Below are 72,089 nucleotides of genomic sequence, written 5' to 3'. Positions count from 1 at the left end.
TAAAGTATACTAGAGGGTTGCTGCTGAATTGTTAGATTTTGATGTCTAAATAAAGAAAAAATATTTTTGTTCATCATTTCTTGGAGTGGACTTGAAAAAATTGTTTGTCGAGTTATAGCTGGTATATAAATTCAAAATATTAGATCTACGATTGGTGGTATTAAATATAATATATTACAGTAAAAAGGGGTGAAATTTGTTTCGCTGTTCTGATTATTTTAAATATAATTTGTAATAGAAATTCACAATATCACTGTAAGTGCCAAAATGGTTCTACAGAATGGTAAAAATCAACGAACAAAAATGAAAAGAAAAATGAAAGGCCACGATATACCGAATGTGTTTTTCGTCGTATTTTACTACACCGTCGAGTGACATGATACAGATACTGCAGGACAGCAGTCACCCATGTGTTTTTTGACTTCCATTCTTCTATATTCTTGTATGTACGTATTCCAGAATAGTAACCGGCTGTTTCGCTACAGAAAATGGACTTTTGAAATTGGTCGTGTGTTTTATTGGCTTTGGTTGGTATCATGTTGTTTTTTGAGAAATACACGTGGCCTTTTGTTGGAAAGAATATTCGTGTCTGGAATTCTATTGTTATGTTACATCTCTATTTTAGAAATTATTTTTTTTTTTCTTTCTGTTTGCAGATAAAATTTCGAATTATTGCTCCATTATTTGAAAATTAAATACATTAAATATAAATACCAGTTAAAATAGTAAATGAAACTTTTATAAATTTATAAATTATCGTTTTTATAATACTTTCAAGCAGCAAATGAAATTCAACAGATTTAGCTGATGTGGCTGGTCGTAGTTATTAAGTCCTCATCAAGATCATTAAATAAAAGAGCCCAGACATTATTCAGAAGCAATATCTCGACCAAGTGGCATATATAAAACTTTTAACACGTTAAAATGATCATTGAATTTCTTTTTCAATAAACATTAATTTTATTTAGAACTCAAAGATAAGACAACCTCGTTGTCAGAGAAATCATCATCAAAAGTTTGATCCCTTAAAAAATCAATTTTACAACTAAAATAACTTCCCATATAAAAGAGCAAAAAAGTAGAAGCTCGTCGTTCCCAAATCATCTCCAAGCAACGTCCAAGGAAATTTCGATAAGAGAGTCAAGCCTTTTTATAAAAAGAAGCACCAAAATCGGCGCGGCGATAGAGCTTGTTATCAGCGATAACAGTGTGTCTCGAAGTGAATAAAAAGGAAAATAAAGAAACGGATTCGTACATATCGTGAATTTCTGTGAATCGAAGGGAAGATCGCGGCTGCGACAGAACCGGGAGCTCTGACATCATCGGTGTCGACAGAACCGATTACCTGTTATCTAAGGAAATAAAGGATCGTCGGGTCTCTTTTTCGTCGAAACGCTTCCAGGAAACCCGTGTTACCGCAATATCGCGGCGAGCACACCCACATCAAAGTGCCGAACACCTCTGGCACATCGTGGACCTCGTCGTACGCTTTGCACAACGATAAGATTCCCGTGATACCAGCCATACAGTTGACCGTATACATCTACCTCTGTGTAGAAGGTCAAGTATCTGTATCTGTATAGGTGCATATGAAATTTCAATTAAATTTGAATTGTCACTTCATTTATTTTTCAGTGTTACCGTCTCTACAATTTTTTTAATAGATCCATGTTAGACACTTTAATGACAAAGATTTATGCAGTATTCATTTCTTCTGCATGTACAGGTACAATAAATGATCATTTCCCCCTTCGGTAATACGCAGAAAGAAGCTATGATTTTATATTATATAAATATTATTGATTTCTTTATGAAATATTTATTTTTAAATCACATTTTGCAACATAGAATGAATAATAATATAAATAGATAAGAAATGCAGACAGTAATTTATCAGAATTAGTAATATGTATTTTAAGCTTATGAAATAATTGTAAAATATTTAAAATCATTGTTAAATAAATATAAACTGTCTAAGGAGGATTACACGACCAGACCCCACTTCTTAGGGGGATCCCCTTGTAAAATGCACTATAATTCTGCAAATTTTCGACCCAATTTCTATTGCAAAAATAAATCTTCTTTTTCTAAATTTTTTATCTCAAAGCGATCTTTACACGTCTGATAACAGCGACTGTATATTGCTCATTTTATTGCTTCGCTGATAATAAAACAATATTTAACCTGTTTCCCGCAATTGTATTGTTGTAGATACGTCATTCCATAAGTTGGAAAATCAAATAAATTTCTTGAATTCGTTTATTAGCAATTTTGATACAAGGTTCTTCATAATTTATAATCCATTATATGTACATAATTAGCTGCATTAAAGTAGAAAACCTTCCATAGGATAGGATAGATGAAAAGAAAATATCATTTATTCGGATTATGACAGGAAAGATGATTCTTTTTGCATAGCAAAGAAATCTAATGTTGCATAAAACTGGCCCGTCTGCGAACAGCCTCGAACTTATCCTCCTCGGTTGCACCCCCGTTGGAATTTATACGATCCAATATCCGTTGGCACAATACATATATCACAAACAGTTCCAAGCAGAGGCGGACCAGTGTTGTATGCACGCGCGCGCGCGCGCGCGCGCCGGTGTACACGGCGCGGCGTGGCGCACACGTAGAGAAATGACACGCGAACATAAAGCGGCTTTGCGCCGATAGCGGCGCCTTTGATGTGCCTTCATTCCGACTACCTCCGGCATAAAATCGTGAAACACACCGGCTAGATGTCGTACGTCGTGCTGCGTTGGCAATAGTCGCTTACCTCCGACCTTACTTCTCTCTTCCTTCTTCCTCTTCCGTTTTTGTGTGCCGGCATACATACAATAAGGGATGCAAGAATATCAGAGATGCAGGGATATAATAAGAGGTGCAACATGTCCTTCGCCAAAAGATTCTTATTCACCATATCCCTGAAATTTATCATTTTCATCGATAAGTATCTGAAAAGCTTATTGAAAGTCAAATACAAGGAGGTCACGTCGGCTGATCGCTTTTCTTCGAAAAAGTGTAGATTAAATAAAGCGTATATGTAGCACGGTAGCACGGATGCGCGTTCGGTGAATCAGCGAGGTCATGATAAGGGGCGATAAACGAAGTCACCCGATATCGATAGCAAATTTAATGACGAGGGAGTGGTCCCCGATTGAATAGAAGCTGCCGTTCGTAGGAAAGTTTATCGTCGCGTCGAGCGAATGAAGAAAAAAAACGAGCAATGAAATAAGAGAGGTATCGATCGTAGAAGGCGTAATTTCTTTAAGATAAACTTTCTTCCCTGGACGACAAGATGATCCAGTGTTGCAGACACGCTACTCTTCCTAAGAAAAACAAACTCTCTTAATTGGCCCCGGTGTGAAGAGCTCGAGGGGCCTCGATTTATCGTCCTCTCTTCTCTTGGCTTGGCTCATAGGCTTTCGTAGATGACGAATGAAAGATGAGACCAGGGTGATAACCGGGGTGAAATGGCGAGAAATTTGTAAAAGCAAGAATAATTAATTTATTAACCATTCAATGTTAATTTTAATATTCGTTAACTGGAAGGTTATAAGGTTAATGAAGTTTAAAACAAATTTCTTTTCAAGAAAGAAAAAAAATAAAAGTAGAAAATTTCAAGAAATCGATTTCACCTTAAGAAAATATTGAATCTCGATAGCTCACATTTATCTTGAAAAAAACAGTGAATTCTATGGAAACACTTTTCTTTCCTGAAAAATATAGCAAAGATTAGGTGCTACTTGTTTCAATATTCTTGGATATTTGCTTGATATGCTTTGATTTCAAGTGCTTCAGTGTAAGGACTCGTAAGTGTTTCATAGGAGGCTTGTCTTATTGATATGTGGTACCTAAATATAGATCATATTACTTATAACTATGTTGGAGTATGTATCAAAGATTGTCACTAGAGTATCAAATGCATCAAAGAATTGCATTGCTAAAATTACAAAACATTGCTACAAATGTTCTTTATTGAGATTAAAAATACAATTCTAATAATAAAAAGAAAACTAAAAATTTTTTTTCTTAATCTATGAAATTCTTCCAATTTAAGAATTGATAAATATTTAAATCTAATCGCAATAATATTGAATATGGTATGTAGGTCAGGGTTGCAATTGATCCGCCTAGGGCTTAGGCGGTTCCGGGGTTAATCCAGAATAGTGTAAACCCTTCTGTCTCAAGCAGATAAAAAATCTTACGATGGTGACATGTTGCACGTTGTGTTGCGCCCGTGGGTGTTACATACATGACATCGAACGAAGTGGCCACACAGGCATTATCTTCACGAGACCCTGGTCGAAGAGAGCAGAAGCAGTGGGCGTCTGTTCTTGCCATTGAGACTAAGCAGACGATATCGCCAGTAAACGGTTTTCAAAGGAGAAACAGAAGAGAAAAGGGCACGTAGGAGAGGAGGATTCATTTGACAGCTACTTGGGTGCCGTGTGAAATTCGGGAAAAATGATTAGGTACCCCGTGTTATGGCTTATCTAGCGGGCTATCAACGTGGCTTCCAGCCTTTGGTCATTTGCAGACATTGCTATCAATAAGAACGCTGTTTTCAACAATAACCAAAGAAATATACAAGAAAGAAATTTAAATAAATTTAATTTCCACTTGCCATTTTTTGACCTGCTGATTTTTTTCTTTTTTATTGTTTTAGGGTTATTTAACCCCTTAAAGCAATCATCCTTTCAGGAACCAACGGTAGCCAAAGTAAGTTAATTTTGAAAACAATTTGAACCCTTCATTTCTGCACAGTGAATTTATTATTACTACTCTGCGAGGGGCAGAATTTTCAGTACAACCCCATGAAGTTACTTGGAAGAAGAAAGAAAATTGGTGTCTAGTAGTAGTCTTATGGTTCATTTTCTCGCACGGTGCCCTTCGATTTCAGGGTCCTATCGTAAAGTTTATTAGAGCCCTAATAAACTTTGACTGACCCAATTTTTCCAAGGCAGGTATCGAAGCTATACTGAGTGTTTTTCTGGAGGCAGAAAAGTGTGTTGATGTTGATGGAGTTAACGATGCCCTATACATACGTACGTAATTTTTCTTCACATTTTCTTAAAATTCAGCAACAGTTTTTTTCTATAAAAGTATCATTGGAGCCAATAATTGTTTGCTGTATTTATGATAATTTTTCAAATCAAATTATCACATTTTCAATCTGCTTTCGTTATCAATATAACATTGAACTGTATAAAATATAATTATTAATTTCAACACTGATACCAATTAAAAATATCCCTCTAAGTCCGCAATAAAAAGAAACTTGCAAAAATGAAACATTAACCATTTAGCAATGCATAGCGTTTGGAGGGAATCAATGGGGAATGCGTTCTCCGTGGGGCAACTTTTATTTCCCCTATACAGAAAAGCCGTGGCAATATGTATTTTGAACAGGATGGTAGTTTCGTTGGCAAGGACCTACGGTAGGCTGCTAGGTAGGACGGGTTTTTACTTTATAATCCGCAAACAACGGTTTATGCATTTATGTTTATTATTTTTACAACTCTGTAGTAGAAGTAACGGGCTCCCTAACGAAACTGCTCTACCATAGTCATTTTAATATCGGCCCCTTTTGCTGAGAGATCTGGTTGCCGGCACGAGTGTCAACTATGGTCACTAAATGCTTGTACATATTTGTTTGTATAGTGTGTAGATTTAGACCAGTTTCTATTTTTTTATACAGTGAAGACAGAAATTGAACTAATGAAATCATTTCAAATTGCAATTAAATAAAAATCTAACATTTAATTAATTTTATAAATCAAGTAATTTAAATAAAATTCCTTTATCAAACTTTCACTTCTGGTTGATTTTCTTTTAATGCATAATCAATAGCTACTCGCCTAAGAAAAGAAAAATATCAAATTTCGATCAGTACTTACTCACCTAAGAAACAACAAAAAAAAAACTCTCCCTGCAAAACTACCTGGCCGAAACTTTTGACCCAGAGAACAGGAAATTTTCGTCGAAGTTGGGAAAGAGTGTCGTCCACCATTTCCAATTGTCGTTCGGTAATAAAATCATAAAACGTTCGGTATTGCCATCCTACTAGACCACGGAGATGGCAGAGGCTCGTGCCGCACCCGCTTCCGGTTGACCTCTCCGAAGTCAACGGTTTAAAAACGCAACAAGAGAATTAGAAATAAAAAGGGGAAGAAGATAGAGAAAGAGAGGAGAGTACAGCGAAGGAGGAAAATGACTAAAGGATTTCCGGAGCGACCTAGACAAATTTGATTTTGCACGGCGAGTCGCGTTGATTTTCATGGAAACTCCGCTGCTAAGACAATATCCAATATTTTACAGGCAAACATCTCTTTCGAAACTTCGCGCTGATGGGAATTCCCCGCTTGTGTGAAACGGTGCCAATCTGTTCACGACACGTACTGATTCCATAGGGATTTACAAGCAGGTAAAGCGTAAGAAGCTCTTCGTAGACGATGAAAAGAGTTTAATGGAAGCTTCTTTTCATTCTGAAGAGGACTTAAACTATTTCTGCACCATGTGGATCACAGATGATCCATAGGATTTAATTAAAAGCACGATTTAGAGTAAGTTAATCGAAAAAGAAAATTTAGCTCTTACTTGTTAGTTAATTCGTTTGTACACGTATATCCGAGTAATTAGGATTTTTTTTGGGGCGGGGGGGGGGATGGGGTTGCAAAATCCTAGTTACATCAATGTTATTATTTTTTCAATTGCAATTATTTTAACAAAATCGATAATTAAAGGATTGGAAGGGACCCTATCTGCACATTTTTTTGAAGTGGTTTCGAAGGTCAAGCAACAGGAACAAGGAACGTTTTAAGATTGGTTACTTTTTTTTCAAGTTCCCAGCACAGATGTCCTTCACCACAGGAATCGAGTTACGACAGAAACACGAAAAAAGAAAAAGGATCTCGTACGTTCTTTCTTGAATGGAGTCTGCTTGTCTCCAGATTTCTGTCTGGTGGTAGCGAACCTTGTTCTGTTCAAGTTATTTAAAAAGGGATTGTCTCATAATTTATTTGGACCACACATTCGCTATACAGAGCTAAGGATCTCGACCAATAGAATTTGGGAATCGACAAGACGTTGTCCGAGATAAACTTTTCAGTCTACCGTGGAAACGGTAATTAGCTTCGAAAGTTATATTATAAACAGCCTGTCATCCCTTGACGCAGATATTCGAGTGCCTCGAGTGTTTCTTAGCCTGAAGAGGAGTTACGAAGGAGGAGAAGAAAAGGAGCGAAACCGCGTGGCTGTGGACTTCACAGTGTGGACGTCACGCCGTCTGCTCTTTTCCCAAAGAATTTTCAAGTTATCATAACAATGGTGCAATCATAATTGTGAAATGGAGGGTAAATTGAATATTCTGCCTTCCAACCCCTATGTAGTTACGCTATTCTACCATTTCATAGAAATTAAAAACGGAAATTTCGTTGAGAATTGCATCAACTAAGCTGTTTAATATTTTTATGATCAACCATACATGATGATAAATTAAATTAAATAAAGGTTTGAATGTGCAAGATTATCCGACCGCTTTATTTGAACGTCCAAAAATAGAAGATTCATAATTTTATCGAAGGTATACGAAACGTGTATCTACCTTATGGCCGATCAGAATTTGCAACATTAAATGTCTGCCTTCGATTATACGTGTAAACGTTGCGATTACAGCCATGTGCTTATCATTATCGGAACCATTGCTTAACGTTATCTTACTTCTGAGGGAAGCAAAGACACCAAGTTCATATCCGACAATGAGTTTGAAAAAGAATTTGCAACACTCTTTAATAACAATTAACTTTTCGTTGCATTAACTTTCGTAGAATAAAATTTTTAAAAAATACAAAAATTTCATAGTATTAATAAATTAGTAGTACACTGCAATGAGTGGTTGATACATATAAGTGCTAAATTAAATTAAATTTTAAATATCGGGATTTCTTGTATGGTGTAGGGTGGAGAGGAGGGTCATATTACTACCCTTTCTTTTACTATCAATACTGGGGCACTGTATACATACAGTGTATATTTATATATCAGTAGATTTAACAATACATATATGTGTAGAAAAATGAGAAAAGAGTAATGACGGCAATGTACTTACAAAGATGTTTCAGAGATGACGAGAGCTCAGCAAGGGGTTGTTGAGGCTAGCAGGGGGATGTGTCTGGCTGATGGAGCTTGAAACTGAATTAACCATCCCTGCCCGAGGCTCGTGATCTCGTCGCAACCTCATCTCAACGACCATTATATTTGTCTTTGTATGCTAAACATTTTCTGAAATTATACGATAGCCAAGTTCCAAAGTATTCTTTGTCCATCTTCTATCTTCTATATTCTTCCGGATTCGTTTAGAAACTTTTTCAATATGAGAATACAAACAAGAACAAAAATTTTAATTAATCATAAATTTCAGTAGACATTTGACTTAATTTTAATTTTAACTCATTTTGTTTTATTTCAATGATTCAATTTCTAATTAATCCAATATACTTTTTTAATAGCGATAGAGAAATTATCAACAGATTTTAATCGGTTTGATCAAGGAACAAATTTATTCTTTTATTATTTATAAAAGATGACTGTATCGTACGTGAAGGAGTTAAAGAAACACCCGACGTGTAAGCAGTGCTGTGAGCATCAAAAGGTTCGTTCTAATCTCGCGAATAGAGAGTTCGTACGTCGCGTCGGTGTCACGCTGTCTGCACGGTCATAAATTGATAAGCTGGTTTACCACATATTCTTATCGTACCGCCTACGATATGACGCGTTGATGGTTGTCGGCTTTCGTTTCTTATTCGACCGATATTAATATTAGTAAACTTACTGCGATCCATTGGGGTAACTTGAATTTTTAACCCTTTTAGCAAGGATCTACTTGGGAAAAAAATTGAGAAATATCAAAAGGACCTAGGTTAAAAGGACCACGTTATCCGACAGCAAAGTGTTAATGAAAAGAATCCGTTATACCCTTATTAAAATGAAATAATAATAAAGATAATGCCGTATCTATCCGACGCTAGTCAAGTGTAGTATAACTTGTGGTTCGTTTATAAGGGCTGCAGTGTAAAACATTAAATTTAATTCAATTAAATCATGCAATACAGTAATTTCATATATGTATACATATATAAACCTGAATATTTCTATTTTAGAAGGATCTGCATAGTAAATATACTCGATATAATAAAAATAATCAATTCTGGGCATTCATAATTTCATTATTACATACCTATTTGTTCTGGAATAAATATCAGTTAAAGTAGAACGATGTAAATTATAAAATAAATAGTCGTGTGTCGATACATGCAAAATTATAAAAGCACGACAATGTAATTTCGTCGTTGAAAAAATGTATCTCTTGCTCGATTTTTCCAGTATTTTAACAAATTATCGTTGAAACCAATGGTGGTATTTAATGTATGTAAAATTTTTAATTGGTGTTCCCTTCACGGTCCACCATCCGAGGGTTAAAGGTGTTTCAATACTATGCATAATACATACTATGCATAAGAAACTAATGATAAAAATATCATACAAATTTGAAAGGTGTGCAAGAATTAAAAACTCACCACCCCGATACATTATTAAATTCAATTTAACTCTTTCTCTCTTCAATTCATTCTAAAAATAAGCGATTTTATTACCCGCCAAATGACTTACAAAATGAAGGATAGAAGGATTTCTCGTAAGTACATACACTCATGCATACACCTTTGTACCGTTAATCGTATTTCCGTTTAATTAAACTCTAGAATTCCGCGCACCGTCTCCATCCGGGGACGCGAAAGCGGCAGCGTGAATCGGGTATCCGGTAAGCGTAATCTTCTCCCGAGCGTTGAAGAAGCCCGAGCCAAAGACGTCCGCGGGTGGCTGAGCGTCGCGACGCCTGGGGCGACGGTGGGGGGGGGGGGTCACCCTGACCCAGAAGCTCCGCCCCTGTGGAAGTCGAGCCGCCAACCGGCGTGTCCAACGTTCAGGGCACGGTAGGAGGAGCCACCGTGTCCCCTTGGCGCCAGGTATAGCGGCCCTGGAACATCGACGACTGCCTGTTGGCATTTAGTACCGCGCCGACTCTTGAGGTAACGTCGTCTTCTTTTTCGTCTTCCATCATTTCTGTCGCCTCCTCCTTGTGCTGTGCCTCGTCCTTACGGCGGACCCACATGAACATTGTAAATAGTCGACGAACGACAGTCCGCTGGAGCGATACGTTATCCTAGTGCCAACGAGGATCTATCGGTCCGAGGATCTTTTCTTGTGATTACCGTCAGTGTTTCCGGAAGGATGGAGGCGAAGATGGAACCGTTGACACCTCCGCATACGCCGCCCACTCTGGACAGATCGATACAACAGCATCATCAGATGCAGATCACGTCGCCCAGGTGGATCAGGTCTCAGCAACTAACTGGGAGATTCATGCAGCAGCAACCGACCGGACAAAATGTCGGCTATCAAGCCGCATTCTTGGATAATTGGCTCAGAGGAGCTGCGTTGCTCGCTGTCAGGGGTTGTTGCCCTCAGACACCGTCCACGCATCCTTATCATCATCATCATCATCATCATCATCATCAGGGTCATCAGGGACTGCATCCCGCGCTTCCTGTACCGCCTCCCGCCTCCTTTCTTACCAGGAGACTGCCTGGACAGAGGCCCAAGAAACAGTTCATTTGCAAGTTTTGCAATAGGCAGTTCACTAAGAGCTACAATCTGCTGATTCACGAGAGGACGCATACGGATGAACGTCCTTATTCCTGTGACATCTGTGGAAAAGCGTTCAGGAGGCAGGATCATTTGAGAGATCATCGGTGAGTTGGAAAAACAGTGTTTTTAGATGATTCTTGAGGTGTCTTTAAGGAATATTTCTTGGATCGATTATATGCCTTGGGTATAAAAATATGATAAGTAATCAAAGGACACTTGATATGAGTTAGGATTTAACCCTTTCTCTATATTCATCCCTCTAATCGTAAGTAATACTTTATTTGCGATAAGAAAATTTTTAATTTCTTCCAATATGTGGAACTATTTCGTTTCAATGGTTAATAGTTATCCCGATTAAAAACAATTTTCTAACTTCGTAATTTCTCGAATAGATAATTCCCTGATTCTCAACGGAATAACATCTGGCAAGTATTACCTACTTATCACCGATGAACTTATCTTAGAGGCTTTTCAAACGAAACTCAAGATCCAATCTTAATGACCCTCCAAATCACCATCAGCGATCTGATCTATACCTAAGAAATTTTTTCTCTTTTTTTCAGGTATATCCACAGCAAGGAGAAACCTTTCAAATGCAGCGAATGTGGAAAAGGATTTTGTCAGAGCAGGACTCTGGCGGTGCACAAGATTCTCCATATGGAAGAATCGCCGCACAAATGTCCCGTCTGCTCCAGGAGTTTCAATCAAAGGAGCAACCTGAAGACACACCTCCTTACACACACAGACGTGCCGCAGGATTTAAGGATGGAAGCACCGGTCGCTCCGGAATCCAGAATCAACGCTTCTACTACTATCAGACAGATGGCGGAGAGGGTGAGTGGACTGATCCCGATTCAGAGGACCAGCACCACCACCCCTAAGCTAGGTTTCAGTATAGAGGACATTATGAGACGTTGAAGGAGCTTTTTCTCCTTTTTAGTAGAGATGTTCTTGTCGTTTTGGGAGTCAGTGTGATTGCTTCATTTTCTGTGGTATTTTACCTTTTCTGTGGATTATAAGGGTTCTCACCTAATAATAAGGATGTTTTAATATGTGCTATTTTTTGATAATTGTTTTTGAACGAAGCACACTGATTTCGAATGTATTATACGTCACGTTGTAAATATGCTTTCATTTAAATTATTCGACACTTATCCATGTAACATGTAAATAGTCGTGTAGATATTTAACTGTAAATAAAATAGTAGATAAACCGATTGATAGGCTATATTTCGCGTAGAATTTTGAGTGTCTCATTAACTTCTATTAATTTTTTTAAATGAAGCTTATTTTGTCGTCGTTGAAAGTTAACTCAGTTTCCTTCGATTTACATTTTAACATTAATTTTTGCAATTTACAAAATTTAAACAATTCTAACAATTTAGTACAATCAATTTCAATAATAATTTTTCAAGGTTTATTTAATTTAAAAGAAAGTAATGTATAAGATGTAATAGAGAAGGAAGTAAAGTTACAAGTGGATTGGGTACCTCTCGCGATAAGGTTAAAACGAAACTCTGAAGAACACCATAAGGTGAATTAACAAGGGGTCAGTGTATCTCCGAAGGCGTCAAAATAATTGGTTACTATGCGTCCGAGATAACGATCTATACCTGGAAGTAGCAAGGTGTTTTCGTCTATCGAAACGTTAAATCGAGTTTCCTGTCCCCTTAGTTTTTCTCTCTCAAAAATTAGGAATTCTCGATCAGATAAGCCAAAGGGACACCTTCTGGTAGTTATCTACGCGCCATCTTTATCCTCACCAGTGACCTGTAAATAGTCCCAAAGATCGTTTCTTTTTTTCGCTCGTTTAATCTAGCCAGGGTCCTGTTGAACCTTCCTGGACCACCCATGTCTCGTACATACACGTAGTTTATACCTGACACTCGTGGAAGTTGTCGATGTGGCTCTTATTTAATAGCCGGAGAAATAGAGTCTCTGGTTATCGTTACTTAAACGCGTTACCATTCTAACGTTTGCATATTTTTTATATATAAATTCTTCCAATTTTTAGCTGTTTTACCATCTTTTCACATTTTTACGTTGCTCAAGGGTGTACATACATCATGGAGTTATCATGTATTAGTCAATTTAAGTTAGACTTGGGACGGATATAATGTAAACAATATAAAATATAAAATGTAATAATGCATAAGTAATTGAAAAGAAGAAAAGTGTAAAATTTTATATTTTATATCATTAAGTACTTATATGGTGTATCTGTATTCTGGAGTTTTAATCATGTAGAATTAGATCTGGAAGGAGTGAGATAGAGGGTTGAATGTAAAATATGGTAGTATAAAAGTAATTATGCATAAGGTACTTAGTTTTGAGGAAAGAAGGAATGTGAAAAGTTGGTTTAGCTGTTAAAGATGAAAAGAATTTACATAAAAAATAATAATGCGGATGTTACACCATTAACTTAAGGCTGTTGTAAATAGAACACGTTAACCTTTACGTTAAGGTTGCTTTGAAGATAAAATTGTTTAAAATTAAAAAAATTTTCAATTAAAATAACATTTTATGAAGTTTAATTGGAGCTTAAAAACAAATAGATAAAATTATTTAATTATAGAGATATTGCTTACGCCCTGAAATGGCTTTAAGCAATTTTAAATTTTTGTTTCAGAAAATTGATTAGAACACAGAAAGTGAATATTTTAAACAAATTTTCTCATCTCATCTTCAAGGCAGCTCTCACAATCAAACCGTGTAGATAGGTAATCACTTTTTACCATCGTTAACAGTTTTTCTTTTTAGCTGCGTTTATTTTATTGTGTCTGCGAATTTTATTTTGTTTTCGAAAAATGTTTGTCTTCAATCCTCTTTAGCATTTATGGAACATATGAGTGTTTCGATTAAGTAATTAACCTGTATTTGTAATCGAATTGAAGGGTGTGTAAGTGGAGGATGTTGAGCGTGGCAGCGCATAGTTATACCAAAAATCAGAAATAGGAGGATGCTATTGCCCTAGTCTATTATAATGTATATTTAAATATTGTTATTATTGATTGGAAATAGAAATTAATTGAAATAGAATATTTATTTCCTACTTTTTAATTCTTCCTTTTTTTCTTCTTAATTATAATATCTAAAAGAAAATAATAAAAGCTGTCGATAATGGGATCAAAGAAATATACCAATTTTCACCATCATAAATTTCGAAACTTTACGTAGAAAAACTGTTTAATCTTCTTGGAATCAATTTAACGAAGGTAAACGACTGAATCGGATCATCCCTCTACAACTTCTTTTCACCATCGTTTATTGTGTACCCTGCTACAAGTTCAACTATCACGTTTTCCCAACAATAGCTAGCAGTTAACCTGCTTGCCGAGCCGTTAGCTCTGTTTAACTTTAATTAATTCTCGCACCCCTCGGCGACGATAAAGCATAATGAAGAACCGGGTAAACAGACCGATCTGATCTATATACTTGTACTTTTTCATCAATACTTTGTTACTTACAATTAGTTTCATCAGTGACTACAGGTGCAAAAGACTGGACAGGCCTTTGTTTTCGTGGGGTCATGAAATGTCTAGCATTTTACAGGTAAATTTTTAAATGTTGAAATTGTTTATTTTTTATATTATAGTTCCTAATATTTTGCAAGAATTATTCTTTCTTTTCAGCAATTTCGCAACCGCGATGATTTATTGAATCACGATCATCGAGAGTGCGAAGAATAATTGCAGCCTTCACGATAAGGGTTCGTACAAGAAAGGTTGCTCCAGGGATGCAGGTAGCCGAAGGAAAGAAGAGGAACAGGAGGCGAAAAGAAACGGAAATATTATTTGGACGGAGGTGGATACGAAATGGGAGGAAGAGCCGTTTTGTACCCTTTACCGATGCCCGTAGGGACGATTTAATTACAATAATCACAGCGTTACGGTTCCTGGTATCGTGGTAAGTTCTCCATGAATTGTCCCACGGAGAAGACTAATCGTTTCCCTAAATCGAGGACAGTCTTCTGGCCTAGGACCGCCTCTGAAACAACGGTTGCTGGGTATTTAGTTTTTAATGAAAACCGTGAAATGAAGTAATTTCTATGATCAATCTGGAGAAGATTGAAGAATATTTAACGTACATATTGCAAAAATTTGGAAGGGTTAAGGTTATGGAATTTGGCGTATGAAATGAAAGATAAATGTGTTAATATCAAAACACTTTGTACTGGTACATCTGTTAACACATGCAGTGAATAAATTTGTTCGAACATATGCGAGTTTCGTAGGACTTCTGTGATATGACTTTGAAAATCTTTTTACAGATAGTACAGACAACGTTAAATTGATCAGATATTGCAGAACAAACTATCAGTGTAGATTGACACTAATCTTGTTATGCATGCAGATTCTATTGTGTTTAGATCAACTGATCGCAGAGATGATAAACGCTATTGCAGATCAATGGGCGTTTCCGAAATACAGTCGCAATCTGTCGTGTCATACGTTGCATATATGTTAGTACACATGTAGTTCATATTGTAACACAACTTCATTATGAATCAATTATTCACTGTCATCGAAGAATTTTTTAACTTGCTTTTGCTAATAATACCAACAACTATTTAACAAAAATATATGAAAAATTGAGAATTGAATATTCTCTGATGAACCATGCTAACGAAAAAGCTGTAAATTTCTATTAAAAATATTGATAGATATTATTAGCTTTTGAATAATAATCTTTAGCAAATATGTAGCTTGAATGTGATTGTCTTTATAGTATGACTGTAAAATAAAATAAAAAATAGTGCACTTCAATTTGGTAACACCGAAAGGGTCATTACATGTTTCTTCTGAACGTCGATTTCGGGGTAGCGATTTTACAGCGAACTCGCAATTGTGGGAGTTGGTACGATGGAATGTCGTGAATGGCCCCCAGGGTTCACCCTTCGTGCCCTAAAACGTTAACCACAGATTTCTTGGCGGATTAGATCGCTCGGTCGGGCGAAGCCTCGAGCTACGATTTGTGGCCAACGGGGAGACGAAGAGGAGTAGCTGCCATGGTACCCTCACAGTTTCTTGCGTGTACCCTCTTATTAGGGCGTGAGTCTTATCTAAGGGTCATAGGGTCTTCGCGACCTCCAAAGTCCCACAGGTACACCAGGGTTACGGTAGAATTCCAGAAGTCATCGATGACTTCTACGCAAAATGCGTAACTTCCAAATTTTATTTAAACAAATATAAAAAAGAAATAGTTTAAATAAAGATTCTATAGGTATGTAATCAAAGATCCCCGAAATCCCAGAAATCAAAGTATTAATTCACCTGCTCCCTTTAATTGAACCGCAGGCTCATCAATCCAGTGGGACCACCGGAATCATCAGGAAATTAAAGGACAGACCGAAGCAACCTCGATCAAAGGAATCATTCGACCTACTGATGTGACCAACGTGCGATCGTTTGCCTTTGATTCGCACGAACGATTAAACGCGTAATAATAAATTTCAGGAAAAGGAAGGTGGCCGAGGCGCATTCAGGAAGGCGAGGAACTGCTCCCCGTGAGCTCATGGCCTGTGGTTAGGGCGGTACGCAGCCTCTCTTTTTTGCTGGCCGACGATTAGGTAAACTGGCCCGACCACGGTGCACAGTGTGCCCACATTGTAGAAACACACTCTAGGTCTGCTATTAGTTAGTAGTATAGTTTAAACTCGAGACGCCAGCCGAATGGGACGAACACGTGAAAAAAAGAACGAGAAGTAGGGTCCTCCCTTTTAAACGCCGCTAATTCGCGGCCGAGCCAGGCGCCGGCTCACTTCACTGCACATTTTGTTCGTTTTCTTTTTATTAGAAAAGCGAAAAAGGAAAAAGAACTTTACCTTCTTTCCTGTCAGCGTTTTAATTTTCACTAGTTTGATTTTATACCCTTATGGGATATTGACAGGTATTTGGTTTTCCTCCTAGGGAAAATTTGACTAGTTTATTTTTCTGATTTGCTACGGTCGGTAGCGTGGGGCTCTCGTTATCGACGGCGCGTCTGCCGTCATGTAGTTTCTCAACGTCGCCTATGTCACCGTCGAATGCAAACGTTCATCCATGGCCTCGAATGATTCTTCATTGGCGCTTTCGTGTTTCTGGGAAGCTTGATCCGCCTGCTGCTGCCATCTAAGGGCGGGTGCGTTAACAAAAATTCACCTTGCAATTTGCGAACCTTCTATTGATTCTTTGAAATTGTCTTAAATAAAAATGGTACGATATTTTCAATTTTGCTTTCGAAGTATAAAATTACAATATTTATTGAACTTAAATTGTGTATTTATGATAATATTTATTGTTAATTGGCGGAGATTTTAACGCTTGATTATAACGCCGTTATAATTGTCATTCATTACATTACGTAGGTGTCATAGCGATTACTTACACACAGATTAATCATATTTGTAGTACCCCCTTGTGTTTGTAAATTACACATTAACAGAACTAAACATTTGCATTAAGTGTACCTATTCCAAATTAAAAATCAAGTAAGACTGAGTAATTAAACGAAAATAATTAAAGAGTTTCCAAATGGAATGAACAAGACAGGTCTATAAAAACTAAATATGTATAACAGTTATTATTATTATAAAATATGTTTAATTATTTTAACAAAGTACCATTATATTCGAAGTAATTATTAGTGAAAAAAAAGTGTATTTCATTATTTTACTATAAAATTATAAAATTTAATAAAATATTCTCAATTTTATAATCTAATTAAGTTATTCATCAACTTATAATAAATCCTATCTTCTTTACGATTTATGTAACAATCCATCTTCCTTCTGGAACTCAGCAGTGGTATATTCAAAACGAAACCCATGGAGGACTATAAACGCGCGTAAATTCCGCGCGGTCGATGCACGGCAACCGTGGATTATCGGCTCATAATTCATTGAATCCCGAGACAGTGATTGTCAGTTTGCAACGGCGTTACATCCGCTCGAACTCGCTTCGAATCCGCGTAATGGATCATTAGAGGTTGAGCGATAATCAATTTTCAAAGTACTTGCGGCGGCACGGCGCGAGCCGGAAAGGAACTGTTCTTCAGTCCATCCGCCGACGCGTAATTTCAATCCCGTCTGATCGCTGTTCGTAATCCTTGTGAACTTCGTAACACGTCATTTCTTAAGGGATGCAGATGAATCATATTGAATTCTTAAGAGAATTTTGAATTATTATTAATTAGTTAATACGTTGATTATTGCAATGCAATTGGATATTTGTTATAAAAAATAATAAAATTCTAATTTGCTAAATTTTCGATTTGCTATCTTAAGTCATTGAAAGTAATATATTTTTTCTAATTATTCAAATATACCTAATTCACACTGTTGCTAACGTCCAAACGTTCTCCAAAGAAATAAAGAAGTCATCTAGGAACTCTGAAAAAACCATCAATAGTTAATCGTTCAACATACCTAAAACGTCATACCTAAAACGTCATTGAACGTTGTGGATTCCCCAAACAACCGAAAGGGAGCTGATGGGGAGGTTCGAAGGGCAAGGAGCTCGGACAGACGAAGAAATTCCGGTAATGAAAGGGCTGAAAACCGCGGGTTCGCGGTTCGGTACCGGTAAGAAAGAAAAGGGGAAGCCAACGGAGTAACGTAGTTGATGGAGGTGGGTGGAGGAGGCGGTGGCTGTTACGGAGAGGTGGAAGCGGTCGCTGGAGGATGGACCTCAGCATTGGTATACATTGGGTAGGGGAAGCGGAGGAGGAAACAGCGAGGTGTGCACAGGTGAGAGAAGCAGTAACGACGACTTTAAGGTGGAGATAGAGATGGGTGGTAGTCGAAAAAGAGGAGGCAAGAATCGCGAGAATGTGATCGAGGTTCTTTTCTAGGTCTTTTCAAGAATTTCCCCTCCTGGCAATGGTTTTATCATTCATAGAAATTTAGAAAATGAGGAAACCAAAGTCAGTGCTGTTTTATCATTAACCCTATCTTACTCCTTGTATGTTTTTTGTACGTTTTTACATTTTCGTTTAATATTTTCGTCATCAACTACAACAGAAGCAGAGGAAAGTTGAAGCAACAGTAGCAAAAGGCTACATCATGGGGTGGAGTGGGCACATCCCCTAACTTTACTAAAATTGTCAAATTTTTAATATACAAAAAAATTCTAGAGGGTGGAGGCCAGCCTGCATTCTGGTAGGGCCAGATCCCCCTTCCTCCTCCTACCTGGGGGGGGGGGGGGGCAACCAACGTCACAACAATCATAATTTAATATTGAAGAAGAGCAAAATCGAAGTAAGCGGTGGTTGAAACAATAGCGACACAGGATGAAAGGAGAAGGAAAGAAAGTGTAATAGAAGAAAGAAGAAGAGGTAAGCTGCGAGCGGAGGCACAGGTAAGGGGGTTAGTTAGGCGCGTGGGGCCACGCGCGTTCCCACGGTTTCGAGAGGCATATCGCACCAGCCCTCCGTTTCGCTTCCCTCATCCCCTCAAGCCCTCCTCGTCCTCATGGAAGGCCAGCTCTCGATGCTTCTACAACATCATATACGGCTTCAAGTGTATGCATACACTTACAGATCACGTGGACGCGTACGTACATACACGTATGTACATATATCCAAGCAGAATACCCCGGCAACGACCGAGAAGTTCCTGGGCCTACTACACCCCCTCGATCTCGCCCATTCCGTAGCCTCGTCCTTCCTCCTCGCTAGCGTTGGCGGCGCGGCGCGGTCACCTCTGACCTCCCATTACCGGCTCGACTGACCGACGACTCGACTCCCTCGCACATGCACGCTGCCTCTTCAAGATATAGACGTACACGATGCTCGGACGAGCCTTGTCCGACCGGATGGATCCTCGGGAATTTCGAGGAATTGAATGTTGGGGTAGATTTCAAATTGTCGAGGTGGCTCCAACGTTGGTACCAAGAGAATTCCTGTAGGTCTTTGAGGGGTTCGCGTACAGCGTTAATGGTACTGTTAACGGATCTCAATCGCAGATGGGTTATTTGAGAAACTGAAACTTGTGCTCTCCAAGAATGTCTTTCAATGTTGTTCGTATTCCAGCAAGAGTTATCAAAGAAGGGTGTGCAGTTCAAAACATCAATTCAATTGAACGATACCTAAGTAGAAATGGTCCGTGTTTAAAGGGTTAAAAAGTATGGTCTTTCACTTCGCGAGCATCTTCCGTTTCGGTGGAAGAAGAAGCCGTGTCGTTAACACGAAGATACGATCCTTCGACAACGTCATACCGTTTAACGCCCCTTTCGCCTCCGAGAACTTCTCCTAATGGATTCGCCGGCCTACTTCAAATTGCCGCGGGAACTGATGCTCCGGTTGCTTCGAAAGAACTTATTTAATGACGGTGGATCGGTACAAACAAACCTGTTCGCGCAATTTTCGACGCAGTTACTCGACGCATTCCTCCTTTAATGCATTTCTCAAATAATATTCAAACTTTATGGGTATATTATTCACTACTCATATAACACTACATCATCATCAGTGGATCACCCTTCAAATTCGACACCAACAAATAGTATATTTTCACTAAAGTGTAAAAAATAGCGAAACAAGGTAGAGAGACTGGCAGACGAGGGCTGTGTGGGGGTCCTGATCGTGGAGCGCCGCCAAAGAAGACGCTCACAGATATTCCCAAGAGCAAAAGCCTGCAACCGAGGTCACTCCTCCTCGTGGGAGGGCCCCCAGGCGCCGCGTAGCCTCCCCCGTCGGCTCGGCCAGCTACGAAAAACAAGACTTTATGGAGCTATATCGCAAGAGGAGTACGCGCGAGCTACAGTTGCCTCGTTCAGGGCCGGCTGAAGGACAGAGAAACCCTGAATAACCGACTGGTACAATATGGAAAAATCTGCTGTGAATAATTGTTCGAGAAACTCTGACAGGATTAACTTATTCATGATTAAGAGACCATATATGGATTTAGATGACATGGTAGATCGTATAGACCATAAATGTCCAACCTACAATATGTAGGTTGCATCGAGTGAAGAGGAATCACGTTGGGCTGCATGACATAAGTCCTATTTGCAAAAATTTCCATTAGTTCTTTTTTTGCGAATATCTAAATAAGTAACAATTATTTATTAAATTATCATTAAAGTATCATTAGAAAATTATTAATGACTATAATACGTATTCAGATTTTTGCGAAGTACCTATCCGAATATTAACGATGTGTAAAATATTGATGAACCAGTTGATGAACGAGAAGCGTTTCTTGTAAATCTAGTCAAGCGAATAGAACGATCGTCTGTAGAACAAGCTCGTAATCGACTTGTAGTCAGTCGAGTTACTTACAATTAGTGATTACTCGTTTATCTAGTCTTTCCTCGTTCCCTTCTTTTTATTCATCGTACAAACTTGTACAATATCGGCTATTCAGTGATGCATGGAAGGTATTTTGTAATCGATGGACACTGTTGATAATATCACATCGATAAAATCCAATGTCATTGGATGAATTAAATCGCCTGTCTTGTAGGTGTGCTTCAACTATTTAATTTAATTATTAAAACAAAGTATAAAGTTATACATACATATATGTATAGAGTAGATTCTAGGAATGAATTTGTCAAGCTTCTAAACCTTTTAATTTAAAGGGGGAAGGAAAATAGAAATGTATCATTTTCATCATAGATTATGCTGGTGGAAGGATGGCTTTGAATGATAAAAGCAATTCCAGCGAAATCAGTGCGCGTGCTGGGTACGAGCGAAAGCCTCATTAACTGGACTGTACTCTCAAGAACGAGATAATTAACGCGTTAAACCGGCGCCACGTCAGGTTATCGGGCCTCTCCCCGTTTAATTACGTATACCTACGTGTTGTCGCTACTCTATTCAACCACCGGTGATACACGTCCACGCTTTTGATTAAAGTTGAGTAAAGTTCTAGTAAAATAAAAATGAAAAAAAGCAACATATAGGTAATCATTACTTTTGCAGAGAACACTTCATACCATATACATATGTACATACACATGTACTTTTTCATTCGAAACACGTTCGATGACTATTATCATAGATCGAAATCACGACTCTACGTGGTATTGAATAATTGCCCGACACGTGATCCGTCATAGGTAATAAAAACTGTCCGATAGGAGTTGGACTCGAAGGAGAAATCGCGAGGTCGCCGCCGCGAGTCCGAATGAGTCCCACGCAGAGACGATGATTAAAATTGTAAATATGTACGGTCGACCCCCGGTGTTACGACCTTTGCGCACCTACGGCACCCCACCGACTCACCCCATATATCAGCGGATATTAGATTATGGTAAGAGGTGAGCATTAACGAACGTGGATTCGCGCACACCTCATTTACCGCCCTTAGACTTCGTTCAACGTACCATTTTTCACCCAACTGCCACGTCTTCGTCCCGTTCGCCGGTTTCTCCCTTGGGAGCTGCGAGAATCTCGCTTTTTTATCCGCTCGAGGTATCAAACGATTATCGTGAATAATTGATCTAATATGAGAGGGATCCAACAGCGAGGAGGATACATTTGTTCTCGTTACAAGTAGGTGAAGGTTTCGATGAAAGGCACCTTCGATGGGGCTAATTGGATGCAGTCTTTACCAAATCATTTTTATTTCTTCTTTTTATTAATTGGATACTAGTGGAACGCCCGGTGCTATGCACGGGGAATTAATGAGTTACAATATAAATCAGGAAAAATTTGACTTATGGGCCTCGGCTCAACCTTCCCATTTATTTATTATTTGTTTGTCTTTAAGGGCCCCACAAGGTCCAACCCTTTATCACTGCATCCCTTACATCTCTGCATCCTTAACATCCCTGTATCCCTTATATCACTGCATTCCCTATACATATTCCTGCATCTCGTATATGACGGCATTCCTTATACCTCGGCATCCCTGACATTTTTGCATCCCTTACATCTCTGTACCCTTTATATCTTTGTATCCCTTACATTTTTGCATCCCTTACATCTCTGTATCCCTTACACTCCTTAATTCTTCCTGTATCTCTTGTACCCTTTCAACCCTTATAATAAATATATTATAAATAAAATACTTATGGCCACTGGTTCGAGTAAAGGTAAGTAAAGGTAAGTAAAGTCTGGAGAAAAATAATTTTAAATATAAATTTTTGTAAACTTTAGTTCCTTTTTCAGCCATCAGATGGCGCTGATTCGAGGTCAAGATTTTAGTTCACATTTTTGCCGCTAGAGGGCCAAAATCTCTGCGTGATTTAGTTCCTTTTTCTAAAACCAGATGGCGCTGATTCGAGGTCGAGATTTTAGTTCGCATTTTTGCCGCTAGAGGGCCAAAACCTCTGCTTGATTTAGTTCCTTTTTCAAAAACCAGATGGCGCTGATTCGAGGTCGAGATTTTAGTTCACATTTTTGCCGCTAGAGGGCCAAAATCTATGCGTGATTTAGTTCCTTTTCCAAAAACCAGATGGCGCTGATTCGAGGTCGAGATTTTAGTTCACATTTTTGCCGCTAGAGGGCCAAAATCTCTGCTTGATTTAGTTCCTTTTTCAAAAACCAGATGGCGCTGATTCGAGGTCGAGATTTTAGTTCACATTTTTGCCGCTAGAGGGCCAAAATCTATGCGTGATTTAGTTCCTTTTCCAAAAACCAGATGGCGCTGATTCGAGGTCGAGATTTTAGTTCACATTTTTGCCGCTAGAGGGCCAAAATCTATGCGTGATTTAGTTCCTTTTCCAAAAACCAGATGGCGCTGATTCGAGGTCGAGATTTTAGTTCACATTTTTGCCGCTAGAGGGCCAAAATCTCTGCTTGATTTAGTTCCTTTTTCAAAAACCAGATGGCGCTAAATTTATTTGTTCTTTAGTTCTTTTTTCTCCACTAGAGGGCGCTGTTACGAACGCCGAAAGCGTCTTTTCAAGAATGTAAGTGATAAAGGGATGTAAGGAATGCAGGGATGAAAAGAATGTAGGGATGAAAGGAATGTAGGGGTGTAAGGGATGAAGCGATGAAAACAATGTAGGGATGAAAAGAATGTAGGGATGAAAGGAATGTAGGGATGTAAGGGATGAAGCGATGAAAACAATGTAGGGATGAAAAGAATGTAGGGATGCAAGGGATGAAGCGATGAAAACAGTGTAGGGATGAAATGAATGCAGGGATGTAAGGAATACAGGGATATAAGGGATGCAGGCATGTAAGGAATACAGGGATATAAGGGATGCAGGGATGTAAGGAATGCAGGGATGTAAGGGATGCAGGGATGTAAGGAATGCAGAGATGTAAGGGATGCAGGAATGCAAGGAAAGCAGAGGTGTAAAGGTTTGTTTTTTTTTTTTTTTTTTTTAACGTGGGGAAATCTTGCATAAGACCCCCCACCGACCCTTGTGGGAGTGCGGCGGGGGAGTGTCAGATTCTTACTGACTAAAACCCCACGGCCAACACTGGCGCTAATCAAGTGGTCATCATTTAACAAACGTCTTAAAGTTAACGCAAATAATCTATACTTTGAATTTTTAATTCAAGTTCAGCGTCACTCACAGACATGTTTCCGCATTATTAAAAGGAAGGATTTGAAAGTGATTGGATTGTGAAATATGGGGATAATTTGGATTTATTGTTGTTGATTGATCCTTAATTATGGAGATAGGTATCTGGACAGCATGATTGCAATTTCGTTATTAAATATTCGAAATTCTGATTATTAGAAATATAAAATAAGTATAAATTTTAGGTTTCAATTGTCCATATTTCTTCAGAGTCAATGTTTCGCGAGGGTTTTCATAGAGCGACGGACTTTGCTTGGCGACACAACCCCGTGTACCGAGCTCCCCCTTCGGGTTTGTTAAGGGCAGCGTGGGTGTATCGACGGAGACAAGATGAACGTTAGAACACGGACGCGGTCCTCCTTCGGCAACGTTCGACCGGTAATGCATGGGTTTTGTGTCGCGGCGGGCGGCACACTTTGTAACGACCGCGGTCTTTTGATTCGATTAATCTTCGATGTATGTATATACACGCGCTACATATATTCAGGGAAATATAGCTGAACGCATGAGCCAGAGAAACGTGTGCGTACGTTTGTATGGCATACTGCTGGGACCGCCGATACATTCGGAAATAAAGTGTCGTGCTGCGCGGATGGGAGCCGTCCGGGTCGGCCTGCCGCTAAGCGCCATGAAAATATTGCCCCCTGCTCGACCTGCATGTGCACCCCTTTACCACTTTCTATCTGACGGCTAAGCCGATTTCTCTTTTTCACGAGATATGGGAGGAAGGTTGCGGCTCGAAAGACAAAAATTTCATAATTTTATATAGTAAAATATATAGTATGGCGGCTCTCTTAAACATTCGGGATGTTGGGATGTCGCCACTATTAGACGACTAATTTTGATGAACCGGAGACGTGGAAAAGAAGGTCCATTCATAAAGGTCAATCACAGTCCCGTATATAAGTTTCTTCGAAATCAAGGAGAATTCCTTAGAAGAGTGTCGGAGCGAGGATAGCCGCCGGGGTGTGTGTGTGTGTTGGTCGATTTCTGTTGTCATCGTGGTCTGGAGATGGACGTGAGAATGCGAATTCGTAGGTAAGGGGGCGTAAGAGGGCCGTCAGAAGGCCTTAGGCTGGCTCATTACCAGCAATTGTGGCCGAACGGCACCCTGCAGAGTGGTACACGGCTGCACCGGCCTCCGCCGACCCGAACCACTGCCTGAATCTTCACCGCCGCCGACCGCGAGCCTGCCCCCGCCAGTCGCACGACAACGGAATTTAATTGCTCGATCAATCATTATTTTCCTGACTCCATGATCACTACTGTGAACACCTCTTCTAGATCTAGATGATTCCTTTTCCTTATTTCCAATCGCTTTTCCGGAATGCTGACGATTTCTTATAAATTGGAAAGGCTTCAAGATCTCTACCAAAGCCCCGTGTAAGATCCAACAAAAGACGCCTTCTAATCAAACACGATGTAGTTGCTTGACAAAGAACCAGGAAACACATTCCCCCATCGATGAAGAAACCGCGGCTGGTTATCAATCGAATTAACAGAATACATTAAGTACATCTGGTGGTTATTCAAGCATCGGCGCGGATAGCGGTACGCATAAAATTCCAGCTAATTCCCTGTCATCATTATCACAATGAAAGGCTAAACACACGATGTTCGAAGAATAATCCAGCGATCGAATCTCCGGTCGGCTTGGTCCCTTTGATGACTGCGAATAGATCGTCACCACGCGCTGGCCTCTTGAAAGAAAAAGAAAGGAAGGAAGGAAGGAAGGAAGGAAGGAAGGAAGGAAGGAGAAGAGTTGAGACAGCGTGGAGACAAAACGAACCAATTCTCGGGCTTTTACGATCATTCTCCACGCTCTCACCGCGTCATTAGCTGCTTGCTGGATAGATACAAGCTCGTATTACGAAAGGGAATCCCCCTTCCCGTCGCGGCGCGTCGCTGAGACTCACCCTTTCCGAGAAACAATCTGTTACAGTGGTCCACTTGAATGGCGAAACGTAAAAATACCCTTCGAGTTCCCACGTGGCCGGCTCAATGGACCGGCTCATGGCAAGAAGGGGAGGGAGGAGGATCCTCGAGGACGGCAGAAGGGGAAGAAGGATCAAGCACGAACAAGTTGACCGTGCTTGCTCTTCGTCGCCTATGATGAAGAAGGAGAGGACGAAAGAGGGGGAGGATGGATTCGTCGCGGAGTGCGGTTTTCAACGAAGCCAATTATTAGATGCGTCTCGAGGCAAAGAGACGAAGAAAGAAGCCCCGGATATCGATGTGAAATACGTGGGAATTTATATTTTGTCGTGGACGTAATTGGGAACGCGTCGCGTGAAAGAGCGGAGAAATTTAATTTTCGACCGGACGGTGGGGCTATTGCAAAATACCGTGGGTCATCTTTGTGCACGTTTCTATGTCACCGTAAGAAATTTAAGTGAAATTTTGAAAGGGATAATTTTGGAATTAATTAGAAATAATTTTTCCAATATATCGTACATATGAAAACCTTTAATTAATCTCCGCTGTTGAAGGGGTAACTAGTGCAAAATCGCAATGACAAGAGTCACTCTTCTGCATTGGACACAAAATTGTAACGCACCCTTGTGCATCGTCTTAAAGTCACGGCCACGTATGACCGCTCATTTAGGAGGGCCATTCATCCTCGAGACACTTCTCTTGTCCAGCGGTCTGAGAAAGCACCGGTACGATATTTCTCTCCCTGTCTATCATTTTCTCTTTAGGCCCGTGCAGGCCTCATTCGAAATGGAACGAAACGAATTACCCGCGTTGTCGAGGACACGTGCTCTTCGGGACTCGTCGCGTATCCCTTCGTCTTCTCTTTCCCTCTTTAATTGTGTGACGGCCGCTTGGGCGGGCACCGCGAACAGGGTGGGCGGTGGAGAGAGGGATCAAACATTTATTATTCCGAGGGATAAGTCCCTGTAAATATGTACAACGAAAATAAAGAAACAAAAATGAGGGGACGAATGGAATGTTAACCCTTTCAGACCCCTTTGCGTACTTTCGGTGCATTATATCTTAGTCGCTCTTCGTGGTTGTTGGCTGCTTCCTTCCTTGAAATATGTACTTTTTCTTGAAGAATGGTTTTGTTGCTGTGGCCATTTCGCGTTTTCATTTATTTTGGAGCGGCGAAGCTTTTGGCTCCTCTGAAAGGCTAAAGAGCTTATGTTAAGTTAGGTGGGATTGGGGTTAGTATCCCTCCGCCCCATTTTATTTCCTTTCACCTAGCCAAATCTACCCTGACCAATAGATACACCTTCTTCTTTTTCTTGTTTCTCCCTGTCTACTTGCTGCATCTTTGTGCAGGTCGGCTAAATCGAAGAGAGGAGACGCCGCAGGGACACTCGTTCCTCTGACAATGGTCCATCCGACCGCCATTGTATCCAGCTACATTAATTGTCTCTTTGAAGACCGATACCTGCTCCTCCCTATTTCTTTCCTTATCTCATGTTTCGATTCTGGCACCTTTTTATACATTGATCTTGTTGTTGGTAGGGGTTGATAAGGGATGAAGAGACAGATCAAAAAGCTGTGATGTTCAAGGTTTGAACCCGAGGGGAAGAAGGTGAAACGTTTTCTTCTTTGTAAGGGAGGAGTGATTGATGTTTGAGTTTGGGGTTAGAGATGTGTAAATAGAGGATCGGGTCAGAGGTAAACAGGGGACAATAAGTACTGATGAATATTGTTAAAAATTTCAATCAATATATCAGTCAATCTTTTAACTATTTTGTTGAGAAAATCTCTTATTAATAATTAAGCATTACGAAATTCTCTTTTCTAATTGATAGTCAATTTTTGAGTCTTCTTTGACAAATAAGAAGTATTAAAAATCATTAGAAACAGGTGACCGTAATTAATATCAGCCAAATTACCATATCCTTCTCGGTAGGTTGCTTTCAAAATCATCGAATTTGAGGAAAAACGAGCCACTGAGAAGAAGGACAGATCGTCCAGCGAGATCCCCGTAAATCGTTGGACGATGTTCGCTGAATTACGAGCGATATCGAAGAAGGGCACCGGCGATATAATTAAGGAGACGATCATCCTCTGCTCGTGTCTCGCGTTGGAATCCAAATTTTATGTCGGTATCATAAAAGCGCGTGACGGCAGAAGAATTAGGACGGTACGCAGTCCCTCCACCGTGGTCCTCATAAGGACTACTAGAAATATAGGGATAAAGGTTAATTCACGCTGGAATTGTCTATCAAATTAACCACTTTTAAAAAGTTAAAAAATTGGCAAAGAAAACAATATTTGTTGTAATTTATAAGAAACTCCATAGAAAATAAGGGGGTTAAATGAGGGTTAATTTGTAATGATGATGGATTTTCATATCATTTGAAATACATATGTGTATTACAGTAGATTGTCGTTACACCGTCACCGTGCGGAAAATTTGTAATGCTTCCGGGCTCTCATTTGAAGGGAGGAGGGAAGATGGAAATGTATCATTTTCATAGACTATGCTGGCGTAAGGGTGGCAGTCGAAAGACAGTCTGGGCGGCAGGCGGAAGGTCGAACAACCGTGTCCGTGAGCCTTAAATCAACGAGGTATAGATAAAGAGAGAGAGCATTGCAAAGGAAGAACGATATATGGATGAGTAATATGGGTTCTTCGCTACCCTCACGAGGACGAGGCAGAAAGGAAGACGAGGGTGTCGCGATTCCCTGCTGTGCATTGATGGCCTCATCTAGCCTAGAAGAGCTCGGGAATTCAGCGGTAATTATCTTTTCTTCGGGCCGACGGCAACCAGAGGTGTTTCTGCTGTAATCGGTCCTCGAAAGCCTGGATCTGAGGTTCCATCAAGATGTTCCTTGATCGTATAATGATCTGCTAAATCTGTTGGCAATTTCTTACGAATCTGGAAGTGTATTAATTGATTAACCCTTTTCCTTTTAACGACATATAGTAGAATTTCATGTACATATGTACTTGGAGTATATCTGTGCAAATAAAAATTTTATTGAATTATTATTATTGCTTATGTTTCTTGGAATTGTAAAGCCATAACCTGGCTCTCACATGGCCTTCCATCTTTGACCTATTTCTTATTCATCTTTTCAAAAGTTCCGTATAATCCTCATGAAAATTGCTCTTTGGTCCTTCTGTCCTTCGGTCCTTAGGAAAGCCTCTCGAAGGCGAGTTACCATGTGGAACAAAAGAAGGAATAAAGACCGGCGTGGCGCGGCGCGGCGGCGCGAGTCAGGTGCTAAATAATTTCTGTTCCAAAGCCAGGAAAAAACGATCCGCTATCTTCGATTCTTCCACGGCCACATGACGTGGATATAAGTTACGAGCGTTCGAATAATTACACGGTTCGGGTTCGAGTCGAGTCGCGGTCAGCGGAAGGCAAAAGACAATTTTACGCAGCGGGGCACCGTGGTCCCTGGCGACCCAGTGGCAATCTTCTCTTCTGCCAACTATTCTGACCCATGAAATCGACAGGCTCTTTTTCACGGAAGAATCGGCTATCGAGAGCTTTTAATGTATCTCCAAAATGAAATATTTAACATAGGATGTATTTTTCTTCAACGCTGACTGATATTCGTTTTGATAAATCATTGGATTGCTAAAAATTATTGGAACTAAAAAGTTTCATGGCACAATAGTTGTCTAGAGTTACAAAAATAATAAAGTTACAATCATCATAGACGTTAATCAACTTATCAACAACCCAAGGAACTTGAAAATAAACAAATTTTCTCGCGCACTTTGGCACAAACGGGGGTCGCGGAACGGTGACACTCAAAGATTTACGATATTATTCATTACTTATTTCGAGAAAGAATGGAGGAGAGGCAGAAGAGGCCGAAATATATCTCTTTCACCACTTTGGACGCGAGTCGGCGCAGCCGAGTAGCAGCGTATAATCGAGAAGCAGGTAGTCGTATATCGGTCCTGGATGAGTAATATGGCGGCCCTCGCTGATCGTGTCCGTGGAAAGATGCATATAATACATAGAGAGAGGGAGGAACGAGGGGCGAGGGTGTCGCGACATCCCGCTGAGCGCTGATGGATCCCTGGGTCCTAGGGGTCCCGGGTGCACGATTTCGGTAATTAGCTTTTTCGTTCAGTGCCAATTACGCCGCGACTGATTTACATAAAGCAGGCCCATGGACCCGCTTGTCGGATAGCACCGGCCGGACTAATGAAGGCAACTTTCTATATTGACGGATGTCCCTTTGGATACCTGATCAGGGCACCGCCATCCCTCGGAAGCACATAGCTACTTGCACCGTTTTAGTGCATTCTTATAAAACAAAAAATAAAATTGTTGATAAACAATTTATAGTAAGACATGTACATATACATATACTAAAAATGTATAGACATAAAGATAAAAAAGGATAACATTTATTCCATTAATTTTGTATAAAATCAATAAAAGGAACTGTACAGGAAAATATTCATGAAAGCCATAAACTGGAGAAAATATAATCACATATTTTACCTTTCTTATTGGAACAGGTTTTATGAGTAGACCCAACAGGAAATTGATTCTTACGTAACATGGAAATAAATCACAGATAATCATCAGTTCGTTGAAACTTTAAAATCAACCTAGAAAAACAATTATCAAATATTTAATAAAATGACATATTGTAAGTGTTTTCTACCCCTGTATTTTCTCCTTACATTACTCTCCTTACATTCTAATACATTACCCACGCGATATTTACGATTTTCAGCTTCCTATGACGTCAGTCCGCGAAAATCCATATATCAAAGTTAGAAAGCGCATCCGAGAGACGATGAGTACCAGAGCCGAGAATTCTTCAAAGGTGGTCAGCGGGGGTCCTCCCGAACGGTCCCACCTCACGACACACGGAATTATTCTTTGGCAGCCATGTGTTGGCCGGTCGAAATTTGTGGTTTTCCTTAAACGGCAGCTTCCTCGTGTTTCCACTGGCTGGCAGGTTCACCCCTTTTTCAGAAAAAAAGAAAAGGGAACGTTATTAATCGTGGTGCGGTGGCCGTTGAAAAGAGAGGCAGAGACAAGGAGCACGAGGGCAGTACGTCGTTCTACCTGACACCAGAGGAGGATGCTCAGGTAGCCGGAGAATCCTTTGACCTTTCCACCGGCTGTCCTGCGGGATACGTCTCGTTCCTGTCCACCTTCTGTCTTTTCTCACCGAAAGAATTCCGCCAGCGGCCGATTCGTCGAGAGAGGGCGGGGTAGCCTGGTCTTCGGACAGCTCCCGCTATTCATTTTGCTGGCTCCGAGAGAATGGGAGAATTAATAAGTGACATCTAGCCGGAGAAAAGGTTTTACGCGGCTCGCGAGCAGAACAGACAACGAGAAGGGAAAAGGGAGGATTTTTTTCAGCTCCCTTTCACGCGCACCGTCTTCGATTCGCCGCGGACTTCTTCTTTGTTGTGCCGGTGCTGCCCTTTGTCAGCGAGCCGAGAAACGAAACACCTTGTCTTAGGTCGCGTATAACACAATGCCCTGCACGATAAACCCAAATGGGAGACATGGGTCGCCTGACACCCTTCCACACACCCCTTCTTCCTTTTTTCTTCTAGCCTGCCTTTGAAGGGATGGTGACACGGGACACGTGCTCCTTTTGGTAATTATGAACCATGACAGTGAACTAATGATGGTGTTCCGTGAGTTTTCTAACGTTGCTGTCTTATGGAACAAATGTTACATTTGGTATACCTACATAATAATATTGCTTGGTAATATGTACTACTATTTTATAGGGTAAGCTATGTACATTAATTTTGACACTTTGAGTAAATTTAATATTATTATATTATCACAGAAAAGTACTAACCTCTAGAGGATCCGAAATTTTCGAATTTTCTCATTCTTTAATACCTGTTTCCATTTCATCCAGCCAACCTCTTATCTTTCCTGATCTTCCATTATCGATTCAAAATTCCATGGAACACATTCACAATTCCACTGGCAGTTCACAGACACAGAAAAATGATCTTCCAAGTAACTTGACCGATCAAATTTCGATCAGCTATCAAACTCAGGTACTCACGCCTAAGTGTCAGATCTCGTGTTCACGAAGAAGATAGGAAAGAAGTGGTATTACGTTAAAGGAGGACACCGCAACGATCTCAGGGTGTACCGTTCGAAACGCCCGAAGGATATGCCGTGGAGGATGCAAAAAAGGTAGGATGATCGGGCAGCACTTCCCACGAAGTGTGCGAGCGATCAATGGGGGAAGCGAGCCGCTGCATGACGAATGGGGGCGCAGCCAATTTAGATGCATAGAGGTCGTGGCATAGGGTCGTCCGACGACCTGTCGTGTCTCATTCCTCCGACGACTACGTCTACGGGTCTCTTTCATTCGGCGTAACGAGGACGATCGTGCTTGCTTACGTTCAGCTTTTCTTGCATGCTCATTATCGAAATCGGTGAAAGGCTGTGCCACGTTTGATGCTGGACATGAAATCCATCTCTAATCAACTGGGTCCAGATCGTCAGTCGCGAAGATGGTCTTTGATGGTTCGGTCCAGAGATTAGGAAATGCAGAGACAATTCACAGTTAATCCCAGCAGCAACCCTGAAGAAGCCAACACAGAAAATTTCTACATTCTCTCATCCTTCATATTATCGATATTGTCTCGCGTCCTGGGTGGCACACCAGTATAATTACTAACGCGAAACTGTGGGTCAGCTTGCTGATTGGCCGATTAAGGCTCGCGATGACGAAGACCTCTCAGAGGCAGATGGAAGCTTACGAAGGACGAACACTAGTATTGCGTCTTCATTAGAAATCCTGAGAATCACCCAAATTGATAACGGCATCCGAACGCTGCTGTAAGGGTTCTCGTAATACTTTAAAGAGGACTCACCTCCACCCTCGCGCAGCGGGGTGTCTTCGGGTACGAAATAAGAAGAGGCCACTTTTGCCTCTTCTGTTTTTCCAGTTGCTTTTCGTGATCGTCTATTTACCCTGATAAAATAAATAAATAAAATTTCCAGTCGCCAAATAAGTTCTTTAAAATATACTCAATTAATCATTTCTCTATAAAACTTCAAAGGAGGCAATGACTACTGTAGCTAAAAATGAAAAGAGAAACAAATGAGAATCTTCCTCCTCTCTCTGGGTATAACGGATTATCATAATCCCGGACAGATTTCTCTTATAAACGATCCGTTAGCCGCAATCGGCAGTGTTAATAAAAGACGCGAGGGTAGCATTCAGCGTTGAAAACGACAACGTCCAAACGACGCCGTAAAGTTTCGCGTAAAATAAAGAGAGTTCAATGGATTCTTCTCACCATGGGGTATCCCCTCTTCCCTATCCCTCACCTGTCCTTCACCTGCTTCTACTGTTCTGGATCTTGAAGGGGTGGTTGGCACTGGCGTAACTAGAATTTTTATCGAGTGGTGCACTGGCTCCTCTAACTTTCCTACAAATTTTAAACAATTAATATTATTTAATTCAAGTAGCTCAAGCATGTAGCTCAAGTAACAAAAATATTTCCTTTAGAAATAATAATAATTTATTTCTGTTACCAGCTGATTTGACCCAGTCCTAGTTACGCCAATGATAGCGGGGGAGGTGTTCCCTGAACGGTTCCTCGTCATCTTGGAGTCCCGAAGGAACGAGGGAACAAAGTCTGGAAGCAGCCACAGCCCTAGCTGGCTGACCGGTGGAAGATTCATAAATTATTTCAGGAAAAAAGGAGGAAAAGTATTTCCAATTACAGTTTTTTGTGAAGGGTTGCCGCGGGCCACGCGGCAGGGGGTCCGCTTAATGGCGACCCGCGCTCACCGCTCCTCCTCCTCCACCGCATCGTCTTCGTCTTCGTCTTCTTCTTCTTCTTCTTCTTCTTCTTCTTCTTCTTCTTCTTCTTCTACTCCTTCATCCGAGGCATCTCCACCTCCAACACCGTCTCTCTACCGATTCTCTTGGGTCCTTCGACGCCGCCAACGCGGCGTATATTCTTTTTCTTTATCCGGCCACTACTCTGGCCACGTTACTCCTCCTTCTTCGTCTTCGTTTTCTTCTCAACGTCTGACGAGTGTCGGTGACACGAAAGAGGATCGATCATTCTGTGGTTTGGACTGGTTGCGGATTCAAACGTAGGGGTGGGAGGCTGCGAGGTGACAGGATTGGGACCATTTTTGGTACCGTTATGGAGTATTGTTCAGTTTCGTCAATTGGAGCGGTAAGATCAAGGGGTTCGTTATGATTCTCTATGCTTAATGGACGAATTTGGGATATTTAGGTTTATTGAGAAAATTGTAGATCAGGTACTTATGTAGATTACGATAAATTCAGAATTTGATGAAAACTTGATGAAAATGAATTGCAGCTTTAGAGAAGCAACTACAGGAGACTCGTCATATATGGTATTGCCTAAGAACGCAATTAGGCAATAGGCAATAGCAATTCCATAATTACCCTAAGGGTTGCAAATATATCATATGTCACGAAAATTCAACAAGTCGCGCAAAATCGATCGCGAAACACCGGTGAAGGAGGAAACTCGGGTGAAGGAAAGACGGGCGAGTTAGAAAGAGGGCTGTTGGCTTGTTTATGGTCGTTCAAGGCGGACTTCCCGGAATGCTCGGCCCGTGTAAAGCGGACCTAACCAAGCGACGGATCCGGCCACGACCCCGCATGCGGGCTCGCTCGATCTCTGAGAGCCAGGAACATCGAAACGCAGGACGTATTGCTCTGTCACCCACGGACCGGCGATCTATTAGTTATGAATATTGTTGCCCACGGCGGTACATGACCGGCTCGGCCGCGTGGTGTTCTCCCAAAATATGTACGGAGGCTCGCATACGATGTCCTCCCCCTCCTACATGCGGCCATATTCATTTCGTAATGTCACGTAAACCATAGATGAACTTTATGTCACAGAACAGCAAAATTTTTCAAGTTCCCAGAAACGCGAAAAAATATTCAAATTTTGCCTCTTTCCGTGGACCGTCCGTCGACCACGATTATGTTTTAATGGAAAAAATAAACAAAATTAAGTCATTGCTATAATTCTATTATTCTTCTGTCCGTACCTTATTCGAAGCCAGGTAATTATAAAAGTATTCTAAACAATGGATCTCATGCACCGGTTAACATTTTCCATAAAATGTTACTAAAATGCCACGAGGATCGTTCGAATAGAAGGGAAGGAGATCGAAGGCGGTCCCGAAGAAGAAGAAAGAGCAATAGAAGACGAAGAAGATAAAGAAGAAAAAGAGTTCGATTCGTCGTGCATTCCGTCGGCGTACCCTTTGAATGACAGATCGATAATTGATCATTATTATCGTATGACTGGGCCCTATTGTCGAGATATTTCTGCGTCCATTCCTCTCCATCTCCTTTTCGGACTGCGTGAATCCTTTCGGAGACTTCCAATGCCGCACCCTGCTTGGGGTACCGCCTGCGGGGTCAAAAGTCACTCGTGTTACTTGAACACCCGCCGCGAGTGTCGCGCATTCCAGCCCAAAATCTTTTCCAGTCTAACGTAAGCAGTAACCAAACTGGAACAACTTACTTTTTTAATGGAATAATAAATGGTAGTTTTGTTAAAAGTATACCAAAATTCATTTACAAATTCTCATTACCTTTGACAGCTGATCAGTAGAAGAATCCCATTAATTCCTTTAAGCTCCTGGTATCAGATATATATGTACATATACATGCAACATCAAAAGGCGCCGGAACGACGCGGAGAGGCGGGACGCGTCGCGACGTTTGAAATATTTCGAACCAAAAAAGAAGGTAGCACCTTCCTTTCCACGTGGAGGTATCGAATTGCGTACATTAACACCGCAACAGAGCGGCGCGACAGCGTACAAGGAAGCAGCCGTGGAAGGATGCATCAACAGGCGTTGACCGCATGCGGTGTAAACTCGCCTTCAGGGGACCTGGAGTTACCCTCGAAACCCCTGGCAGGGGGTCTGTACACCGGCTTCTCCTTCCTCTTTTTTAAAAGTAAGGATGCCTGTCACCGATAGTGATTTGTTGAGTGTATTTGCATTTTAGATTTAGACTGCCGCGCCTGTTGCTGCCCTTTCTCTTTCTCTCACCCGCACTGACCTCTCTCCACCTGAAGATGGAAGCATCTCCAATTTGGTTAGTCCATTCTCGTCTCCGCCGCACTGAGCCGCTTCGATTTCTGCTTTCTGGTCACTCAGATAAGGGTGCACGGGACGGGGGTGGGACGGAAAAGGGATGGGAATTTCGTTGGTTCAGGAATGACATTAGTCATATACCATATACCCCGATTCCTAGCGCGGAGACTTGTTTATGCGCGTTTAAAGAATGATTAGGCGATGGAGTCGCGACGGGGGGCACCTTGGCATCCCTTCACCCAATCCCTCCATCCTTCCTCAATTTTACTCGTGATTCTTCTTCTACGTTCGCAGACGTCGCCGCCTGCTATCGCAGCGTGAAAATGACCGCACACTTTCCTTCGTGCGGTGATTTTTCATTCTTCTTTTTGTACCTGGAATCATCCGATCGATGATCAATCGAACTCTTTAGAGGGATATTGTTAAAGAGTATGGAGTTGCGATGTATTTTTCCAGAATTGTATTATATGTATAATAGATGTATTATTAAGTGCGCTTCAACGGGCACTTGGTCAGCCCATCGCTGTTCCAAACCCAAGCATCGGTGGTGAGGTCCTGACTAATGGAATCACGCTCTGCCTCCTGGTGATACGTATCCTCCACGAATTTTTCTCTTACCCTTTTCTTCTATCCTAATCTTTCAGATTAGCTAGCCACCTAAACCGTCTGCTATTCAGAAACGGACGTTCGTTCATCGAGTCTGGAGTTATGCGTTATTTATACCGTAGAAGAAGTCTGGAGGCAAGGCGGCAGTGCTGAAAGTATCACATTTATTTCATTGGCCCTGTTCGAAGCTAAGGCTTAGCATTATGCCGGGTCCGCACGACAGGGAGCACTTTATCCAGTCGCCTAGGAAACAGTAGGGGCCGTGTCACCCTGAAAAACATGGGTGACGCCACTGGGATCATTGGTACTCTTTTATTATGGGTGCCGTCTTGTCTGAGGATAGCAGATATTTGTTATGGTGGAGGAGTGTGTTGCATGGGCGTGCTCGGTTGGAACTTGGAACGTAGCGTGTAGACATTCCGAGGGAGATTTTTGTCTGCTTTCGATTGAACCGTGAGGCTGACGAGGTTGCATCGAACGATTTGCATGATGGATGTTCCGGGATGAATTACGAATTAATTTCGCAGATGATCGAATACTGACTGATTCGGAAGGTAACATTGACATGTCATTTGCAATGAAAAATCCTATACGAATGTAGGTCCCATTTTTAATGCTTATGTGACCTATGGTTAGAAAAATTTAGAGAGTGCAATTAATTAAACTATACAAGTCTTACCAATTAGAAGTATGTCGTTAATGTCAACACAAAAAGCTACAATTATTATGAATTTATGCTGTTAGTTATGAATTCAAAACGTTAAGTAAAATTTTCACAGAGGCCTTCCATTCTGAATCATTGAGAACACTATTTTGATTCTACTGGTGACATACTGGTTCCACGTCAGTTTACCAACAAGTTAAAATATTCATTGACAAACGTCTGCCAGTTTCTGGTTTCTGTCGTGCATAAGAAATTGTAACACACCCCTCGGACACCCTTTACGTCCAAACATCATAGTACCTTATGTTTATGATATAGCATTATAATTCAACAGCTATACCATAATAGGTACCTGTCAATTCATCGAATCACGCAAGATACCTAGATGTTCGATATTAGATACGGAAGAATAGAATGACAACACGTCAATTATTTTGTTCTTCAGGTAGGAGGATTTTACTTTCTACCTTTATATAAAATCATTTTCATCTTCTTGCATCAGATCGGTCTACACGTGATCGTTTGTTGTTGTACACGTGCCATCAGTTTTGCTACACATGAAACACAAGTGTGAAATTTTTAAGATTCTAAAATTCTAAAGCTTCAAAGTTTCAAAAGTTTCAACTTAATCGATTCAGCTTAAGTTCTAACCATTCAGTGTTACAGAAAAAATGGAATATCGTAAGAAGAATGCATTCCAGTTACCTTGTTATAAGGCATTCAAAAAGTATTTGATATTTATGGGACTATATCCATTTCAAACGGAACAAAGTCATAAAATTATCGTGACCGTGATGGTTTTCACTATAATCAGCCTCTTAACACCGTCAGTAAGTAGAATCAATTGATCCGAAATAAGAAGAAAATTATAAAACAAATACGGTTGACCAATTATAACGAACATTTTGATATATATGTAATAATAATAATATTATTAATTTTCCGGTCGATTATTATATTCCAAGCTGCTAAAAACATATTCGTCAATGCGCGAACACGATTTGGACACAGTTATGGAATGTGTGCCAGTTATAGTTTCAACGCTGGTTGCCTTGATAAAAATACTAAATCACAACATTAACAGGAAAAAGGTATTTAGATCACTGAATTGATGTATTAAAGAATATACCAAAATCATCAAGTACTACCACTTTGCAGTTTGAAAACATGTTCGACCGTATGGCTAAACAATGGGAAGTCTCTGAGATCAATGGCGAATTACACGTTCTGAATGAAATCATCGAGCAAGGAAGTAGAATGGGCAGTTTATATAGAAGTAATACATTCTATAAAATTTTTCAATAATGCGCTGTTAATTTTAAAAGTAACGTAAATCAATTTTTGAAAAATTGAATAAAACTTTCGATTTCTTTCAGTTAGTTTATGGGGATTTCTGGTACTATTCGTATCACTTCCGTTGTCTTCTCCTTTTTTGGATATCGTTGCACCGTTAAATGAAACCCGAGCAGAATTACCCTTATTCCAGCTGAATTATATCGTAGACACCGATGATCATTTTTATATAGTTCATTTACATTCGGCGTGGTGTTCCCTTGTAGTTGTGTTGATTATAACCACCATCGATTCATTGTACATGGTTATCATTCATTACTGCTGCGGGTTGTTTGCTATTTGCGGGTAAGTTTAATTATGTATTCACTATAAAGTATAATAGGTAAGCACGATTTTTCTACATAATTATTTATTAAAATTTTCAAATATATCACGTACTCATAATAATATTTATATCAACGGAAGGAATAAAAATTAAACAAATATATGTATATTGTAGTCCCTGAGAATTTATAGTGGGACACTCATCAGCTTTATCCATCTATCTCTTTAAATTGATACATTAATCAACCAAAATGTTATACACGTTCCATTGTCAACAACCAAATAATTTTTATTTAAATATACTCAGGTATCAGGTTAAGAAAGCAACGAAAGTCGGAAGAGCGATTGATATTAAAGACAATAGATTTAAAAGCTGTGTGATCACTCATTATGAAGCCATCAGGTTAATAGAAATACAAATTAATACTAAATTATGAAAAAGCACAGAATTCACTTAATTTCTTCTTTCGTTACACACCGAAGCTTTTACGAGGATATGGACGAAAGTACTCGTACCAGTTACTTGTTTCAAGTTGGGTTAAACATGATTGGTATCACTGTAACAGCTGTTCAAGTAAGGGTTGTTCTGTCAAGAAACAAAAATTCGATAGTTATATTAATTGGCAAATTGTTATACACACGAATTCTTTTATTCATTAGGCTGTTATGTACGTTGATCAACCGAGGGAATCTCTTAGAATTGTTATGTTCCTATTGGGTCAACAATTTCATCTGTACGCCCTCAGTGTACCTGGCCAAGTGATGTTAGATCGAAGTTTGGAGTTAATTAATGATATGTACGTATACATGCATCAAACATATTACATATGTATACAATATTCCGTGGATCATTGACTCACATATCACGAAACGTGTTAATTAGTTTTGATGTACTTGAAAGCGATATAAAAATTTTATGATAGTTACGTTTCTAAATGGCACGAGATACCATTGAAATTCGAGAAAACACTCCACATAATGCAAATTAGATGCAGCAAACCATGTAAGCTATCAGCAGGAGGATTATACGAAATGAACATCGAGAATTTTGGAACGGTATGTACTATATTATCATATTGATATAATTGTCGTGACGTGAAAGTAACAATTAATAATCAAAGTGATTTTGTTTGAAGATCTTTAAAACCTGTATGTCGTATTTTACAATTTTGCTATCACTGAGGGAGTGATTCATAGAAAATATTTTATGCGACGAAGAGAACTGGGTCTTATACGATATAAAACAGAATGTTATTAAGCTATGTATAAACAATATAAGTGTAAATAAATGGTACATGTGTTAACTCTTCGAATACTTCCATAAGCAGTAGATCCAGTTACGCATCCAGAGGACCATTCCCGTGGAAACAGTGTATGTACATTGATTCATCAGAGTGATTTTTACTCCCACTGCTCTTTTACTCGACGTTGCTTGGCTGTCCTCAACACAGTGAAGATCGAAGAATCCCGCGTGTAAATCAGCCGCGCGGTCATCAACGAGCGGCTAGACGAATTTGAAAAATGGAATAACATTCGTGAGGAGCGCGTTTGATAGCCGCGTTGCTTTCCACCTTATCCAGTAATAGATTTACAAAAGCAAGATCGGTGACACTTGCATGAAACCGAGCGGATGCACACAGACGGTACCGCATTAATCTTATCACGAGGTGGCTCTTTAGAAGGGCGGGGTCGCTGGTGTCATTAATCAGCCAGCCGGGACTAATAATTCGGTGTCGTGAACACGATAAGCCCGTTGTCTCCTTCATCGGGATAGCTATTCCGCGGCGAGGTTTAAAGTTTAAAATCGGAAATTATTGAAACAGCCGGACGGACCACGAAATAGGGCATAATGGTTAGTTACAGATATTCGAGTCTACGCCTACAGAGATACGCGTCAAAAATTAACATCAAATCTCACGAAGAGATCTCGGATGCATCTCGGGCACCCATTGGCAACACGTCGCGCGGGAAGTGTGCGCGTGAAGCGCGAGGAGCGGCGAAAAGATAGACGAAAGAAGAGGAGCCGACGGAACAAGCGATGGTACACGAAGGAAGAAATGGCGGGTACGCAACCGCGGAGGTGAAGATGCGTGAAAGTGGAGGTGGTTGGTAGCGATCTAATTATCTACGCGGCGGGAAGTCGCGGCCTCCCTCTGCGCTTCACCGCATTCAGGAAACAAGAGCAAATTGAAAGGTGCTCGAACGATCCAGAGGGAGCGTGTACCCTGGAGATCGTCAGGCGATTTCGGTGCACCGCGATCGGTCCCGAACCCCGATGCTCGCGCACAAAGACGAGATCGTTTTACGATCTGATATCCTTTCTTTCGATCGGGCCAACACCGTCGAATTAGCGTCTTTCGTGGTGTAGCACGTGTAAACACGGGAACAAGGATCAAGCAAACCGAAAATGATAAATGAAACCGAGATAAAAATCGATTAATTTGTTTCCTTTTCTTTTTTTTTTTCACTCGGCTGGCGTAACCGGCAATCGTTACTTTATATTCGGTATAGTATAACCATCGTATGCAGTTTAAATAAAGTAACAAATTAATCACATAAACTTACTAGAAAAAAGTATATTGTTGACACCGAAAATATAACGAAATTGTCTATTGACTTTATGGTCGTAATTGTCACAGAGGCCTTCCGTTCTGAATCATTCAGAACACTATTTTGATTTTACTGGTGACATACTAGTTCCACGTCAGTTTACCAACTAGCTAAAATATTCATTGACAAACGTCTGCCAGTTTCTGGTTTCTGTCGTGCATAAGAAATTGTAACACACCCCTCGGACACCCTTTGCGTCCAAACGTCATAGTACCTTATGTTTATGATATAGCATTATAATTCAACAGCTATGCCATAATAGGTACCTGTCAATTCATCGAATCACGCAAGATACCTAGGTGTTCGATATTAGATACAGAAGAATAGAATGACAACACGGCAATTACTTTGTTCTACAGGTAGGAGGGTTTTACTTTCTACCTTTATATAAAATCATTTTCATCTTCTTCGCAGATCGGTATACACGTGATCGTTTGTTGTTATACACGTGCCATCAGTTTTGCTACATCTAAAACACAAGTGTGTGAAAAATAATTAACGCGTTGACTATAATTCGACAGAAGGGGGATAATTTATTTCCAAATTTCCAACTGAATTAACAGTTTTTTAATCGATTCAGATTAAGTTCAGAACATTTAATGCTACAGGAAAATGAAATGCCCTGAGCGCAATGCATTCCAATTACCTTGTTATAAAGCTTTCAAAAAATATTTGACACTTATGGGACAGTATCCATATCAAACGGAACGAAGTCAGAAAATCAATGTGACTGTGATGGTTTCTACTGTAGTGAGCCTCTTAATCCCAGCAGTAAGTAGAAACGTGATTTTTAAAGACACGGATGAGGGAAATAGCAAATTTTCCGATTTTCCATTTTCCACTTTCTAAACATCCAGTTTAACATTTTTTAATTATTAAATTTATAATCATTTAATTTTACTATTTTTACTGTATTAACTTTCTATTTTATCACTATACTCCCAGCTGTTAGAAACATATTCTTCAATGCGCGAACACGACCTGGACACAGTTATGGAGTGCGTGCCAGTTATAGTCACAGCACTGGTTGCCTTGATAAAAATACTAAATCACAACATTAACAGGAAAAAGGTATTTAGGTTACTGAATTGATATATTAAGAAATATACCAAAATCATCAAGTACTACCACTTTGCAGTTTGAAAACATGTTCGACCGTATGACTGAACAATGGGATATCTCTGAGATCAATGGCGAATTACACATTCTGAATGAAATCACCGAACAAGGAAGTAGAATGGGCAGTTTATATAGAAGTAATACATTCTATAAAATTTTTCAATAATGAGCTGTTCATTTTAAAAGTAACATACACATTCAATTTTTGAAAAATTGAGTAAAATTTCAGATTTCTTCCAGGTAGTTTATGGGGATTTCTGGTGCTATTCGTATCTCTTCCGTTGTGTTCTCCGTTTTTAGATATCATTGCCCCGTTAAATGAAACTCGAGCAAAGCTACCATTATTCAAGTTGAATTACATCGTAGACATGGATGATCATTTTTATATAGTTCATTTACATTCAGCATGGTGGTCCTTTGTTATTGTGTTAATTATAACCACTATAGACTCATTATACATGGTTATTATTCATTACTCCTGTGGTTTGTTTGTCCTATGCGGGTAAGTTTAATTATTTAATCACTGAGGCAACCATTTTTAATTTAAAAAAATTTTAATAAGTATTAAAGAAGCAATATTTAAGACTGGAAAATCTTTAGTAGTGAAATGACAAAATTGTTCATCTCGAGTTACTGCTACCTAAATTTCCAAAACTATTTCTGTATTTCACCCATTTTTTCAAAATGTGTGTAGGTATCAGGTTAAGAAAGCAGCGGAAGTCGGAAGAGCGATTGATATTAAAGACAATCGATTTAAAAGCTGTGTGATCATTCATTACGAAGCCATCAGGTTCATAGAAATACAAATTAATACATACTAAATTATGAAAAAGCACAGAATTCATTTAATTTGTTCTTTCGTTACACGCGAAGCTTTTACGAGTATATGGACGAAAGTACTCGCACAAGTTACTTGTTTCAAGTTTTGTTCAACATGATTGGCATTACCTCAACAGCCGTTCAAGTAAGAATTATTATGACATACAGAACCAAAACTTAACCCTTATGTCAGCAACCCATATATAAATTTATGCGATAAATTTTAAACATTTAAAATTCTATATATATCCAGGCACATTGTTGTCCACATAAGGGTTAATTAGATTACATTGCGATACGTATGAATTCTTTTATTAATTAGGCTGTTATGTACATCGACCAACCGAGGGAGTCTCTTAAAGTTATTATGTTCCTATTGGGTCAACAATTTCATTTGTACGCCCTCAGTGTACCTGGCCAAGTGATGATAGATCGAAGTTCAGAGTTAATTAATGATATGTACGTATATTTGCCCCAAATCACGAAGCGTGTTAATTAGCTTTAATGGACTCGAATGAGATATGCAAATTCTATGACAGATACGTTTCTAAATGGCACGAGATACCATTGAAATTCGAGAAAACACTCCACATAATGCAAATTAGATGCAGCAAGCCATGTAAGCTATCAGCAGGAGGATTATACGAAATGAACATCGAGAATTTCGGAGCAGTACGTACTATTATCTTATTAATGTAATTATTGTGTAGTAACAGTTACAATTAATACTCAATATGATTTTGTTTGAAGATTGTTAAAACTTGTATGTCGTACTTTACAATTTTGCTATCATTGAGGGAGTGATTCACCGAAAATATTTGCTGTAATGGCGAGGACTCGGTTATACATATGTATACAGGGTATCAAAGAAGGAAAATGGTAAATTTATGAGTAAATAATATTTGTAAAAAGAGAAAAAATGGTAGTAAAATTGCGTTTGTATCGTAATACAAGAGCTTTTAGCAAAATTCTCGCAGTACTTAGTTTTCACCCCAAGTTTGTTTTGGATATTTATTTGGACGTTTCATTACCAGTGACACGTGTATGAAACCGAGTGGATCCACAGAGACTGTGATGCATTAATCTTATCATCAGGTGGCTTCTTAGAAGGGCGGGGTCGCTGGTGTCATTAATCAGCCAGCCGGGACTAATGATAAATCCGTTGACTCGTTCATCGGATACCTATTCCGCGGCGCGATTTGAAATTTGCAATCGGAAATTATTGAAAGAAACAGCGAAGTAGGGGATGGTTAGTTAGAGATATTCGAGTCTGCACCTACAGGGGGCACCTTCTCGCGTCAGAAATCAAGAGCAAAGCTTTCCGCGAATGCTCACGGACCAAGTCGGTTGCATCGCGGGCAACCATTGGGGAATCATGTGGAGCGGAAAGCGTGCGCGCGAGGAGCTGCGGGCAGATAGACGGAAGGAGAGAAGCCGACGGAACAAGCGATGGTACACGAAGGAAGAAACGGCGGGTACGTAACCACTGAGGTGAAGATGCGTGAAAGTTGAGGTGGTTGGTAGCGATCTAATTATCTACGCGGCGGGAAGTCGCGGCCTCCCTCTGCGCTTCACCGCATTCAGGAAACAAGAGCAAATTGAAAGGTGCTCGAACGATCCAGAGGGAGCGTGTACCCTGGAGATCGCCAGGCGATTTCGGTGCACCGCGATCGGTCCCGAACCCCGATGCTCGCGCACAAAGACGAGATCGTTTTACGATCTGATATCCTTTCTTTCGATCGGGCCAACACCGTCGAATTAGCGTCTTTCGTGGTGTAGCACGTGTAAACACGGTGAACGAGGATGAAACAGCCCGAATGATAAATGAAACCAGGCAAACGGATTAATTTGTCTGGTTCTTTCTCGCTTGGCTGCGTAGTCGGTCAACCATTGCTTTCTGCGAAATTGTTACCCGTGGTTGTACAATATTCACCGGCATTTCTTTTATTGCTATGGGTGTTTTCGTTCGGATGAATTGAAGTTTCCCATTTTTTCCAACGGATGTACCTACATATCTACATGTATCGAAAGCAAAGAAATTTTATTTTCACAATCGTATGCTTAAAAATAAAAATAACGTATAATATAACGAATAAAAAGTTATCGAATTTGTAAAAAGTGGTATAGTGGACTTTCATTATGTTGCGATACGAGCGATGGATTTCCACCATCCACCATCATAGTCTATGAAAATGATATATTTCTATTTCCTCTTCCCGTTCTCAATTGACAAATTTTCCGCTCCTACATACCTACCCGTCGGAGATAATGTAATGAGAGTCTTCTGTATTGTATATAAATAAGTTACACGGTATAGATACTTTATGCGGCTTTATGCAAAATTCAAATATTTCAGACACAAGTGTGTTCCAAGATAAAGGTTCCTAATATATGGCACAATAAACACATAAATTAATCTATCGAAAAAATTTGTCGATATTAAATTTACAGAAAACTCAGGCGAGTTGATCGGTTTGACTTCTGAAAGGCTCATTTCTCATGTACACTTACCGAGGACCGATTTATCGTTAGGCAAAACGTATTAGGATCGAGCTTGAACACCGTTCCTTCGTTTCTAATTCAACGTAGGTCGGTGATCGCGAGGAATTTCTCATGTCACGCCATGTTACATTATTTATCGATGGTGAACACCGCTTGGTAACCTTTTACCTCGCGATGCTAAAGGGCAGAATGGTGCTTTTCCGGAGCGCGAAGTCGATCGATCGATCCTTCGCAACTGTTCGTATCGTTGCTTCTTTCCTGTTTATTCGTTTAATCCATTAAGCGTCCAATCAGTTATAGCAAAATTTCCTTCAAGCCTCTGCTTTTGATGATTTGAAAATTTACTTTTTATTTTCATTTGTTATATTTCGTTCAAATGAAATGGCTGTCCAATTCTGGTTGCAATTTATTTTGGTTACTGTTGTATGGGTTTAACGGCCAGCAGTGTATGTTAAGTTTAGCGGGTGTATGCTAATTCGGAGCGCTGTAAAGAAGATTTATTGGGTAGCCAGGAACGAGTCGATTGCTTGTTTCAACTCTGACGCTTCACGCGAGATGTTTGCAACATTGTGTTGTTTAAACAAGTAAGTTGTGAATGTTTAAGATTGATGGACTTTTATCGAGGTCGTTAAGGTACTGATATGGTTATGCGAGTGATTTATTGTTCAGAATATCATTATTTTGTGATTTTTAAAATTATCTGCATGAGAAACGAGTTTTAAATAATTTTGCAGTATCTTGAAAGTTTATAGTATTGGTATGCAATGAAATAATACAACTTTATCGATTTTAGTTATTTTTGATATTTTTATTTTATTCTCTAGCTTTATTAATATCATTGTCATTAGTAGCATACCGTATTTTATTTTCAACGCCTTGTGCAGTAAAGTTGATATCAGAATGACTAGCCATTAATTGAGAGGGTACACTGTATAATGCTTAGACATTGGTATTTTCAGTATTGTCAAAATAAAAGGGGAGAAGAATTGTCTTTGTGTTTAGTAAAGATAACCGTATGGACGTCGTTTATTCGCACAAACCAAATATAGTTGCCGAGGTCTAGTCTCAAAATCGTCAGAATGGAATTCTAGCTGAGGTGACGCAATGGAATTCCGGATATAAACGCCAAGACTGAATACTATACTTTCAAAAAATAAAAGACGAAGAAGAATGTCTTTTCATTCAATATAAATTTGTAATTTGACAGTCAAGTAAGTGTTACTACTATATCCTTTTTTTTACACTGAAAAATATTACTAATTCCAAAAAGAAAACATTAATAATTTTTTAACAAAAGAAATTAATTGAAAATATAATTTTCACTGTAAATTTCTTAATTATCAGTATAATTTTATATTACACCATATGTCACTTTAATTAACTCCAAACATTCATTTCAACAAAAAAGAAAAATAGTTACCAATCTCCTCAATCTCCGAAGCTACTACGCATTAATCAAGATTCTCATTTAACACTCTCTCTTTGATTGCTCCTATAGATCCAAAATATCTGCCATCTTCTTCGTTAAACACTATGAACTATCGAAACGACAACGAAAGAAAGGAACGAAAAGGAAGATTAAACGTGAGCATCAATCAATCTACCCATCGTGCATCAAAATTTAAAAATCAATTTCACCAAGGTCTTTGAATAGAACATCCTTACTAACACATTCAATATATTCAACCAATCGAAAAATTTGACTTTGTAGCAAATTATCCTTTGAAAAATTCCCATTGAATTTATAAATTGACAAATTTTCTAGCTGGTGAAGTTGAAGATGAATAAGATAACAATTTCTATTATAAAAAATGACTTTTAATTATCCTTAGATTATCCTCATGACTAACTTCATTATATCTAAAACCCACTCGAAGAACGTTCTCCACCCTACCTTTCCGTTCCCTGGAGCAACTTAATTAACCGATCATTCCGCAAGAACTTGATCTCCCAATCTGCGAAAATCTTGAAAATTCGGGGTTGAAACGTTCCGATGTGGGAGGAGGAAGGCTGCATACAAGGAAAGGTCGAGAAAAGAAACGAAGAGAATGAGAAGGATAAGTAGGAGGAGGGTGAAGGCGAAGGCGAAGGCGAAGGCGAAGGCGAAGGCGAAGGAGAAGAAGGCGGCGGGCAAGAAAAGAGAAAGAAAACCGTCCACGGTGACGGTCAGCGAGCGCGAGATGAACCCTGACCCTTCGTCCGTTGTCGTCCATACTCGTTCCTGGTCGTTTGGGCCCTCTTTCTCCCACCCATGGGATCCAACGACTTCGTGGGGCTTTAGCGTGGGCGAAACTCGCGGCGTGGGGGTGTAAGAGGTCGGGTACGAGGTGGGCCGTGAGGAGAGGAGAATAAGAAGACGAGAAAGGGGCGGAGGGGGTGACGAGTTGGCCCGCGGGCGTCCCGAGACCGTGAGAACACCACCTATAATATTATTTAGTCTGCCTTGCATCGCTTCTCCCTTTCTCTTTCCCTTGCTTAGCTTCTATCCGCTGTTTCCTCTCGTCTCCTTTCTTCTTCTTCTTCTTCTTCTTCTTCTTCTTCTTCTTCTTCTTCTTCTTCTTTCTTGACCCTCCAGTCTGGCTGGGGATTTCACTCTGTTCTTCCTGCAGTAGGTACCACGCGTGCATGGAACGTGTCCGTCTTTCTTGCTCGTCGTGACGGAGAGGCAGCTAACTATAGGTGCTATACACGGTTTACTCTCCCGCATTAATTGCCGTCGTAAATTGTTGCACCTTTGCAACGGAGTGGCAGCACCGTGTAGAGTAGGCTCTAAATAGACGCGGGGGTGGAAAATGGTGCAGACCGTTAGGTGTGTTGGATTGTGAATTGGCGGTACCGCCGGATTAAATGGAGGTCCAAGGAAGCTACAGTCCCGGGCTTCACTCTGCAACCATCCTTCCGGTTATTATTTAAAAAAATATTCAATGAAATTTGTTTATTATAGTCTTTTTTCTTTAGGATTAAATGTTATTTCAATTTCAATTTTTAATCAAGTTTATCAACCAAGGGGGCCCTCGAATAACAGAGTATCGTAGAATTCGGACTGCAAATTGGCGAATAACTCGCTAAGGAACAAGCAACGTCGTATTTACATTGTTTATTACTCGACGTGCGTATCTGTCGTTGGTGACACACGCCATGCCGGAATTTGCTGTTCATTACTTTCACAGCTCACAGCATGTTACGTAAGTACCTCGTAATTCTTAATTCGCGACGTTTTAATGATAGCCGTGAACACAGAAGCACAGAGATTTACCGATACGTTGCTAGACAGAAACCAATTTAACCTTCGTAGCTCTAGCGTAGTGTAATTGAATGAAAAGCTGTTCGCAAAATTTGACGAACAGCTATCGAACGATTAATATTTACGAGAATATGATTAGTTAATTTTCAAATATAAGATTTTTTGGTATAATACCTACATTATTCATTATTTTTAAAATTGATTACATATTTGACTATATTAAAAAGACGTCGCGATGGTAATTAGTGATCACAGAAAAACCGTCAATTCCCATTGAAACATTATATATGCGTTAAACCCTAACTCGTTAGAGGAAGGACTAGGGGTTGTCACGAAGGCGCACGCGTATCCGCACACGCAGTCACGCGTGTATGTACCTACATACGCGAGATTACGAACGACGCGACGACGCCGCGCCGCGCCGTTTACACCGAAACGGCGAGCAATTGCGGGCCAGCTGTGGCTCTCTCTCCAGAATCCGGGGCCCGTTCCTCGCGGACGGTCCCAAGTCGTCTCGGATACCTGCCACCAGGTGTCTCCACGAGCAGTGCCCAGCAGCGAGAGGCAAGAGCAGTCGTCGGGGCGCTTTCGCACCGCCAGCATCGCGTGTGTGTCTTCTCTTTGCAGTTTTCTCGTTTGTGAACCGTCTCGCGATCGCTCATAAACGATTTCTCGCGATTAACCCCGAGTATGAAGTCGTCGGTAATCGATTTCGAACTGTGAACAAAACTGTGCTCGTTTGGACCCATCCGCAAGGACCCACAGAGCTCACCTTCGCCAATGGTGCCGGCAACACGTCGGCAACCCCTGATCCTGACCCAGGACGATTTTAACAAAGGGGGAGGATGCAACAGCAACAGCAACAGCAACAGCAGGACCAAGAGCAGGAGCAGGAGCAGGAGCAGGAGCGGGGAATCGTAATGGTCCCGTCTTCTTCGGCATCTACCAGTACAGAGGTCAGGGATGTCGCCAGTGTCACAGAGGCGGGTCTGCCGAATTTTACCCTGCAGAGTGTGGCCCTAGGACTACAGGGAGCTCTCTTGGCAGCTCTTCAGAGAGCAGCCCTGCTACCTCCCGGACACGCCGCAGCTGCAGCTTTGAATCTTCAGGCCTTAGAGACTTATCTGACCCTTCATCGCCTTCATGCCAGCAGTGCAGCACCCGGTGTCAACCAATCGGGCTCTTCAGGGCTGACTGTTACCAGTAATCAGAGGTGCTCTCCCATAAATACTGGACTCGAAAACACCCTGACATCGACGGCACAGTCGAAAAATGATCAGTTAGTCGCCGAGAGGTTGTTGCATTCCGCCGAGGACGAAGAGGAAGCGCGGTTGGATTTTATCGGAGACACTGAGGAGGATTTGGCTCTTCTCGAGGAACAGGAAGTACTGTTGCGAGACACTTCTGTAGCGACTTCCTCCGCGAATCATGAGGTGTTGTTGCGACGGATATCCGATGGTAATCGAGTCAATTCCAGCTCTACGACGGTGCAACAATCGAATCTGTCTCAAATCGTTGCTTCTTCGTTTACATCTCCGGCTTCGTCGTCGGTTTGCTCTTCCTCCTCTTCGTCCTCGTTGTCCTCCTCGTCGCCGCTCCAGGCCACGTCCACCTCCGCTGAATCCAGTATACCGCGGACGTGCAGGGCATCAAGGCCGAAAAAACAGTTCATCTGCAAGTTCTGCAGCAGACAGTTCACCAAGAGCTATAATCTACTGATACACGAGAGAACGCATACCGATGAGAGGCCCTACTCGTGCGACATTTGCGGCAAAGCTTTCCGACGGCAGGATCACCTGAGGGACCATAGGTAAGAGATTTATATTCATAATTAAGGTTGATTAAGATGCTGCGAGTCATTTAATAATGCGGTAGGTACCTCTTCTCCTTTTTAACTAGACGTTGATTAAATTTATTTTCAAGTCTTTTTTTTTTTTAGCTTCTTTAGCTTCTTTTTTCAGCTCCTCTTTAAGTCAGGTTTCTCGACATGTTCAGCTTCAGGTTCCTCTGCATTATTTCGACACATTTTATTGTCAGTTATAAATACAAAAGTAACAATACATTTTTATAAAGAATTATAAATTATTGAATCATCATCATCATAGAAAGTCCGAGCCCTGTTATATAAACTAGAAATCGTCGCGCGTATTGATAATTGAACCCAATTTACCTCTATTCAAAGAAGCCCGTTAAAAGTGCGAAAGAAAGAAAAAATTAGCCTTGCAAGGATCATTTCGCGGAAGAGACGCGGAAGATAAAGTTGCTATTACGTACGCTTATTTGCTAGAACGAAGTGTGCACAGCAAAAGTACCATTACACCAATCATGGCAGCAAGCTTTCTTCTCCGCGCGGTAAAATTTATTGCAATCTTTGTAGTGTCTAAACACGGCGAAATAATACACGTGGCTGTGTTTGGTCGAACATATAATTACGACGTCTGTGTATTAATTACGTTGATCAATTCGTGACAATTTATAGAGCTTTCCGTATCTTGATCATTAATCACCTCGACATCAATCGATACGTTCGCAATTCCCGTTCATTTCAACTCGGTAATTACGCTTAAAAATAGTCACACTTAGGCTCTTGGTTTTATTCGTTACTGGTAGTAAGACTTTGTCAATGTGTGTCATGTTCTTTGTGAGTTTAGTAAAAGGAGTTATTTATAGTAATTCAGATGCTGGTTGAAGGAGTAATTGGAATTTGTTTCAATTCAGGCTTTGACAGCTGCTGTCATCTGTTTGTGATTTTGATGTTTATATGTGTTGCAATATTATTTCTATTTATTCCATGGCCCATGGAAAGAATTTCAATATTATTTAAGTAAAATATGAAAAGTTACTATTCCCTTCAGGCTTTTATTTCAGTATTTTAGTATTCTAATTATTCTAATAGCTTCAAGATACGTATAAGACTCACTTTATTAGAGATTTTCAACCATTAGAATACTTATTTATTAAACACATGTTAATCATATAATAACCTCGGTGGCCTGCATCCCCTATAATCCTAACACCTTCAACACTCAAGAATTTATCAATAAACCAATCACCGTAACACACCTTTAATCGTTTCGTAGTCTACAAAATTTCCACGCTCCGATAGTCTAACAATCCTTAATCCCCTTAATCTCGGTAATCCTATTACCAGGATCTTCAACGGGGTTCGTAGCTCGCGTTATCCTGAGATCACTGACAATCACTTCACCGATAATGTTTTCATCGATACTATTTCACCCATTCTGAGTGCAACTAACATTTTGAAATCATCCACATTCATTTACCAGTATCAGCTTTGTATTATTATATATTTACCGTCATAAAAATAATATGATCATTGACGAGTGTTGATGAACGCATAATGTCAGTAAAACACTATAAATGTAAAAAATTGTTAATAATCTCAAAGTAACCCTCCGTCATTATTTAAACTAAACGTTAAAATAATTTCATAAGAATACAAAATTCAATCTCTCTTCTATTGCAGGTATATCCACAGCAAGGAAAAGCCGTTCAAATGCGCGGAGTGCGGTAAAGGATTCTGTCAGAGTAGGACTCTAGCCGTTCACAAGATCCTGCACATGGAAGAATCGCCGCACAAATGTCCTGTTTGCGCCAGGAGTTTCAATCAGAGGAGCAATCTGAAGACCCACCTTCTGACGCATACGGACATCAAGCCGTACCACTGTGCCTCCTGCGGCAAGGTCTTTCGCAGGAACTGCGACCTCAGGAGGCACTCGTTGACCCATAATTTGGGCGTATCAACGTCGCCACCGCCTCCAGGGATCCCTGTACCTGGCTCCAGTGCTGTTGTCCTCCAGGAGACGTCCTAGTGTTCCGTACATTCGGACCCCTCACTCTCGGAAGTAGAACAATTTTGTTTTGCACGATCGAGTGTGCCAGAGGGACCTTGAAAAGACCAATTTTGTTATTTCACTGAATTTGAAGAAGATAAATTTCTTCTTTTGTCGGTTTCACTTTGGTGCTGTTAACGATTGTCAAATATTTTGCCGTTTACTTTTTTGAATGAATTATAGATACTTTGCTGAGACATTCGGGACTCGTCTAATCGTAAGATGGGACATTTTTCCTCCTTGATTTTTTCATGTGTATTTACCTGCGTACGTATTTGTAGTCGTTTATGTTTAGAAAGTAATTTTAAGAGCATATTTGGATGATGCTACTTACAGATTTATATGCTCGTTACTTGTGTAATTGTGTTATGTAGCGAGATATTATATGTATAGGTATGTGGAGTTAGAGTAAGGAGGATCTTTTTTCTTTTGTATTTTCACACTGTGTACCTATGTACCGTGCCCGTTGTGTTTCGTTTGTACGTGTAAAATAAACTTTTATTATATTATTTTTTAAATTGTCGTTATGCTTGCCGCATGAATTACCTCAATATTTTTCCTTTGTAAATAAGACATTATTGTTACTTTTCAGAATTCTTATCATATGGAATTTTCAGGCGTAGATACGAAATTTATATTATTTTCTCAATGTTATGTTAACACTAACAATTCAACGACCTCAACTATTCTTTCCATTCAACTTTTTCGAAACGAACACGATAGCACAGAGGAAAGTATCAACGATGCAAAAGAAGAAGAAGAAGCAATAACAGCAAAGACGACAACGACGACGATGGAAAAGAGGAGGAGGAAGAAGAAGAAGAAGAAGAAGAAACGCGTGTATCGTGTTACAAAGAGCGAGGCCGCCAGGTGCGCGGGACATGACACCGCGATACGTCTAGGGTTACGTTTCTTTTTCGAAGGTAGGTGCTGGAAAGGCACGAGGTGGGCCTGAAGACGCTATTTCGGGCCCGGGAACTGGCCGAAGACGGGACAGCTCGCGTCGATAAGGAGAATCTCGCACAACCGGTCGACTTCCACTTCTTTCATGCTGTAGTTCGTTCCGAAGCTGGAAACTCGAGGAATCTCGATCCGGATCAGAAAGAAAGAAAAAGAAGGGACACCTCGTGTCCCAGCCTTGTAAAGCAAATTTACATAATTTCGTGACAGCCGCGATCGCGTTCCCTCCTCTCGCGCAAATTAATTCACTGGGATTCGCTAAGCTACGTTTCTACACAATCTTTGGCTATTTATTTGAACCCTGTTGTCTTTAACGCGATTACCTTTACGATTCTGAAGCAGCTTTTTATATCTTGAATTAATATCGTCAAAATTAAAATTTTCAATATTCCTACATTCTCTCCAATATATCGCCGTTATCTCTAAGAAGCTTGATCTGACCACAAGTGTATTGTACACCTAATATCCTATTAAGGTATACATTTTATTATAAGTTATTACGTTAAATAAATACGTTTTTATAGAAACACATATATTTGAATTTTTATCAAGAACCTTATCTAAAATTAATTAATTAACCAATGGATGTCTCTTACATCCAAAATGGTTAAGAGGTGCCTATAAAATCCTGCCCATAAACCACCTGAAGGGGGTCGGAACAGTTGGCGTACGGAACCGCGGAAAGCGTATCGTCAGGTAGACACGTATTAAATCGCATATTAACTCTGTCATTTCCCCATTTAAAAGCGAAGAAAGGCAAACCGGTAGGATCCAGGTATAAGGTGAAAAAGAGAGGAGAAGAGGCTCGGAACGGGCCGGTGCGTTCCCTCAAGCATGGAGGAAGAGACGAAAGGGAAGGTTGGAAGTTAAAGGGGACATAGAAGGACCACACGCACGCGCCGCCCACAGATACGCTATCACTTGGCTACAACCGACGTGATCTGCATGCGCATGTCCTCTCTTCGTCACGAACCAGAAGAAGAAAAAAAAAGAAACGATCCAGGGGATCAGGGAAAGGGAAAGGAGGATCTTCCCTCCGCCTCTTCCTCTTCCTCTTCTTCTGCACCCTCTTCGCTTAGCTTCGCTGATTTAAGGGGTTGGCAGAGCGTCGATAACACGTCTGGTCAGCCCTACTCTACTCGTTCGGAATTTCTTCTTATTCTTCTTCGTCGTCTCCGGTATAGTATAAGGATATCTTTACACGCGTGCCACAAGGAAGAGACGATTGGGTTACTCTTCCTCGACGATACCGGTATCACGATCGTTTTGTGACTGAAGGATATTTTTATTTATTTATTTATTTATTTATTTATTTATTTATTTGTGGTGCAATTCTTCTTATCGAGTTTGTTATTGCGGATTCATTTATGCAAATTTTAATTGCAAAATATATTGCACATTGTATGAAAATTGTTGACTACATTGTTGTAAAAATTATAGCAATTAAAAAAATATACATCGATTAATATGCTAATTCCATTTACATAATCACTTTGTCGATACATATGAATCTTTTTTACTTCTTTATTTGAAATCTTTCGATCTAATACCTGCATGGGTAATTTCTATCCGAGGCGTCGCGTCGCGTCGCGTCGCGTCGTGTCGGATTGAACTTTAGATATTAGATTGCGAGAAATGATAATCGTATGTCGATGCTGTAATTATTTATGTTTCAATGCTTCAAATATGTGTTGCTCATCATATATCAAAGTTCACTGGTACGCAATGATTCCTTTGTGTGAAGTTACTTCTGACTAATTAAAGTAAGCTGTTTCAAACGTAACGTAATTAACTCTGGTATGAAGATTGCAGAATCGTTTTGACCCAGTTTGAGGAATGAAATATTGAAAATATAAAGATCTTATTTATACACCTCATATACTAATTGTGGGTTAATATAATAAACGTGGTAAACAGCATTATTATACAATAATATAATTCAATGATAAAGAGTTTTAAAATTACTAAAAATATCACGTGATTATTTTAGCGTCTTTTCCTCTTTACACGTTATCCTATGGACAAATAAATAACTAATGGGCCGTACATGTTTTCGCGCAAGAGATCCCGGGTGTAACGTCTCCATAGCCAGCCGAACGAAGTTGTACTTGCCTGCATACGATCGGCGGATACTCACGCACAAGGTGGCCACCCGCAATTCCGCAGGCGTGTATCGTTTAGCAGCTGCACCAAGGGCCACGTGCGAATAGCTTCGCCTCCTTGCCAACCTCGACGTGTTCAACTTGATTTACACGGCTACATGAATGTACTCGAACATCGGTATCTCTATAACAAAAAATGGATACAGTTTTTCCCTCTTTGGTAGAGAATTTAATAAAAAATAAAAAAACTGATATCAATTAAAACAAACCTGTAATGGCCCGGTGATTTACCGCCGCGCCGGTCGAAAGAATGAGTGAATAAATTACAATACGCTCGTTCCCTGGATATGACACATTAAATGGGTAAAAATTGCGCGGCGTTGTTCGCATTGGTTCGTGATTGGCGGAGCAAGGAAACACGTGAGTGTAGTACGCACATGCGTGCACGCGTGTGCATGCTAGGGCAGGAAATACAGACGGGCGGACAGGATGACAGACGACAGGATGCCCTGGGCAACCGAGTGGTGACTTGCGCGACATAAGCTCGCACTCGCCCACGTATTCGAGCCTTTAGTGCTCCTCCTCCACCTTCTTCTTCAGCGCTTCCTCTTCCCCTTTAGTACTATTAAAAAAATTATTACAAAAAAGTGTGTCGTGCCACAATAAGGACCAACACCTTGAAAAAATAAATCGTCGATTTTATTTATTGCACTCGCCATGTGTTTTTCAGGGCCTTCTTCTTGCGGCCAGCCACAAGTATATTCACCAACGTGTGACCATAATCATTGTCGCCGGCTAAAGGATATTCAGGAACTACGTTGAGGAGATCATGGTCGGTCGCATAAGCGATCTCTTGCAACACGTTACAACCTGTGGTTACCCTTTCTTTACCACATTGTTGCAACTGCGACGAATTGAAGTAAAATTAGGTGTTGTGATTGTTATGATTGTCCATTGTTTTAATGTTTTGACACTTTACTCACAAATCCTATAGCTTCAATTTCTATTCATTCGTTCATTCCCAACACAAATGGGTTTGTAAAAAAAACATATATGTACCTATAATAGAGCCTTTCAGAATTATAAGAACTAGTGGAACGCCCCGCGCTATGCACGGGGAATTAATCTGTTACAATTTGACTTATGGGCCTCGGCTCAATCTTTCTAGTTATTTATTATTTTTTTGTCTTTGAAGGCCTCACCAGGCCCGACCCTTTATCACTGCACCCCTTACATGTCTGCATCATTAACATCCCTGTATCCCTTATATCACTACATTCCCTATATTCCTGCATCTCGTATATGCCGGCATTCCTTATACCTCGGCATCCCTTACATCTCTGTACCCTTTATATCTCTGTATCCCTTACACTCCTGAATTCTCCCTGCATCTCTTGTATCCTTTCAACCCTTATGCTAAATATATTATAAATAAAATACTTATAGCCACTGGTTCGAATAAAGGTAAGTACAGGTAAGTAAAGGTAAGTAAAGTCTCGTCAAAAATAATTTTAAATTTAAATTTTTGCAAAATTTAATTCCATTTTTTGCCACCAGGGGGCGCTGATCTGACGTTGAAATTTTAGTTCACATTTTTGCCGCAAGAGGGCCAAAATCTCTGCGTGATTTAGTTCCTTTTTCAAAAACCAGATGGCGCTGATTCGAGGTCGAGATTTTAGTTCACATTTTTGCCGCTAGAGGGCCAAAATCTCCGCGTGATTTAGTACCTTTTTCAAAAACCAGATGGCGCTGATTCGAGGTCGAGATTTTAGTTCACATTTTTGCCGCTAGAGGGCCAAAATCTCTGCGTGATTTAGTTCCTTTTTCAAAAACCAGATGGCGCTGATTCGAGGTCGAGATTTTAGTTCACATTTTTGCCGCTAGAGGGCCAAAATCTCCGCGTGATTTAGTTCCTTTTTCAAAAACCAGATGGCGCTGATTCGAGGTAGAGATTTTAGTTCACATTTTTGCCGCTAGAGGGCCAAAATCTCTGCTTGATTTAGTTCCTTTTTCAAAAACCAGATGGCGCTAAATTTATTTGTTCTTTTGTCCTTTTTTCTCCACTAGAGGGCGCGGTTACGAACGCTGAAAGCGTCTTTTCAAGGATATAAGGTATGCGGGAATGTAAGGAATGCAGAGATGTAAGGGATGCAGAAATGCAAGGAAAGCAGAGGTGTAAAGGATTGGTTTTTTTTTGTTCTTTTTAACGTAGGGAAATCTTGCATAAGACCCCCCACCGACCCCTGGGGGAGGGCGGCGGGGGAGTGTCAGATTCCTACTGACTAAAACCCCAATTTTTAACAAAAATTTGATGCTCGATCGATACTGTGGTACTATCATTGTAAGAGTACACATATAATATTTTTACTGCCTTGTTTTCGAGCATGCGTACAACGTCTCAGCGTCACTCACAGACATGTATCCGCATTATTAAAAGGAAGGATACCAATAGTGTGAAGCAAACTTTAAGTCCACTGTCGACGTACATACGATCCGGCGACTTATTACGTTACCAATATATCCGTGCGCCTCTACTCGTTACATTAGTTCATTGATTTACACCTTTTACAGTTTATTCTCTCGCGAGATTGGGCCTGGAACATGATATTTGCTTCGCCTCCTATTGAAATATCGTCGAGTATAGTTAACCTCTTAAGTCAGTACAGTGAATATATTCACCGCGACAAGCGGTTCGTCCTGTGCATAAACTTGCAACAAGACGCGAACGATTGTCCATTTGCGAAAGTTATCAACATCGTTTGAAAAGCTCCTTTAAACTCGTTGAGACTCACTATAGGAGTATGGCGACGCTTTCTCAAGCAACTGGAAGATCAAATACTTGTTTATGTGAAACGTGTTGACTGGTACAGTAGAACTACCTTGTCAGGAATGACATATTAAAGTTTCACTTTTTAATCAAATATTTATATAACAAAAGGAATTAAATATATTATAACATGTTAACCCATGAATAGCAGAGTCTAGGTCAATTGAGAACTAAACTAGGAAGCTTTCTCCAAGATCGACTGTCCAAGAGTAAAAATTTTACTCGTTCAATCTTTCTTGGGAAATAATTTTGAATTCTGAATTGATTAAAATTTATAATTTATACCTTCATGTTACGAATATTAATATAACATGTCGGGTATCTTGTTTAATTTTTCATACATTAATGTCGTTACTTTTATAACTTACATTGCAATTTATGGTTTATTAATTCCATTAGATTTAGTCGCGGCATTTACTTCACCTTTTACAATATTATTAAAAATAGTTAAATGAGCTAAGAGTATTCTCACGGTTATGATGGTTTCTTCATTTCAAAGACCTCGGGGCCTCTAAATCTTCAATCTTCATTGGATACTGTAACTTGTTTGTTATCTTTAAATGCAACACAAATAATGCTAATGATAGTTTCGAGCGAATTGTTAGGCCTTAGATTATTATTTCAACGCTTTCACTAATAAATTATGAAATTATATGAAAAAAAGAAACGTGGGAAAATAGTTTTCTATTTGAAGCTGCATTGAAATTCATTACTTTAATTGTGGAAATACATTTCTATCAACTTCCTGCGATATCAGGTATATAGGTACTCTCGCTTCCTAACAAGATCCAAAGTCCCATCTAGCCATTCTTTTCCTTCTCACCCCATTTACCTGTCGCCGTTCGCGTCGTGTGTATCCCCCATGAATAAAAGCATCCTCGTAAACGTCGGTAATTGAAATAGTATTTTCACGTTTTCATTTTCAATATCTCCGACTAAAAGCATTGCGGTGGTTCTGCTTGGACATTTAAGCTCGGTGCCCGGTAAAACATTGTTCAACATAGGTAAACCGGCCTAAGAGCGTATCCATGGTGGTCGTGGTGGAAGATGGTTTCCTCGTCCGTGAGCGGTTTCAAGCCGCTTAAATCTTCACAGTTTATGCGATCCTGCCGGTTCCCTCGATCGTTTTACGCGCGCCTCTACGTACCCGTACGACAATCTATCTACCTGTACCCAAGTACTACTCGGGACGTATCTTTTCACCTCCCAAGAAACCAGCAGATAACGTAATTTTACGTGTGAATGCTCCGGGGCGTGTGGACGAGAGCAGGTACCTGGGCACCCAATAGCCACGTCCAGATAACGTGGCTCGATAATTTACACGGCTGATTCATTCGGAGGTCCCTATCCGTCGACCAGGTATAGATGTGCCCTTATTAATTAAAACGCGTGCATCGTGGAACTTTTTCCAAGACCCTTCCTTCGTTCGGAGACACCACCGCCTCTTTCTCGTCGCTATAACTTCGATAAGTTTGACGTTTATGGTAGTGAGAGGTGAACAAAGTTGAGTTTTCATTGTATTTGGTTGGGGTTTTAAAATCTTAGGATTGTAAAATTTCAAAATTTCGAAAATAACACTGGGTCCTATAATGTCAGTTTCCTTAAAGAAGCCACCATTCTCATTGTCAGTACTGTACATTCATTTTCGCTGTTTCTAGTGTTAAAATCGCACACACGATATCAAATTCCTCCTCGAAGATTCTCAAGGAACTCATGCACGCGCGTCTCACCATCCCGAATCTCCCACGCGATCAATTAATGCCCCACAATTATCCCTGCGTGGTACGCGTTATTTCTCCCCGTTCGCAGAATATTCGGGTCATAAAATGCCGGCGCAGTCGGGTGCCCTTACTTTATTTTTCCTCGAGCTACTCGCGAACGGCGCTTACGTCCCATAAAAAGTGAACGATCAACGAGGTGGAATAAGAAAGAGTAGGAGGGTGGATAAGAAGAAGAAGAAGAAGAAGAAGAAGAAGAAGAAGAAGAAGAAGATGTTGTCTGTTTAGGAAGAAAACGAGGCGACGTATTCAACGTCGCGGTGCCTTTTTCTTTGCAGTCTCACGCGTTTAAGGGGAGGATTAGCGGAATTAATAAACGTAAACCTTTTAACCTAACGCCGCCACGGCGTCGATAAATTCTTATTTATATTATAATCGAGCTACGAGGGCCACGAGAGGAGACCACGAGCCACCATTATGGATGTTCCGCCGCGTCGTCACTTCGTAAACCTGTTGAATAAATTTCAACGTGGCGCTTCGTCGTTCTAAGGTCGAGGTTACTTTTTAGAAGGCGCCGCTGGGCGCACTACCTCGTCTTCTTCTTCCTGTCAGGGTTAGAACGCACTTCTCACTTTGTAAATATGCAATGATTTGGGATAACAAGGAGTAAGGAAAGGAACATTAAACGACGCGTATGTCCTCGTAAAGTGCAACTCGATGACACGATAGCTCTCTTGAACTTTATGGTTATTCAAGGTGATTACGGGTAAGTGTAGGAATGAGAGCTTTGAGGGGGATGTCTTAAGAGTTGATTAGAAATTTTTGGAATTTCAAATAGGTTTTCAAGTTTATTTTAACGGACAGATAAGGGGTTAATAAGAAATCGAGCTCACCGTCTATATCTCCGTCGTGTTCACACTTTCCGCTTTTCGCCGTAGGTGTCTACCTTAAAATTCCTTGGCGGATTTAATCGTGATGCGTTCCGGAATTCAAGAGAGGGACAATGTCGTATGAAAGAAATGAAGATAGAAGATGCATCAGGTTTCAGGTGGTTCTTAAGTCGATCCGTGAGTCGTTCTTGACACCAGTATTATTTTCGAGACTACGAAATTTATTTAGATCTCTTATTAACCCTTGAACAGCAGAGTCTGGATCAATCGAGACTCAAGCCTACAAAACATATATGTACATATGTACAAGAATCTGCATATTAGATACTATGAATATTTATATTTATTTTTATCCTATTCACATTATGTTACACGCCGTATATTTCACGAAAAAAATAAAATTGCTCTGTTCTTAATATAAATATTTTCAACCAATCATCTTCAAGCTGATACATTGTAGAAAATATCGATGACTATTACATCCTTTCCGATCGAAAGTCATCGAAACACCAGGACGAAGAGAAACGATGGAGAACACCCTGAAGAAGAAGGGGTAAGGTACATACATAGGTATATTGTAGAGGCTGTAAGGCAGATCCTTTGAAGTGACCCGTACGAGCCGGCCGGATGACAGGGAAGAAATCGAAATATGCGATGACTGCGCAGATGAAATATCCGTGTCCCTTAATGGCGAGCTGTTGCCTCGTCTCGTGGGTGTACCAGAGGAGAAAGAACTCGTCGCCTCTCTTCGGGTACCTTGGTCCACCAGATACGAACCGAGACTTATAGGCGAAGCCATGTGCGTGTTCACCACCTTCTTTTGCTTGTTATAACAGGAAAAAAAAAATGAAAAATAAGAAGAAATAGATAAGGAAGAAAAATACTTTGATTTTGAAGTAGAGGATCTAAGAAGAAGAAAATTGGTAAATGACAAAACTTTAAAAGGAAGTAAAAAACATAAGGTGACAGAAGTTGAAAGAAATATGAAAAAAGAAAAAGAAGAATAAAATAAGAAGAAAATCTGTTACCATCACTCGTCCCTCTCCCGTCGTAATATCACTCCATTTTTCTAAATTCAAATAAAAAAAAAGAAATATCCCACATACAATTCTCTATTCTCGAATCCGCCATCAATGTACAAATTCCTGGTCCATAAATTCCTCTCTAAGCAAGCTACGAGACCAACAGGCTTTCCTATTAACAACAATACCGACAACACGATAAAGAAGCATTCATAATGAAATCAGCTCGATGGACGGTGATTTCGGAGGACCAGGTCGAAGTCAGAGGGAGGCGAACAGGAGGAAGATATAGGATAGAAAGAGAAGAAGAATGCTGAAGGAATCCTGTGGAGCGGAGTAGCGTGCATACGGGGGTGTGCCGCGTGCCAGACCCGAGGCCCTCTACGTATAGGCTTCACAGGGGGCCCATGGATGGGGGCCCCGTTCACCGTAAGATAAGGCCTCCTGGTGTGAGCTGACGACGCGCGACCGACAACCATGTCACATTATTACCATATAGGTACCAGTCGCGTCGTCACAACACTGCACGACGAACGTACCACCGCCGTTATACGCTGCTAGAAAAGGGAAGAAAAAGGGAAACCAGAGGTCGTCCACTATTTTAGTTGCGAACCGGTTCGGTTCGATATCTTCCTTCTTCTGTTCATTCAGCACGTTTTAGAGAGACGATAGACGGTGTCCTCCTGTGGAAAACATGCTCCATAGATACTAACTCGTTGCTGCAATGAGAATGCTTGGTTCTTTCAATTGGTTAGGTCGTGAAGGGAAGCGTGGGAAGAAAAGAAAATACAGGTAATTTCTGGGTAATACGGTACCGTGACATTGCTTTAAGACGATCGCCCTGAAAACTTCAACTGACCCAGCGCTACCGTAAAAAGCCACGTAATGGTTTATTAAGAACAAAGTTGTAGAACCAACGATTCGTAGACTTCTGTCGTTGGTCCAGTTCCAGAAGACACTGTAAAATCGGTTAAATCACTTTCCAGTTGACTCGCAGGTCGAAGGACGAAGGTGTGGTACCGGCCATGCCTATCTCCTTTCCTTCTGTCCTCTCTATTTCTTCTGTTCTCGTCTCTACCGATTGTCAAGGTGTATACAAACACGACCAGGTACGGAACCGCAGGTAAGAGCCATGGTGGTCGGTGGCGAACATTCGTGAGATAAACTTTACTGCGTACAGGTAACACGCACAGGTAGGTATCAGGAACTCAGCCGAGCACTATGACCGGCAGGACGGCTGTCCGTTATCGCGACGATGATTCGCAATGTCCATACATCGGGAAGGAACTCACTGAGACCAGGATAGCTGGTGGTTTCTTCGAAATTCGTGGACCTCTTGGATGGGATGACCAGTTGTGGGTGTCACGCGCCGTCTTGATTTTCCAAAGATCCTTATTAAGAAAATATTTAAGTTGAAAATGTGGAAAATGATGATTTTTGATTATAAAATACTTGTAGTTTTATTGAATTGCCCTTTGAACGACAGGCCATGGTGGGAGCCCCAATTTTATACTTCAGTACCCTAAATAATAAAACAGTATTATCATTGTGTTATTAAAATATTACCTCTTTTAGAATTTAACCATTATACATACCAATATTTACAATCGTAAAATACTTATCATTCTCTGACTGATTGTGAGTAACATAATCAAGTAGAAAGCAAATCTTTCTTCACTTATTTAAAAAAAAATGTACGATGCTGTAAGGTTCAGACAACTGTAGTAAAATGAAAGCAAACACTTAGGAACGTTACATGTTACCCTATCTTATCGATGCGTTGAGTTCAATATGTGATTTCAACAAAGAGTTATGGGAATTCCATTTGATCATGCTGTTCGACAGAAAGTGTATTACTTTTCAAATTACACCTTCAGGGATTTGATAAGATGAAATTGAAGGCTGAAGAAAGTTGCACTTTATTGGCCCTGTCATTTTATTGAAGATAAATTTTAAATTTTAAAGGACAATTGCTGGCGTTTCATCTTGATTACAGTATACAATGGACTGTGTATTACCTATTTATATTCATTTTTATGATTTTCACTAATGCAATTTTTTTATTAAATTTTAACCTGGCACTGCTTCCGATAAAAATGTAGAAAGGATGTTTATTAATATCATCGAATAAAACGTTAATTATCGGATGATACTAGACTTTGCCATGCAATAGAAATTATTACATGTTATGGCGTATTGGCTAATACCGTAAACAAGATGTTCCCATCGTTAATATTTCTCCCGCGTGCAGATAACGAGATGAGTTTCACGGGAAATTTATCATCTCCGTGATATACTCTGCTTAACTAACGCTTTCCACGTTCTTCGCGAGCAACGGAATATTTCTTCGCACTTCATCGCCTCAGCCAGGCGTCGATAGCCTGTAATCCTCTAACAAACCCGTAGCTTGTTAAAATGTAAAGAAGCGGCAGATCTAATGTAAAATTGATATTGCTATTGAGAAAATATTAATTTGCTATTTCATATTATTCCTTTATCGCTTTTTCATCAAAAAAGAGCACAATAATTGCTATAATAAATACTTACTCTAAACTAATTATTCCAGTATACCTAATTAAGAATCAAGAAAACAGTAAAAAAACAGTTCTCCGTACCAAAATTTCTCGCGAAAAATACAATCATGTGCCATCCTGAACTTCCTGTATCCATCGTCCAGTAATTCGATGCCTCATAAAATGTCCGGAACGGAAGGGTTCCCCTGAATCGAAGTCTCTTAAGCAGCGGCTAGCTAAGTGAATAACTTTCTCTAAATCCTCGCGGAACGCGCGAAGGGCCTGGGTCGTGGTTGGTCCAGGCTCGTAAATCGAGGGTCCGGGCTTAGTCAGCGAAAGGCGAGGGTGTAAAAGTGGAGAGAGACCGAAAGAAGAAAACACATTTCCAGGGACATGGACGCGTGCAGGTGGTGGTCAATGCGTGTCCATGGTACGTAGCCATGCATCGGAGCGGCGAAGACGAATCCATTAGCTGTGAGCGCGGATTGAGCAATAAACCAACTGGGAGGTAAGTCGACTCCAGCCCCGTATCCCCACGTAGCTGAAGATTGCCTCCTCTCGTTCCCTTACGGGTTTCGGTTCGCCTGTTATTCCTGTCGAGCCCGCATTCCCATACAAGATGTCGCGCCGATAAAAGTCCCCAAAGACTCGTGGTAGGGCCCACCCCGAGCAATTCATTTAAACATTCCCGGAGGTGGTCGCACGACAAATTACTCTCACGAAACCTTCGCACGACAGCCAAAAGCTCCGTCGCGTCGCGTCGCGTCGGTCCTCGTGGGTCCTATCTCCATTCACAGATCTCCCACTTTCCTTCTCGCTTCGTACCCCTCCGACCACTTCTTCCTGGATCGCTTTTCCTTCTTCCTTCCTCGCACGGATAACTTGTTATCTTGGTCACTTTTTTTCCTTCCCTACCATTCGACGTTTTCCCTCTCCCCCTTCCCCCGGCCACGACATAAAACCTGGTGACACTTCTCACCCTTCTTAAGGAGCAAGTCTACGGCACGAGCTGGCAGCAACACAGGGAACCAGCCTGGCTTTCGGGATCATATCGAGTTCCGCGGCCACTATGACCTGGGGGAATTGTGTGTAGTTACCGAAGGAGAGGTTCAATTGGAAAAGTTTGGTACGATGACCATGCGGATGATGGGATAGGCAACAATTGGAGTTCATATGTAGCACCTTCAATCGTTCATCCCCAATTTCATTTACAATGAACCTAACACTCCTTCCTTCCAAAACTGACCCGATGTCTCCAGGAACCTGTCCCAACAGTGTCAAACTGGAGCACCATATCCGGTAGATTCTTATCAGACAATTTGGCAGCAACCCTAGTGCCCTTCCACAAGGGGTAGGGTCCTGTTACCTCGAGGATGTTGAGTTGGTCGGGAAGACACTAGGTATGTCCTTTGGACTCCGTGGGACACAGACAGCTTCCGGAAGCGTGGAGATCCGCCGACGTAGATTGCACGGGCGTCGAGTGTCTTCCTTTCCGTTAGACGAAGGCATCCCTCGTAAATAAAGTGTCGAGATGCACGCCGAACGGACCGCAGGGTGGCTAATATATCTCACGACTCGGTTAATTGACCCGGGCGCGGCGAAGGCTCTTGGATACACAACCGTGTATCCGACCCCTCTTGACAGCTTCGATTCCTTCTTTGGGATTCTTTCCTATAGTCTACAGGTGGAAGGAATGCGAGCTTCGTTTGCGTTACGCGTGAAATCGGCTGATCGTCCAGCAAATACCATCAGAAAATTGGGTGAAAGGGATGAATGAAATTTACTGGGAACGGGTTTCTAACAACCATGGCAAGATGAATGATCATGTACAGAATTTTTTCTATAACGTTGAGGATTTTATACCTATATTGTCCTATGTATTGAAATAATAAATAAAGAAATGATAATATCAATAATGGCTTTCTATTACTTTAAATCAAATTTCAACAATGCTCACTCTAATCTGAGAAACAAGAACTACAAATCACTATAAATTGACTCTTTGGCTATAAAGGAATGGTGCAACAATAAGATATTACACTTTGTTGTAATGAAAAAATGAAATGAAATTTAAAAAACACAAATGTATGGGTATGGGATTTTAAAGTTGTATGGCATTATAGAGGGTTGAGATTTGTATTTGTTGAAAGCAGTTTATGAACTGAAAAAGAAAGCACACCTCTAAAGAAGACCCACTGGACAACTTTCTCCGTGCACTGACAAAGAAATCGGTAATTTCAGGTGGCGATACTTATTGGTCTCCTGTAGATACCAGAAAGGATAGCAGCATAAGCGGTGTTACACAGACGAATCCAGGTGTACGTGGGTGCGCCAAGACGTTAATTACGGGGGGACGTTGCGGCCTGTCCCACCTCGAGACCACGAAGACGATATCTACCTGAAAGCTGGGGCTCCGGCGATGCGAGTTTGTCGCACCGTCGTCGCGTCGTCGCCAACCACCAGTGCGGAACTACGAGATACCCGTTATTGTCTTCTACACATAATATGTATCATATGTAAAAATGAAGTTGCATAATATACTTAAATAGAAATTCCATCTGAAATATAACAGTAGAGTAGTCCCATAACAATTCTCCACTAATCGTAAGATAAAATGCCGCGTGGCGCCTGGTGAATCGAAAAATCCGTACTAACTACCGTAAGAGGGAAGATTCACACACTTACCCCAGGAAGGCTGAAAGCCGGAGGTGAAGGGTCAGCAGCTTGCGTTGAAAAATCTGATTATGCAACGAGTGCTCGTTCTGCATCCAGCGGAACGTCTTCGAGAGGCCGGTCGAAGAGGATAGCGGAGGAAAATAGAGTGAGAGGTAAGTACCTAGGAGGTAGACGAAGGGGGCAAAAGGTGATGAAGCTAGAGGGGCAGCAGAGAGGGTGGAAGTGGAAAGGGGTCGCCCACGCACGCGTAGGATAATTGCACACGTGATTCTGGCTTGGTCCACACTCGATTCTTCGGCCGTGTGTACGCGAGTTAACATCTGCATGCGAGAGAAGCTTCGCATAGGAGAAGGTGGAAGGTGGAAGGAGTGGAGGTGCTCGAGGAGGAGGTCAGAGGTCAGCCGCACTCTCGACGAGGCAGACGCGACGCCCACCGAGCGACACCCACGCGAAAATCCTTCTCTCCTCTTTTGCCTACTTCCTCTTATCCCTCTCCGTGTCCCTCTTCTTCTTCTTCTCCTCCACGCTTGTCCTTATTCTCCTGCCGCTGCGCTTCATCTTCTTCCTCTTCGTGGCGTGCATTTTCTCTCGATTTGAGCTTCGCTCTTCCGTTGGCGGGCCGGCTTGTAGCTGTACATCTTTGAGACCCGTCAAAAAGCGCTGCTCTTGAATGTTGAATGTTGAATGTTGAATGTTGAATGTTGAATGGCGCGGTTCTCCTTTTTTGATCTTGAATGATGAGGACGGTGGGTGTTCAATCTTTTGAGCAGTTACGAATGTACGGAGCGTGTTTCAGATTTAGTTTAAACACCGGGTATACGTAATTGGTGTAATTATAGCCTTGAATGGGCTATTTATGAGTTCCAGAAATTAATGTTTTTATGGGTTCTTGTGTCTGTATTTCATGTTTTATAATTTACGCGATGTACAAGTTATTATTTAAGCATTTAGGTATTGTGCTCTTGATTGTGAAACATTTATGAGTTAGTTAGTTAGTTAACTTTTAAGAAATTATGAAAATAGTTAATTATATGAATTTCAATTTTGTCATTTTAGCCTACTGTTACATATTAGGTAAGTTTCTTTCGAGTCGGAGAGGACAGCGATGTAGCGTAACCCGCGAGGCGGTCAGCTAGAAACGACAACAGTAAATCAACCAACCAAAATTTATCGCTAATATTTTTCCAGGGGAGCATTTAACTGTCGTCCGGTCGTTAGCGACGACAAAAGATTCGAAATTTATCGAGTTCCCAGCTTAACCGACCGGTCGAAAGTCTTCCGGCAAAGTTTCCATTTACGAACGTCATCCGACGATCGTTGAGGCCACCGCTTTTGTACGCGTACGCTTCCCGAATTCGATTATCCGCTCGTTTGATCGTGTCGGCCAGCTGAGTTTACAGCGCAGGAAGAAAGGCGATTATTAACGATCCACTGCCAGCAGGATCAAGACGTCTTTGCTTGAAAGAAAGTGGCACGTGTTGTCTCTTTAAAACGCGATAAATCTACGCAGAAGGTATCGTCCTCGCGATACAACGAGCTTTTCTAATAAGCGATTGATGAATTTCTATTGTTTAACCACTTTCGTTTCCAGTGGAAAAAAATTTCCGTGCGGAAACTTAAACGGAAATTTAATATCGACCATTGAAAAATTTCATAGCATCAGGCGCAGCGCAGGAGGAAAAGGGTTCTGGCAAGCATTACGACAGATTACACCGGTAAGCCACGGCTAACTGGCAACCTGACGTCATAATCTTAGGAAATATTCGGTCGACCGTTTGACCGACCCCCTTTGCGTATCCTCTTCTTTCATCTTCTCAAACTTTCTTCGCTCCTTCCGTTCATATTTCCTATCTCTCTCATCCGCGAGTATCCTCGGCCAAAAGACGAAGCGCGATAAGGGGGAGGAGAGGCAGAAGGAATTTATTATACTCCTGAGAATTCGAACGAGGGGTAAAGACCGGCTGGAGGAAGATCTGGACACGATCTACGGTAAATGCTCGAGCAGATCCCTCGAGTGATCACCAAGATTTTCGAATCGATCAATTAAGCGGCGTGTGGGAACCGTCCGGTCCGCTCTCGCCCGTCCGTCCGTCCGTTCGTCCGTCCGTCCGTCCGTCCGTCCGATCAGCACCAAAAGCTCAGATCTTGATCTCTCCGCAAACCTGTAATCCTCGTGGAAGGAGCGCACCAACGACGATCGGAGGCCTTCTTTTTATCCCTGTCCGTTCCTTTTTTTTCTCTCTTCTCTCGTCGGGATCACCCAACGGAGACGGACCATGCACCGTCTCCGAGGCGGATACGACGCGCGTATTATGTATACTCGATCGGGCCCGATATTCTCCGGTGTCACCCTCGTCAAACGGTGCTTTTTGCAACCGGTCAAGAAAGGAACTCGCTGACGTTTTGTCAGCTTGATCGAGATAACGGTAAGCGGAGTCAAGAAACGCAGTTCGAACGTTCGGAACGATGCTTGCTGGAAAAACCTACCTGGTGGACCTGATGGCCATTTGGAATTGTTCAATGGGTCGATGAGTACGCGAGTAGTTTCCTTTCAATGGATAGATGGATGGGCCCCATTTTGTTGATTTCACTTTTACTAATGCCGCCGCTCCTCGATCATTATGAAAATTATACATTTTTATTTCAATGGATACAACTCTTGTTATATTACCATCAAAGCAATTTGACCTATAACGAGAGTTTATTATAATATAATTAACAAAAACGTTGAAACTATTCTAATTCCGAAGACGGATTGTAGGGAGGCGAAGAAAGGCGTGTACGGAACGAGGCGACGACGCGCGACGCGAGGTTTACCCTGCCGGAGGAAGACGACAGGGATAGAATCGAGGCTTAATCTCGCGACAACGTGGCGGAGAGGCTAAGCGCAAAAACCTGGATACGACGATCTTAAATTCTCGCGAGGGGCCTACTCGATTACCTGCCCACGCGATTTCTCGAAGCTAACCCGAGCGTCAGGACGAAACACGGGGTAGGAACATCGGAAGAATACGAGATAACACGGACGGGATACGAGCGGAAGAGAAACAGACTGGGACGTCCGAGAAGGTGGAAGGAAGAAAAACGCGTATCCGTGACAAGAGACTAGATCTACGCCGGTGGGACCACACGTGCGACGACCGGCAGACGAGACCGGACACGAGAGTGTGCTTTCTGGATCTCGGCTGGATTTTCGGCGTTCGTGGATATCTCTTGTTTTGCAACATCGTGAAAGGATTATGCATCAGCTTAACAGATATCGGCCAGAGGTTCTCGGAGACCAATGCGTTTTTTTATCCTGTTTCTTTTCTGATGTACATATGTCGATGAATATGGTGATGAATATGGGATGTAGAAAGAAATAAATATATCGTAGATATAATAGATGAAGTTAGTCGTTCCTACGTTGTTACTACGAGTCATAATTTCACTAGTCTCTCTCCTGAACCGATGTCACAAATCCTATTATCCCTATTAATTTATTTTTCTCATTTTAGGAACCATAACGATGGCAAAGGAACCAGAACGGTGGTCTCTTTTATCGTGTTTTATTGTTGTGCACTCGATCCGATCGGTCCGAAAATTTGACCAACTGGTTGCCCGCTCACTCCTTTTCTCGCTTCGCTAACAGCGAATGCGTCTCGCGGTGGATAAATCCGGATAGATTGGCTGGGACGTGGTGCTCCTATTACGAGGACGAATCGTCGGTAGATGATCGTGAGAGAGCTCGGCTCTCGGCTGAGAATCGATGCGGTGGCTTCGCGTTGTATATAGCTCGGTGATCGATCTGTTTTTAATGTGACACGGCTGACGCGATGAATATTAATGGAATCGCGAAACGAAACGTGAGACACGGAAGATGTATGAGAGAGCCAATGCATGGGATCATTTAGGAGAGGTATGCCGTGTTAACAAGTGTACCTGTTGAGGGAAGTGTACCGATAATTTAAGACTTTCCTGTATCACGTTATTTTATTTTATACAGAATAAGTGATCAATGTTTTTATATAAGCTGATTCTGGCGGAGAAATTCACTCAACAGGTGTACATTCACTTTAGGGTAATATTAAGCGAATTATATTTAGATTGGCGATCTCTCCATGGTCCGCCATCCGAGGGTTGAAATATAAATATAAATAAT

At 40.8% G+C, this 72,089-nt stretch overlaps 4 protein-coding genes across 4 annotated transcripts; all 4 read left to right on the top strand.

Annotated features, from left to right (window-relative positions):
• The first annotated feature begins 10,094 nt into the window (after positions 1-10,094).
• LOC114878676 (protein odd-skipped-like) lies at positions 10,095-11,986 on the top strand. Its single transcript, XM_029192755.2, has 2 exons — positions 10,095-10,811; positions 11,271-11,986. The coding sequence occupies exons 1-2, from the start codon at positions 10,291-10,293 to the stop codon at positions 11,623-11,625; spliced, it is 876 nt and encodes a 291-aa protein (XP_029048588.2). The 5' UTR covers positions 10,095-10,290; the 3' UTR covers positions 11,626-11,986.
• A 26,253-nt stretch (positions 11,987-38,239) lies between these two features.
• On the top strand, positions 38,240-40,282 carry LOC114878677 (odorant receptor 43a-like). The gene is made up of 9 exons (XM_046288702.1): positions 38,240-38,305; positions 38,441-38,566; positions 38,634-38,751; positions 38,852-39,113; positions 39,400-39,495; positions 39,576-39,666; positions 39,753-39,889; positions 40,016-40,148; positions 40,229-40,282. The coding sequence occupies exons 1-9, from the start codon at positions 38,270-38,272 to the stop codon at positions 40,280-40,282; spliced, it is 1,053 nt and encodes a 350-aa protein (XP_046144658.1). The 5' UTR covers positions 38,240-38,269.
• A 2,101-nt stretch (positions 40,283-42,383) lies between these two features.
• Positions 42,384-44,444, top strand: LOC114878679 (odorant receptor 49a-like). The gene is made up of 9 exons (XM_046288700.1): positions 42,384-42,473; positions 42,648-42,773; positions 42,841-42,958; positions 43,062-43,323; positions 43,516-43,611; positions 43,695-43,785; positions 43,963-44,099; positions 44,180-44,312; positions 44,391-44,444. The coding sequence occupies exons 1-9, from the start codon at positions 42,384-42,386 to the stop codon at positions 44,442-44,444; spliced, it is 1,107 nt and encodes a 368-aa protein (XP_046144656.1).
• Positions 44,445-49,940: 5,496 nt separating this feature from the next.
• On the top strand, positions 49,941-53,657 carry LOC114878675 (protein sister of odd and bowel-like). Its single transcript, XM_029192754.2, has 2 exons — positions 49,941-51,196; positions 52,874-53,657. Exons 1-2 carry the CDS (start codon positions 50,232-50,234, stop codon positions 53,217-53,219), a joined length of 1,311 nt encoding a protein of 436 aa, XP_029048587.1. The 5' UTR covers positions 49,941-50,231; the 3' UTR covers positions 53,220-53,657.
• Positions 53,658-72,089: the final 18,432 nt, after the last annotated feature.

Source organism: Osmia bicornis, chromosome 14 (assembly GCF_907164935.1).
Source record: "Osmia bicornis bicornis chromosome 14, iOsmBic2.1, whole genome shotgun sequence".
In the NCBI taxonomy this organism is placed as follows: Eukaryota; Metazoa; Arthropoda; class Insecta; order Hymenoptera; family Megachilidae; genus Osmia; species Osmia bicornis.
The sequence above is the reverse complement of the archived record's forward strand: the minus strand, read 5'-3'. Positions and strand labels throughout refer to the sequence as shown.

Excerpts from the sequence above, each read along its gene's own strand:
- LOC114878676 (XM_029192755.2), top strand. The coding sequence starts at position 10,291 with ATGGAGGCGAAGATGGAACCGTTGACACCTCCGCATACGCCGCCCACT. Across the intron at positions 10,812-11,270 it reads GATCATTTGAGAGATCATCG|GTATATCCACAGCAAGGAGA; the intron begins GTGAGTTGGAAA and ends TCTTTTTTTCAG.
- LOC114878677 (XM_046288702.1), top strand. The coding sequence starts at position 38,270 with ATGGTTTTCACTATAATCAGCCTCTTAACACCGTCA. Across the intron at positions 38,567-38,633 it reads ACAACATTAACAGGAAAAAG|TTTGAAAACATGTTCGACCG; the intron begins GTATTTAGATCA and ends ACCACTTTGCAG. Across the intron at positions 39,890-40,015 it reads TTGGAGTTAATTAATGATAT|TTACGTTTCTAAATGGCACG; the intron begins GTACGTATACAT and ends ATTTTATGATAG.
- LOC114878679 (XM_046288700.1), top strand. The coding sequence starts at position 42,384 with ATGGGACAGTATCCATATCAAACGGAACGAAGTCAGAAAATCAATGTG. Across the intron at positions 42,474-42,647 it reads TGAGCCTCTTAATCCCAGCA|CTGTTAGAAACATATTCTTC; the intron begins GTAAGTAGAAAC and ends CTATACTCCCAG. Across the intron at positions 44,100-44,179 it reads TCAGAGTTAATTAATGATAT|ATACGTTTCTAAATGGCACG; the intron begins GTACGTATATTT and ends ATTCTATGACAG.
- LOC114878675 (XM_029192754.2), top strand. The coding sequence starts at position 50,232 with ATGCAACAGCAACAGCAACAGCAACAGCAGGACCAAGAGCAGGAGCAG. Across the intron at positions 51,197-52,873 it reads GATCACCTGAGGGACCATAG|GTATATCCACAGCAAGGAAA; the intron begins GTAAGAGATTTA and ends CTTCTATTGCAG.